Source organism: Echeneis naucrates, chromosome 1 (genome assembly GCF_900963305.1).
Source record: "Echeneis naucrates chromosome 1, fEcheNa1.1, whole genome shotgun sequence".
Taxonomy (NCBI): domain Eukaryota; kingdom Metazoa; phylum Chordata; class Actinopteri; order Carangiformes; family Echeneidae; genus Echeneis; species Echeneis naucrates.
Window position 1 is genome coordinate 15,254,676 of NC_042511.1, and position 72,089 is coordinate 15,326,764.

The following is a 72,089-nucleotide window of genomic DNA, read 5'->3' on the forward strand; positions in this document are numbered from 1 at the left end:
TGGGTTCGAAAGTAAATACTAGTGAACTGGGGTGTATTTGATAACCGAGAAAACAGGATCAACAAATGCGTTTCCTGGGCAGATGGTATATGAGGGTACTTGATCTAACAATAGTAACCCACACTGTTAATGCCTGTGAGAAGTTGCTCTTGGATGTTAATAGTCCTTTTCTGATAGTAAAAAGGACTCAACCAGGATAAGTGCTTGCAGGGGAGCATTTACAATGACTGCCAGTGATTTAACAAGAGACAGAAATGTTTGTGCTGTCGCAAGAATTGCCAGCTTCATAACTGTCAAGGCAAACTGTTAAGGCAGCACAGCAGCATTGTGGTTAGTGCTGTTGCCCCACAAGGTCATGGGTTCGGTTCCCGGCCTGGGGCATGTTTGCATGGTCTCCCTCGGCCTGCGTGGGCTTCCTCCCACCGTCTAAAGACATCATGTTTGGGTTAAATGGTGTCTAAATAGTCCGTAGGTGTGAGTGTGACTGTGAGTGGTTGTTGGTCTCTGTCTGTCTCTGTGTGTTGGCCCTGTGATGGACTGCTGACCTGTCCAGGGTGTACCCCGCCCTCACTCAGTGTGAGCTGGGATTGGCTCCAGCCCGAGAAGATGAATGAATGAATAGGCTGTTAAATGCTACCGCTCCGATCACTCTGTAGCCTTTCCGTCTGATGAAAAGGCTCAGGAAAATTTATGCAAGTTGTTGGTTGTTTTTTTTTTTTGTTGTTTTTTTTAATCATCTGGCATCTTCTCAATAACTTCACTTCCCGTGACCTATTCCTAGCAGTGACCTATCCATAGGGACGTGCGAAAGCTTGTGGGTAAGCAAATTCAGCAGATCTTAACGCCCTCTCTGCATTGCACCTGATCGAGGGGGGAGAAAAATCCCCAGCATACACACCATCCAATCCTCCTGCACCCCCTCTAATCCTCCCTTCCCTCCCTGCTTTCATCCATCCCTTTAACTCCCCCCCCCCCCACCTCTCTTCCTCTCTCTCCCCCTCTACCAGCAGGCCGGAGCAAGATTCATTCAGAGCACAATCAGCACGAGACATGAATACAGAGCAGAACTGCGTCACAAACTCACACAGACACACACACACCCAAACGCACACACCAACATAGGCAAACACTCACAAAATGTCTCTTCAACCTTTGAAAGTGATGATGAGTTAGCTGAGTGCGAGAGCTGGAAACACACACACACACACACGTGCATTCTCACATGCACGCACACAAAAAGAGACACACCCTGTCGTTAACCTCTGGGAGTGCTGATGAGAAGACAGAGTGCAGGGAGCCCTATACACTGTGCTGCCTCTGCCAACTATTTTTAACTGCTACTTTACCTTATTCCTTAAACTTGTGCATCCCACTGTGTGTACACACACACACACCTGCATCTCTGCAGGTGGGCAGGTGTGTGGGTGCAGTAATGTGTGCACTACAGGAGCCACTGCAGCAGTATAGATCTTTTTCTTTTGTCAGATTCAGCGTATTTACTGTCCAATACCAAAATCACGGTTGATTGATTGTAATGTATAGTTATTTTGCTAGTTAATAAGGAAATATAAGGCATAGCTGGAAAGAGTTTACAGCTCTAAAGGTCAAGGCTTGATTGCTTTGCAATAGTTTGAGGCCTTGAATGTAGATGTTCTCAGATAGATGTCCTCATGGTTTCTGTGATTAGATGTTTTTATATTTGAAAATGAATACATCCATCAAGTCAGCGTAGGTCAAGCTAAGAATGAAGATCTTTGATTACTTTATAAGCCGAACAGTGTTGCTGATACAGTCCACTCACAATGTAAAATGGATTTCATTAAATTTACATTTGAAAAATAAATAATACATTTTTCCCGTGTTCTTATTTTTTCCCTTCAAAATTCAGGTTTTGAGTCTGGGTCTGGGGAATCTAATGCAAAATAAATGGACTCTTTTTTTATGATTCTTTAACTAGTCAGTCAGATTTACTTGCAAATGCACATTTAACAAGACACTTTGCCTGAGTCTCCTCACAGGTATTTCTCACGACCAACACATAGGACCTTCACCCTCCTGTCGCATTTGTTTACCTTTGACTACATTTATGACTCAACATCAGCTGTTCAGACTGGTGTTTTGAAGAGGATCATAAACACACACTGAGGAGGAGCTGTCGACACAGCACTTCATGTCTCATCACTGATCAATAATTCATTTACTCTCCTTCTCTGTTTGGACTCTGGCTTCCTCTACTAAAGGGACGACTCAGGGACATGTACACACATATATGCCGCCTCACACACAGCACACACTATGATACTGCTCAGGGCTGTTGTGTGCTTTGACTGACATGTCAGCCGTGCTGCGGTGACACTTCTATCCTTTCAAGTGCGCGTCGCTGTTTGCGAACACTTAGCAACTCTGACCTGAATGCTACATGTTTCAATGTGTGCGTGTGTGTGTGTGTGTGTGTGTGTGTGTGTCTTCAATGTGCCTGGTCGATCATTATTAGACATGTGCCTCATTTCAACCTTGCATCACTGTTCACACGTTTCATCAAAACCAAACGGTGTGTTACCGTCACCTTTGTGTTTGCCAGTGTGTGTGCGCATGCTCCAAGCAGGCTGCCTCTTTGGGTTTTTTTTTTTTTTTTTTTTTTTGTCCCCCCCTTTTGGATGATTTGTTTGCTCTTGTGCTCAAACTAGATCAGGAGAGCGACGTGTCATTGTAACCCAGTGAATAGGCACCGTGCTTAAATGCAAATTTGTAGCACCGCAATGACAGGGAGCAGAGGAGCAGACAGAGCAGGGAAGGGCAAGAGGGAAGAGACAGGTGAGGTGACTGAGGGAAGGAGGAATTTGGAGAGAAGGGAGTTGAAAGATGAGGAGAAGGAGACGAGACAATGAAGGGGGAACTGATGTGAGGGTAGAGGAGATGATGGAAAGAGGAACAGACAGGGCGAATGGTGTGAGAGTGAGAGTAATTGAAAGCCATCTCCACAGTTGGCTCAGGAAGTACAAGCTCATGACTGCACCATTACTGAACCATCGCTGATTTCTCTGAAGTGTCGCTGTGTATGTCTGTGATCATGATCTTGGCATGCCCTTCATGTGTGTGTGGGTGTGTGTGTGTGTGTGTGTCTGTCTGTCTGCGCATGTGGACATAAGCATGTAACATTTGTTGAAACCTAACTAGTGAGATATGTCCCTCTCCACTTGATACATTTTTTATTTATGTATTTTTTTTACTGATCACAGCCAAATTATTGTCTGCTATTGGTCTTTGGGCAACAGCTGTACTGTGTGTGTGCCTTGTAGCCCTTTTTACACTTCCAATAATCCGAGAATTTATTGAAATTGGAAACCATTTGAGTGTCGTGCCTTCTGTAGTTTGGGTACTGTAATGCCTCACTTAGGCTGTGGAAATCAAGACTTTTGCTTATACAAATTGCTCTACCATAATTACAATTTACATATGTTTTTCTTTTGACATTGAACAATAAATATTTGCAAAACCTTGCGTCTCTCAACAGTGGACCCAGAGCCACAGTGACAATTTGGGATGCCAAGGTTGAGATGCATTCTGGAGCGGCTCCATTAACAACAGATGGAAAGCCAACTATTTTTCATCAAATTTGTATTTGGGCTTTTTTTTTTTTTTTTAATGCCACAAATAGCTCCGAATCAGAAAATATGCCCAGAAAAAGAGGATGGATGCCATCATATCAAGCGAATCGGCTTCACGGTCTATAATCTGTTTCAGAGTCGTTTATTTTATGGAAATAGAAAACAACCAGTGATGACTTCTCTGACCTTTTAATTTGCATTTTCTTCCCTATTGTTGGCTTTGTTTGTTCTTAAGATGCAAAGTCTGACTGAGTTGCTCCCACATTTGGGTGTTTATTTATGTCATGTTTGTTGTGTCATTTGTCTGTTCTACCAAAGGTCATAGTTGGTGTATGTGGGAGGTTTTTACTGCTACTATGCCTGTGCCACCTCCCTACAGCTATGATGAATGGCAGCGTGTTATGCCTTCAACGCACATGCTGACATACACACAGACACACCTCCCACCTACAAACACAGTGATGTTATTGTCATCCGTCCCTCGAGTGACGTTCTGACTTCTACCAGGCTTGCTGTTGACAGCTTTCTTTAGGATGGTTGCTCTATATCTCATTGGCTGTATTGCATATCCATACAGGGGCTCTGCTTTGGCCATCTGTATCAAAGTGCCTCTCTGGACTGCATCCCACACAGTGATGTATGTGGATGGATGAATAACATTCATACTGTGGTCCATACAGGGCAGATTTATGTATATGGAATATTGATGCATGTGATATAGAGAGGATATCCTTTTCTGTCGATCAGCTTCTCGTTTTCAGGATAAAGATTAGCTTATTTCTGGTTGAAGCAGTGCCTCTGTGATACGAGCATGAGTGCTGTTGTGCTTGACAGGATTTCATGCCCTTTTTTTTTTTTTTTTTTTTTTAAGGGTTAGAATAATTGTCATATGTTCCCCGTGTGGGACGTCTGGATAGTGAAAAAATACTGAACTCTTGTAAATATCAGGATGTGGAGAAGAAGCATAGCTGGCAACTTTCTGGGAATGCAACAAAATCACATTTCAAACATTTTAAATTTCATCCTACATGTGTTCCTCTTCAGTTATCCTGGTTGGCATTGCACATGCACTTTAAAAATAAGAACGGAACAGAACATCTCAATAGTTTTGGCTGGTTTTCTCTTGCTTGTTCCCCTAAAGGAGTTCGTTCTTTGATGGCTTTGTTTTTCACATCACTGGGACTAGAGTTATTCACTCTGTTGTTATCTTAGTAACTGTGAAAACATGATGACTTTTTGCCTAAACTGAACTTAGTTGCTGTTTAATCAAAGTGAAACCACTGCATTTTCACATGATAACATGGATTTATCAATCGTGTAAATGATTCAAAAATGTTTTGGAAGGTACAGATAAATGGCATCATCCCACTGATAGATCAGAAATATCAGAAAACATTTCTATTGGCAATATTATAATATATAATATGATATGAAAATTTTGATACAAGTATCTAAAAAGTAAAATGTGGATGTACATATTCCTCTAATGTAAGCTGTGCTTTGACCCTCTTAACCTCGATCATAAACCCACTCAAACAAAATCACTAAGGAAAGTCAGTAACTTTGGCCAACAGCGCCTGATCAATATAGGATGAAAATATTGATACATTTGACCTTCAATGATCTGACTCACAGCTATGACTAACCTTTCACTTCTAAATTGGGGCAACAGCCCCAGGTTTGAAAAAAATATTGACATGCATAATCTTCCTGGCCTTTTCATCCGTGTTCATATGAACACATATCAACATGATATTTTCTATATTTCCTATATACAGGATCTCTGAGCTTACAATAGAGCAGCAGTATTCAAATATTGTTAGTGGTTTATCGTCTAAAGGCTCTCATGATATCCCTTTTCCAGTGAGAGCACTGCAGTAGCTAGTTGAGGGGCTATTTTAGGTGCAGTCAGATAGTTATATGGCAGTGTGGCTATATTTAATAAAAGTCTCCCGAACACTGCGCCAATCTCGCTCCCTGGGGCTATCTGGGTTTGACTGGCCAAGTCTGCTCCCATTTAATGTGAAGTGGCAGGCAGAAGACGTGCCATTCTCTTTCTCTCTCTCTTTCCCAGGGTCTTTTCCGTGTATGAAACACGGGAGGAAAAAGGGGAGAGGGGAGGGGTCGCGGCAAGATGAATTGGAGAAGTTTAATATCTATTTCTCTGTGTTTTCCTTTTAGAAAACCTCTAGGCAAATCCTGCCTCAAAACATGTCCTCTGTCTTCCCCTTCTTTGACCTTTATGACTGCCTTGTGTGTCCAAGTACGTACGTGTCATGCTGCAGATGTCTATCCATAAAACTTAAATAAATAGTTTAAATCGTACAATCTTAGCGAGTCAGTTTCATTGTGTTCCGTTTTCTTTCTCCATCTCCAACTATGTTTTCCTTACATTTTTGGATGTAAAGCAGTTTTTAAAGCAACTTGCTCGGTGGAGAATTCATCACGTCCTCTGCTTTTATTTCTGTCTTACCACTGCAAAACCACACTCAATCTCATTCCTCCTCACACCAGCTTTCCACACGAAGGCGATAGGCACGGTACAGTGGTGTGTACAGAGCTGTGGTAGACTGCAGGGCAAGGCAGAAAGGGTGACTCAAATCTAGTAGATCCTGCACAGGCAACCTCAATATATACACAGAGTGCTGTGGATCAGCGCAGCATGGGTGTGACTCCAACTGTGCAGCTTTGGTCTGTCTACCTACAACTGTGCAATGAGGTCTGGTGATGCTCCACAACATGAAATAACCATGAGTCAGGTTGGGCATACAGATGCCACTGTACCTGATGAGCCCCTTAACAGGGGGCATGAGCCTGTGTGTGTGTGTGTGTGTGTGTGTGTGTTTATGTGTGTGTGGGTAGAGGGGGAAGCTGCAAGAGCAAGAGACGAGGGTAGGAGAAAGTTACATCTGTCATCTTTACCCCTGTGGTGTGAGGTTGTGCGTGACTGTGATGTGAAAGTGTGTGTGTGTGTGTGTGTGTGTGTGTGTGTGTGTGTGTGTGTGTTGATGGATACGCCGTTATGCATGTCTATAGGACCTTAATCAGACATCAGAGGTGCAGTATTTGAAAGAGAACCTACGAGGCAAAATGGGAGGAAAGCAGAGGGATGGGTGGTGATACAAGGAGTGCATCTGTCAAGCTATTGCTTTCCCTGAACGTGTGGGTGTTTTTTGTGGTAGGAAGTGTATAGAACCAAAGCACAGAGTCAATATGTCTCACATTACATGTCAGAGGATGATCATGGAAACGGGAGATTGAGGACATCAGAAGGATGGAGGAGGAGGAGGAGGAGGGAGGGGCGAGGAGGCATAGCTGCCATAGCAGAGGGAGTAGACAGGAAGGGTAGAGAGTCAGAAGGAGCATGGAGAGAGTTGTTCTGAAAGAGAAGTGCTGGGGGATGGGGAGGGGGTTGTAAGGGCTGCGGAGGGAGGGGAGGTCAGAGGGGAGAGCAGCAGGTAGAGTGTACATCTGTCACCTTCTGCTCCTCCAGGCCAAGGATGCCCAGGAGGATGAGGGGCAGGAGGGTGAAGCAAAGGAGGGGTTACAGTACCAACAGTGAGAGGAGCACAACTAAACAGGTTAATATTTATTTTAAAGCTGAATTCATTTGAGCACTCCTGATATGGCTCTGAAATGCTGAGAAGCATGCCTTTGAGTGGAGTATAATTGATTTTACTTGGTATTTGAAAAATTCCTATGGTTGTTGAATATTTTCTCTTTGAAATGTTAGTCTGTTGTACAAGAACACAGGACACGAAGAAAAGAAAGAAAAAAAAAAAAAAACACAAGCGAAAAGGACCTGAGGAGAAAAGGTGACACCAAGAAAAGAGAGGAAACTGCACCAGTGGAAATGGGAGCCACAAAGGTGCCGTGTTCATAACTCTACGGAGGTTGACATTGTCCCAGAAACTTATGAATAACATCCCTCTGTGTCAGCTGGTCTCTAAGTGTGTGTGTGTGTGTGTGTGTGTGTGTGCCTGTGTGATGAAGCAGAAGAAGTCATGGGCTTAGCCACTGTCTATCGTGCAGGGCCTTGTCGCTGTAGAGTCCACTGGGATCGGGAGCGGAACAGAAATGACCCGGAAAGACAGGACATACAGCTGCAGGGACGTCAGAATATCAAGGAAGCAACTCGGTTCACATCAGTCTCTGCACAGCTTGACCCCATCTGCACGAGCCGTTTAAACATTCAGCACACTAAGGAGGACAGACAAACTGTCAACATTTAACATTTATCATGCGAATTATCTGTTCTCTTTTTATGCAGTCTGCACATGTTGTACTATGTATAAAGATACAATTTCGTAACTAAACCTCAAGGACTTAATGTTTTAATGCATGAAAAAATAAAGGCATCCTGAAAACCTCTCAATCTAATAGGATTTTATTCTCTGTATAAGTCTAAAAAATGTAAAGATGTGATGTATAATTCGTATAAAAAAGGTTGGAGATGCCGCTATTGTACTTTTGTACTTTTGGGCCCAGCCCTCGCAAGAGTTGTGCTGCTTTTGAGAAACAAACATTGGATAACATTGCAGACATTTTATTTTGCATTTTTATTTGCATCTATATATTAGGCTTAGATGCTGCTCTTTTCAAAGTCACAGCCACTACAGCATGTCTCTTGAATTCAGTGAAGTGTGACAGAAGTGACAGAAGTGAATGGTTGTGTGAGGTAATTGGGGGAGGGGAAGTAAGGCCATCTGTGTTCAAATATGTTTTCTCGTGTCTAGCATAAGGTGAAACCGGAGTGTTTAAGATGCACGTTTGGCAATGTGTACATAATCTGTTACACACCATCAGGTGTAAGCGTTAGTCGTGCGGTTGAGGACGGGAACTAGTGAAACGAAGAGTCCGGGGTTTATAGCTTACTACTGAAAATACTGAGGGATGACTGTGGGCTTGAGTGCTCCGTCAGACCCGGCCCCACTATATTGACTGATGCCTTCACTTATTGGTGGATCCAAGAATAGAGGATGAGTCACATTGATGATTCATCCTCAATCTGTGTCTCTTTTATTTATTTCTTGGCAGTGTTTTTGTTTATTTCTGCCGTTTCATTCTTGCTAAATTGGGGGGGGAGTAAATGATGCAAGAAAAGCAATGTGTTGGTTTGGGCCTCAGTGGAATAATACTGAAGACATCAATATACCAATTGGTTAATTGATGACAGAGGTACAAAGTGACATCACAAATTTTTCATTTCCCAAAAATGACGAGCAATTGAGAATAAATCCTAAATCCATGATGGAGTGTTACAATTTCAGACATGCATTTACTACTGGGACTTCATACATCCCTACTTCACGTTGACTCGTACATTGATTTGAGGAGGGGGGATGTAACTCAGCACTAATTTCCAACAGAATTACAGCTCAGTCGTAGCCCCTCCTGCCTTGCAATGCATCCCTGTCTGCAAAAATGCTTACAAGTGTCCAATATCCACTAACACGTATTGGTGGGGGGGGGGGGCACTAAAATCAATATCACAGTTAATTGGTAGAATATCTGTGTGCATGTGAGTACCCATGGAATTTTTCACAGTGTAAATGTGGTCCATTGATAGATTTAGCTCCCTAACAACCAATACTGTGTAATAAAGGACTTTGCCACAGTGCTAGTTAAGAGCACTTAGGAAAGCATACCTGACTGAATGGTGTGTGTGTGTGTGTGTGTGTGTGTGTTGAATGTGTCCGTGCACGCATGTGCACTGTATGAGAATGTGTGTGTGTCACTGCCATTAATAAAAGGCCTAAAGGCCTAATTGAGGACGTCATTGACTTGCGCAGGTCACAATCGGTGCAAACACATTCATTCCACACAAATTGATGGCATCACTGAAACCCACTCTTGTGTAGCAGCATAGATTAGATTAGAATAGAATAGGAAAAAACCTGGAAGAAGTGTATAACCTTTAAATCATAACATAAAATCGGCTCACAGAAAAGAGCAAATTATAAAATAAAAAAAAGATCATATCTTTGAAGTACAATACCTGCATGAAATCTCATCGCTGGACAGTTGTCCAACGTACAGGGCTCTGTTCAGAGTCCTGGCACAGCAGTAAGATGTTAGCTCATTAGTTTTAGCTGCACTGCCTAATGCAAATACAACGTTTTCTGTCCTGCTCATGCATATAAATGGCTACTGGACAAAACATTACAGCAATGCCTCTCTGTATAATTAAATTTGTTGCGACAAAAACCGTAAACTAGAGCTTCAAAAGATCCGCCGAGGAGGCTAAACATCAATCTGACTATATTAAAAATGGATTAATAGAATTCACTGCAAGGATTTTGTAATGGACTTCATTACGTTCTATGTTTTCAACTAAATTGGCAACTCAGAGCCTTTGTCTGATAGTCATTTAATACACCATGCAATGAACTGCTTTAATTTGGCAGATTTCGCAGGAGTGAAAAGCACAACATTTTCAATCAATCATGTGCAGATTGGTGTTTGATCATAAATCAAACAATAACAGTGTCGGCACAGATGTTGGGATTTAAAAATCGAGAGTTGTACATTTCGCATCGGCCCATTACAGCAGAGTAATGTGTTACAAAGTCCTCTGTGGCTTGTGTGTTGCAGGACCAACAAGACCTTTGTGGAAATTCTGTCTTGTGTAAGCGATGTTGCCTGTAAGGCCTCCGCTGCTCCCATCTGTAGTGGCCTACGAGTAAATGCCCAGACGACAACAATCGGTTGTCATAAGCTCCTTACCCAGACAATCCAAAGGGATTTTACAGGAGAACAATCTATTATACTGCCATGAATCATCAGTGAGTCCCTTACTTAGTTTTAAACATTTACTGAAATTAATGAGCCCCAATAATGAGGAGCTCATCAGTTGTTTAATACAGGATGGAATAAATATCCAGGATAACTGGAGTCTCAATGATTCTGGCATTATTAAAGCGGCATTGTTTGTGTTCCTTTGGTAGACAATATTCATCTCGCCTTACCCACAAGCCATTGCACTTCATCCTGGAGTTTCCCTGCGGTCCAGATTATTGTGACTGTGTTCTGTACTGGAGACAGCCTGCGGAGTCGTTTTCTTGGAACAGGTCTGTCACCGAGTTTACTTCTTTGGTGTATAATGAAAGCTTAAGTCAGCAGTTCCAGCAGGCAGGGGAGACACTAATTCCCCTCTAATGATCCAAATCGAATTTGTCAGGACACAACCATTTTAGTGTTTTGGATTTTTTTTTTTTAAGCATATGTCTCATAGCATGCTGTGCTGCTGGGGATTGTATGAATATAAAAATTAATAAATAATGTCAAAACAACATGACCTAAGTAGTTATTCGAGTCAAAGATGTAATGTGATTTAATCTAATCTCATTTAAATTGGCCCTGTGATGGACAGGCGACCTGTCCAGGGTGAGAGCTGGGATTGGCTCCAGCAACAACCCCCCCCCACCATGACCCAGACACGGATAAGCAGTTGAAGCTGAAGAATGAATGAATTATTTAAGTTAATGTTTATTTTTTCCTGCTTATGTGGCAAATCTTTGGCTGGTAGCAATGTAGGATTGCTACCAGCTAAATTCATCTTTTCACTACTGTGTTTTCATTGCTTTCCTGCTGTCTAACATTATCTATTTCCCCAGCAACTCATGTTTCTTCTGCCAGCATCATGCTGCACCTGTGATCTTTAAAGCTATCCATTGGTCAGACAGTGTCATGCACTTAACCGTCACCGACTTGTTAGCGCCTGCTAAAAAGAAAGTGTACCAGGAAAACTTTTGATTTGTTGGATGTCCTAAAAAGTTTTCAGAGTTATATCATGAGATAGATGTAAATATTATCACTGTGAGACAATTTCCTTGGGTGCAGGCAAGGTAATGTGTTGCTAACAAACTACTGCCTGGAGCAACCACCTCTCTCCTGCTGGCTCATGTCCTTGTCTGCAACAACATAAATAACTTGTGTGTTTTGTCTGTTTGTGTGTGTGTGTGCACCTGCTAAAGGTATCTACAGTACATGAATCACTGGAAGTGCTTGTAGAGTCACAAGAGAGAATGAAGAGAAGGAGGGAAAGGAGCAGAGAAGCAGCAGGGAGGGTAAGAAGAAGATGAGATGGAGGGAGCACAGAGAAGGTACAGTATTCAAAGAGAATGAGAAAATTGGATAAAGGTGGGGAATAATAATGACTATTACTATTATTTATATAGCGCTTTTCAAAACAGTCTTATAAAGTGTAAAATCACTTTCCATTGGATAAAAAAAAGTGCAAATCTAACAATAAGAAAAAGCTGATACAAAAAGAAAAAAGAAGGAGAAGCGTTTTTGTTACGCATGTGGTTGATAGTATAGTATGACAATAAAACTACAAAGGACGAAGAAACATATCGGCAAGGACACAAGGCGAGATCCTTTTTCATGTATTTAGTCTGTGCAACTCCATCTCAGACGTTGGCTCAATTTCTTCACAGCAGTTTAAACAAACGTTCCAGGAGCATTGAAGCTGATATAACATGATGCTCATAAACAAGGTCCATTCATTTCATTCTTCGGCACTGCGCCGACCGTTCTACCACAAAAATGCATTCGATTATAGTCAAAGAATTTTAGAATAGGAAGAAAACCATGGAAACAGTAAGTTGGATAAACTCCAACCATTGGAAGAAGCTGCTACGATCCTTTCTTCTGAGCTCACTCACCACCTATTGAGTTATAATATTACTAGAAAAAAACTACTATTTTAGCAAAGGGGCCAAATGGTTTAAAGCAATTTGTACCAACATTTTCTTTCCAGTAGTTCCTGGTTTGCTTATTCAGTTTTAGTCAAGATTTTTATCCTCTTGTCTACCATTTCTCATAATCAGCATAAAAAGAAGAGCAAATGAATCTTTAGCAGTTTTTGAAGCACAGCAGAAAAGTATATTGTATTGCATATTGCAAGTCACCTAAAGAAGCTAAAATCATCATAATACTAATGGAAATAGTACTAATACCACAAAAGTTGTACATCACATTCATGCTACTCTTACTAACTGCGGAATGTGGGAATAAGCAACAGTTTGCTAAGACACTGAAGCGTAACATTTATTGTTGAGTTTTGTACTTGCATCAACCCGAATGTTTGAGCCAAACGGGAAAAAAGAAAATGTGACTTTAATCACTGTGTTTTCGTTTTAACCCCCATTGTAATTTAACCAGATGGAGGATTCCAGTCATCGTCTGGAGTCATCAGAAGAAAAAGAGGAAAAAAGCCAATTGAACGTTGGAGAGCCGAGCTCTTTCCCATTCGAAGATGTCCTCTCTCCTCTGAACTGTGACTGTGAATCACTGACATTCACAGAGAAACTGCTTTACGCTGTGTTTCTACCCGTTTATTCCGACCAAAGGACAAATCTGTGGATAATTTCAGTGTTGTTCTAAAACTTCCTGAGCTTCTGGATAATAACTCTGCTCTGACGCATCATGTCTGCCAGATACTATCAGCGGAAGAGAGTTGAAATATAAAATTGGTTTATTCAGAGTTTGTAGTTACATCATCTGGTCTGTTTATTATGGAGAGGAGAGGACTTCCATGGAGGATTAGGCTCCCCGTAAAAAAAAAAAAAAAAAAAAAAAGCCCAGATTGACTAACCGGGAGACGTTTATGGCAATAGTGTTGTATGGCAACAGCTCCTATGAACCAACATTATTTCAGCCAACTCTGTGTTTCATTATTTGTTTTGATTGAGGGCCTCCCGTGGCAGATGTTACACGCTGTGCATTTGAAAGGTAGTTTACGGTATTGGAAAAGACATTGTTATTCTTAGCTTGTTTCTTTGGCCCCCGAGGGTAGTTCCAGGTTAATTAGTCCTAAAGCATCTATCTAATTCTATCAGGAATAGAATTACTTTGTGCTGCCTAAAATGATTGTTTTCCTTCGGACAAAAAAGATGCTGAATTTGACAGCAGCACAACCGCAAAGTTCCGAACCCTAAAAAATTGTATGCCTTGCTGCTGAACGAAGCTCGAGCCCCTTCAGATCTGACCTCATTAGTTTGGGGCTTTTGATCTGCAAATCCACTGCTCAGATGAGCCTGTGTATTAAACTGTACAACTCTACTTTTAACTATACCTTCTTGGAGGCAGGACAGTAGCTTGGCAGAATGTCAGCAGCTCAATTGGGCAACCTCATGCGCATTAGTGATGCAAATCTCTACACTTTGCCGTCGATTCACCTTGCACTGGCCGTACCACTGATTCACTTACATGCTCAAAGCAAAACACAAAGTGGGCAAAGAGGGATGAGGCAAGAAAAAAAAAAAAAAAAAAAAGGAGACAGCATGATGGGCAGGGGCTGATGGTGATTGATGACTACAGGGGCATCCAACTCCTGACGTGGTTTGATTCCACTGATTTATATTTAAAAGAATGCACTCAAGGAAAGCAGGCAGCGGGGGATGAGGTGAAAGTGAGGACTTGGATCATCCCAGCAAAGCTATCTGTCAGTCGGATGGGTTGTTCTTCAGGCTTGCATGTCTGCGTCCTGTGTTTTCCAATGTTTGCACTCCCGTTATACAGTTGGATTTCTGTTCATACCTGTATGTATTTTTCCTGTGGGTTTGTGCGTGTTAAGGCGTGCACCACATGCGCCAGTGAGTGATTTGCTTCTTCATCTCAATGGCAGTAAATGCATCAAGGTAAACGGCCACTGTTTTCCTTGGTTGCGTTTTTTCCTTCTTACTTTTGTGTAGGTGTGTACTCATGATGGCATGTGTGGGTGTGCATGTGTGGGTGGGCAGTGTTAGTGCATGCAAAAACACTGGCTATAAAAAGAACCAAATCTAGTGCTGAACTTTTCAAAGGTACACACATTTGTATGGTGGCTTTGCCCACACACGCGCACACACACACACACACACACACACACGTACACACAGAAACTCGCTTGTGGCCGAAAGACACATATGTTAAACCCTTCGAGCAATTAAAGCACTTCAGTAATATCTCCATGTCCAATCACAAGACTTAAGATTACGGCTGTGACGAATGAGGATAAAATGCTTTAACTCTGTGTATCTGTCACATATTCAAACACTCGTGTTTGGCTAACACAGCATGGAAATCAATAATCTCTGTAACCATTCATAAAGCATTAAGGTGGATACAATTTAAATAGTCTCAGACATAAACTTACTCATATATGATAAAATGTTTAAATTCAAAAATTGTTTCCATTAAAATTTAGTAAAGTGGTTAAAAAAAGGTGGGGATTAAATACACAACAGTTGAAACCTGATGACAAAATACACAGTGACAAAAAAAAAAAAAATGCCTTTCACTAAATATTAAAATAAAAGCAGCAGAACAAAAGTAATTGGTGCACAGCGACTGGCATTGACAGCAGTTGTTGCAAGCGGAGATAAGCTCCTAGTTACCGGCCTGTTTTTCTGGTTTGACTGGAATAAATTAGCAGATGATTTGATCACATCATGTTGTTTTTATGAACCATTTTATGACACAGAATATAGCGTAGGGCCATATTTCACCAAAGACATTTACTATACAGGTCATGGGTGTCAGTCACACAGGCAAACTGCGTTGACACGCGCACAAACACACATTCAGACACGCAAAGAAACAAGAGGAGGATGAATGCAGACATAAGCAAACACATAATGACGTGCACGCACCCACACACACCCACACACACACACACACATTGGGGCAGACATCAAACAAAGAGATGCAGACAAAGGCAAAGGCTCATGTAGTGATGCACACAAGGGAGTCAAACTGTGATCATGAATGGGGTAATAGTGAGGCCTCAGAGGAGAGTTGCCCCGGGCTTACCTTAACATGTATGAAAGGATCAGATAGAATATGTGCATGTTGTATACAAAACAACAACAACAACAACAACAACAACAAAAACAAAAACAAAATGCAACATTTGCACACTGCAGACATGTGCAATCCATGCATGCAGGATTGGTACGAGTGCAAATGCATTTGAAAGCATGTGCATGCATGCTTTTTGTTTGGATCTTTTTATATGTCTGGCTTTGCGTCTTAGCATGTGAGTCCCAGCTATATGCCCGATGCAGGTCTTTTAATAATGCAACACTTGCAGAGGTAAAGGCCTGTGTGCCTAGCGGAAGCGTGGAGGGGGAGAACGAGGGAGAAGGAGCCGATGGGAGACAAAGATTAAGAGGATGTGGGCAAGTGGAGGAGAAGTGATGACATTCGGCAGGGACAGTCATGCCGGGAGGGTGTTGTTACACTCTCGTGGGATGACAAGAAACTAAGAAACCAAATATTCATCCAACAAATTCTAACACAACAAGACTTTTAATGTAAAAGTTTCTAAAAATTCCAACTCCGTGTCATAGCAACTAATAACGAGTGAGCAGGAGGCATATCAGTGTCCTGCTAATGGGTTCCTCTGCAAAATTCACAGCTGTCATGGATTGCACTCTGACATTTTAGTTTTAGCAGCTTTACCCTTCCATCGCCTTGCCGAGCCTGTGAATATATACATTAGCATTCATATCCATATACTCCTCAAATCTATTGTTTACATATATTTACTTCATATTTGTACTCTTCCTCCCATCACATCATAGACCAAGGACAATTAATTGGATGCAGGAGCAGCTTGTGTTTCATTAATGTAATCATTGTGTTTCCAGGAAATGATTCATTCACCGTGAAAATAAGTAAAGGAGAATAATTATCAAAAAACCAGCTTAAAGTCAGCTTATCATTAAAGTGGAGTCAGCAACGACAAGTGAAAATGATTGGATACTCTTTTTGCAGGGAATATATCAGAGGAGAGAAAGAAGTAAATAGCCGACAGGAAAAGTCAGCTGCAGGGATTTGCAATGGTTGAGGAGACAGTTTGAAGCTGACTATTAGAAGAAAAGAGTCACAGTTGATAGGTAAGTTAATATGCTATACCCAGTTCTACAGTGATTCTTTTTTTACCATTACAGAAAAAAAAGAGAGCTATGGGTACAGACGAGCTGGGGTAGATGAACGAGGGCAGAAGGGAGAAAAAAGGAGAGAGAGAATTTTATTGTGTGTTTGTAAGGACACGGGGAGAATGGAGGGGGTGTGGTGAGAGGAGGGGCAGGTGGAGATGGTCGTGGGGAGAAGGGAAGGCAGAAAAATGACTTTTGGGAGATAGCAGCAGAGCATTGGAGGTACGCCTCACCACATGATCGCATCACTGGAGACACAGTGAGAGTAACTGCTGACCTGAGACGCAGGGTGATGTGTAGCCAAACAGGAAGTGGTGAGGACGATGTGTCAACGTGCGAATGTGCATGTGTGCATGTATGTGTGTGTGTGTGTGTGTGTGTGCCCACATGCAAGAAGTTAGTGGCTGCATGACAAAGGAGAGAGACGTGCAGGAGAGACGCAAAAGGGAAGTGATGAGAATGTGTGTGTGTGTATGACAGCAGGTTGTGGTGCAGAGTGAAAATTATTAAGAGGGTTGTTTGCTCTGCAATAAGGCCAAGGGTAGGTGGGTAAGGTCTTGGGGGTGGGAAAATGAAGACGCTACAGAGGGGGAGGGGTGAGGGTCAGAGGACTGTGGGGGGGGCATGAGGGTTGCGAGGCTTTGCTAGGTGTGGGAGAGGACAGCTGGGAGTACAGTACAAACAATCAAACTATTGTGGCTGTGGGGGAGGATAATAAAGGGGCAGGGGAAAGGATTAGGAGGATGATAAGAAAGTGGGGGGGGGGGGGGGGGGGCAGTCAGGGAGGATGGGAGAGTGAGAGAGTTGGGGTGGGGGGTGATGCGTGAGTTGCTGCAGTGGAGCTCCTCACCCACAAAGGAACCCCATGCAGCCGCAGCCACCGAGCCAGAACCACCGCAGCTGCGACACACTGCTAAAACTGTGCCTGTTTGTGTGTGCGTGTGTGTGTGTGTATTAGTTTGTAACCTACTGAAAGTGTTTGTGTGCGTGTGTGTGTGTGTGTGTGTGTGTGTGTGTGTGTGTGTGTGTGTATTTGAAGCTGTGGTGGGAACTGCGGCTTTGAAACCCCAACCACATGCAAGACTGAGGTCTGAATTTCTGCAATACACTGCAGAGCGGTGTGTAGGAGTGGGTTAGAGACGGAGGGATAGAGAGCGCAAGAGAGAGAGAGGATGTGAGAGACCTGAGAGATAGAAGAGGACGGACAGAGAGAGAGGAAGTGAAATAGCGGAGATAGAAAGTGCCAGAGAGGGACAGAGAAAAACCGACTAAAAGCTTGAGGAAAACAAAGATTAAATAAAGAAGAGATGAGGTCAAATGGAGCAAGGAAATAGTGAAACATGGACATAGTGGAGGCCAGGAGGGAGGGAGAAAGGGACTGAAACGAGACATGATGGAGACAAAGAGTGATAAAGGGTGAGAGGAGGTGTGGGGGGGGGGGTTTGTGGATGTAAAGCAAAAGAAATAGATGGAGCGGCTGTGAGTGAGGGGAAAGGATCGAGATTCGGATTAATGAAATAAATGCAGAGGAGGGCTCTGGAGGCAAAAGGAGACAGGAGAAGAAGAGAGGCAGGAGGAGAAAGAGGAAGAGATAGAAAGAAGCTGCTGGGGGGGGGCAGAGACTGAGGACGAGATTAATAGTTTTGTAGATCTACTCCTGTGTTGGAACCTCAAGAGTAATGCCTTTTTCTCCAATCCTTTCTTCCACCCTCCTAGATTCTCTTTTTAAGAGCTTTCTCAAATAGACACAGAGTGAGGCTCTCATACACATATACGTACACAAGACGCACACACAATGAATACCTGCTGTGATTCATGTGAGCTGTCGCCCTTCCAGAGAGCATTTGCCTGCTCCCTAATAGGAGAAATTCTTTAATACGGGGCCACTGAGGATTTCAAAGCCACTTAATGCAGTTCGCATGTCTCCGAACACATTCGAGGGCCCGGGCCCTCAATAGACAGCCATAAATAACCCACAATACCAGGCTGTTGCATACTGTGGGGATATGAACACTGTGTGTGTGTGCTTGTGCGCACACCTGTGTTGAGGTGAACACATGCATATAGCTGCACAGTCATGGAACGAAAAAACACTAAGTAGCCCCATCCGCAACAGTTTCTAGAGAGGAAATTTGATCTCGGTGCTCATGATGAATTACTTCGGCATCGTATCTGTCACTGCCGCTCAGGCTCCCAGGCCTTTCAGCTAAGTATCCACATTGTAGAACATCAGCGCACTCAGAGTTTAGACTGGAACCTATTGTCTCGGGTCTGCCCCTTTGTGTGTTTTTTTTTGGGGGTGGGGGGGAAGTGGTGATAAAATACTGCAATTTATGACTTTATTGTAAAATCCTCAATTATTAAGAAAGCTTCCGTCTCTAATTTATCCTGGCAAGACTTTCAGTGCCACCCACCGTGCACAGACAAAAAGCCTCCATCAAATTATGTTAATGATAGTGTAAAACATTTATGGCTTATAGTTCGTGTTGCTGCACACTCTGCATTTCTGCTCCTCTGACTCCTGGCCTCACCTGCAGTGTCACTAAGTTCCTGCGGCTGAAGCCGAACGCCGGTGTCATTAATATTTAGCTTTGGAATGCTAATGATCTCTGTGAATCATATCATCGTGCCGCAACCTCCAATTAACCTCTCCAGAACTTGATCGTCCCCCATCTCCGCTTTGCCCTCCCCCCTACCACCCCCCGTTTCCCTTTTCCTCTCTCCTTTTGTGCTCTCCCTCTGACTCCCCCTCTTAACTGTGCCTTTACTCCTCACTCTCAGTCTCTCTCTGGGACTCTCTGCCTTTGCCTCCATCACCTCTTTTTCATCTCTAACTCTCTTTGGCACATCTCACCTCTCAGAGAATGTATGCTGAGGCAGTTTTCACTTGCTCATGTTTTTGTGTACACGTGCATGCACGCGTGCGTGCGTATGTGTGTGTGCGTGTGTGTGTGCGTGTGTATGTGCGTGCCCTGGGTGCTGTCCAAACCTGAAAGATAGTTCCTGTCTTTCAGAGTTCATCTGCTTAGCTGAGAGATCCGAGCGTCTGTCCTCTATTTGTCCTTGGTACATTTTTAATAAAGCTAATCGGAGATTGGTGGACGAACCTTGATACCTGCCTGTCACTCTTTCACTTTTCATTCTCTCTACAATACACTTTATGTGTGAGGGTCAGAGCGAGAGAGCCCTCTCAGTAGTGGATGTGGTTTATAAAAAAAAAAAAAAAAAGTCTTGGAACTTGTTGAGGTACGAACTCTGCACAATACCGTGTCCTCATGCAGTTTAACACAGGTTTTTGCAACTCGCCTGATCCTTGAATTTGTTTGTGTGTGGATTCCAAATGAACGCTCCCAAATTTAAAACTACAACAGTCATTATGCTGTTCTGTTAAGAGCACTATCACTGAAAGGCCGTTGGTCGTTTTATTTTTTCGTTTTTTTTTCCCCCCCCAAAAAGACAGACCCTCATTGAGGTTATAAAGAATTTCACTTGACTTTGTCCTACTTTTTATTTGAATTATTCCATGTCATTTAACTGATCTACCAATTCTAATGTGAACACTTAAGTGACCTTGAATGGGAAGCAACGTTGTTGTCTTTATTCTACTTTTCAAATGGGCCTTGTAGACTGCTGTAGCACACAGCGTGGGCAGATGGTGTGAACAATCTGTGTATTCAGCTTTGGTGGCCATCTATGAAATTTCTAACTATCGTTAAAGAGGAACAATCCAAAAAGGCTGGCTCCGACAGACTGTCGTAGCGGCAGATACAGCATTACTGCCTGTATTACTGCCTCAAGTCACAACACTGTACAGTAACTCACCGCTGTCGGAAGGAGAACCTTTTAATTCTCTGCTATGCAATTTTTTTTCATTATCCTGGTCTTGGGCTTTTTTTGTCACTTCGCATCCATCCATCCATCTGCATAAGATCTACCACACATACAAGACATTCCAAATATGAATATCTTGTAAACGGTCCAGGTCTGACAAATAACTTAATTGAGAAGTCACTTACAGTGGATTTGAGGGAGTGAGAGAATCTTTTCAGCTGAGACATTTTAAAACAATATTCAGTACACGTGAATGGCTCTAGTAAGATGAGTGAAAAAAGAATGTTATTAGAGCCCTTTTTTCTGCTTCTTAAAAGGAAAATATTCCTTAACCTCTCAAGAGCTTTTATTTGGTACACATGTTGGTGGCATGCATTGGCCATTTCGATTGTACACTGTAATGTGCTTTGGCACCTACAAGATAAGGCCAGCAGGTCATGTCACTCATCGAGGTGAATGGAAATTTTAGTGTGTGATCGTTAGAAATGAATTGGGTGCACCAGCGCGTCTTAAGTTCCAAGGGTTGCCATTTCTAAACGTGTAAGAACCCAGAGCGCTTGAAAAGACCAGTGAGAGAGATTAGCAGTTTAGGAAAGGATTAGCAGTTGGGAAAATATGATTTGGTGTTTATGGAGCATGCAGCCTCTGCTCTCTGCTCCGCGTTACAGCGTTTGACATTTTGACGGAGAGCGGGGCTCAGCTTCTCAACACACAGCAGACAGCAGGACAGAGAGGTCATGCAGGGGTGAGTCAGTCGGGTTGGGGTGAAACCTATAACTCCAGCTGACAACATTACACTTCACTACTACACTGCAATAAAAAAGAAAGAAAGAAAAAAAAGAATTAAAGCAATTCACCAAAATACCTTTTAACTTGTCATAAACATTTAGGGGAGATATTTTCAGATTAATCCACATTCTTCTGTCCCAGTTTGTTTGGGTTGACCATCATGAACACCTTACAGTAACTGCAAATTAAAATGAAAGCTGAGTGCATGAAGGTTAATTACATTTTTTTTTTTTTTTTTTTTTTTTATCCAGAATTGGTACAGATTTTAAAGTGCGTTCTGACTGAGACGGCGCATATGCATATATATGTTCGCCCTATCCTTTGCCTGTGAATTCACATCGGTAGTAAGGACAGGCAGGAAAATGCTGATCTTCATCAGTCAAATAGGTCATTATAAAAAAAAAAAAAAAAAAAAACACCCACCAAACCGTACTGTGGAGCGTGCTTATGTCATTTCCAGTCTCACTGTGCAGTAACCTTCTTACAGATGGCAGGACAAGTGTTTAAATATGAAACCAGCTGGTTTTAGCCATCCTGGGTCAGGGTCAATGTTACTATGTCATTGTACCATTGGATTTCGTCAGACTCAAGAATGATTTAAAACTTTGAATTACCTCACATTTTCTCTCTTTGGCTTACATCTGTAGAAGTCCGGGTACGCTGTCTTTGATTGAAAGATCATAAGAAACTGGCAATGCAATTTTGAAATACACATGATCTACCAGGAAAGCACAAGGTTACATTGTTTTACAAAAAGACTTTTCTGAGGTTTTCCTGAGGTGGAACCCATATCACGATACTGGATCTGCCTTATTTCACAGCAGTGCTCTTGAAGAATCGTCTGAACGACACACTGATTTGAATTCTGGCAGATTTCCCTCCAACTTAGTTCCTTAGTTCATTGCATATGCCACTTTTGACATGGCTCTTCTTAATGCTGCCTTTGTCACAACACTACCATAAACTAATGTAATGGAAAGCTCTGGGAGTGGTTGACTAATGCACATTTACTAACTTTTTTGTCTCCTCTAGTCATGTGTTTTGTCTTTTTTTTCCTTCGTTCCTCTCCTGCTGAGCCTAAAAGGGGCTCATTGAGATATCAAAGCACTTCAATTTCACTTTTTCTTTTCCCTTTTACTTATAAAAGTATCTGCATGACTTCTTTACACCTCCTGCTTATATTGGATCCATTGAGACTTCATTTTCTCTTCTTTCCCTCATAAAATGGTGAATTTGGGAATGTGGGACTTTCAAGACCACATCTGATATCAATACCTGCAGCATTTGTAGTGCTGAAGTCCTTTAAAATCACTTTGACACAATCAACTAAAATCCATGTTAAGGACAGCAGCTCCACTGTATAATCGGCTATATCAGCATTTAAAATGAGCAATTACAGGGTAAGATAGCCGACTCAGGTTCATCTTAATTTTACATAAGTGGGGGAAATCTCAAAGCCTGCAGTGTTATAAATGTTGTATTTCGCTTTCATTTTTATAATAATCCTCTTTGAATTCTAATTTTAGCCACTCTGTTCTTCAGAGATGAGAGAATAAGTGACCTAAAATCATGAAAATATCATGATCCAATTTTTCTCTTATATTTTAATGTTATTATACTATTATCATTAATATATAATGCAATATTATTGATATGTACATACTCCGAGTCACATTGCGTCTTTCTCAACCCAGTGAGTCCCAATGGGCCAAAATTCATAGAAATTTTGTCATTGTCCGGCTGCTTTGAGCGCACGTTCATGTCAGGTGACTGTGCACTACATCCTGGAAGCAAAAACACTAGCGGTCAGTGAAAAAATTCAAACACCAAACAAACAGTCAAATACTTTTCTTGCAGGTTGTTGAACCAAGGCAGTGATTAAGGCGCTTCAATAAGTGATTTCTTCCAGCAAGCAACCGGAGAGCTTGCTTGGGTCAGTTGAATAACAAATGAGATACGCTGCTTGCGTCTTTCTGCCCTTGAGAGTTTGAAATTTGTTGCCAATAACTTAAAATACACGACATTGACTGTCATTTGAAATGTTCCAAATCTTGGTCTCCTGTCAGTATATTATTTCCTAAAAACATCTCGAGGCTACGCATATTGTAAGGACACTAAATTAATTTGCCTCTCGCCCATTAGGAGAAAATTAAGTGTGTTGGAAACCTAGAAACCTGGAGGAATTAGTGTAGAGTATGAATTTAGTCTTGTTTAATTTTTTTTTTTTTTTTTTTGAGGGGGGGCCTGTAGCTAATGGTCAGTGGGACTAATTGTGTCTTTTCCAGCAGTCTGACTTAGCAAACTATTGCTTAATACATCCAAGGCGAAAAAATACAAGGATGCATTCTGTGAAGGATGGTTTATAAAATAACTTGGATGTGAGACGATGACAAATGAATACGGATTACTCACTATATTCTACCATAGTCTGATGTGTGAGGAGTAAATGTTTTGGAGCCAATTTCTAAACCAAAAGCAAAAGTACGACAACTCCTGCCGACACATTTACGTGAAAAGCTGTCATGTTGGTCCATTTGTCTTGCGCATTGTGTTATGATGAAGTTATCACATGCATTGATTTCCCATATTGACTTATTGCACCGCTGAACTCGAAAAACATAAATCAAATATAATCAGCCATATTCAATGCCTTCACTTGTGTCCCTAGAAAAATGACAACTTCTCTCCCAAAAGAAAAATTCCCCTATCCCAAATGTAAAGCCTTTTTATAAACTTACATTCCGCTCTTGCTAATGTATTGCAGTACATATCTCTCGCCTTCATTTCCCCCCTCCCTCTCTTTTGTAGCCGTGATTGTGATGAATTGAGTCATCTTAAGTGTTTCCTCTCTTTGTGCATCCCAGGAGGATTTCAACCCCCTTCTATTTTCCCTTGTCTCTCTCCTCCTTCTAGTGAATCCCTTCACTTTCCGCGTGCTCATTCATCTCCCCATCCTTCACCTTATTGCAGTTGTTCTCTCCCTCCCTGTTTTATGCCTGTCTTTCACTCTCTCTTTCTCTCTCCCCGTCTCTGCCTCCATATTTTTCCTTTATTCTGAAAGCATTACTCAAATCACAATCCTGCTATCAGACCCTTCCACCTCCACTACCACCTCCACCACCTTGCAGTCAATAGATAATTTGCAGAATGGAGAGTGAATGTGTATTAATAGTTGCGAGCTATGAATTGTGCTGCATATCAAATGAAATCCATGGTAGTCTGTAATGATGCTTTTCATACATGAACAAAGAAACAGGCATCCAGACATGCGCACACACACACACACACACACACACATCACCAACAAACAATCCACATCTACTGCTACAGCACTGCAGTCCTTCACCAAGGTGACGACCTCCAGTTGTTTTGCATCATAACAAAAGCGCTGGCAACAGTCGACTCAACTAGGGGGAGAGAATCAGGGCAGAGTTTTAATCAGCTGCTGTGATATGGTGCAGTGTGCCATCAACGAAATGGTGTCACTGCAAACGATGCGTGACGGTTTAGTAATATCTCAAACTCCATAAAGAGGAGGCATTTCTTGATGACTCTTTTGTCTTCATGCAGAGTAATATTTGGGGTCACTACACGGATAAGGACTAAATTTCGATAACATCACTCTGTTCAGAGTTAGTGACATCTCTGTGAGTTTGGGATTAACTATCATGACAAGCTACTTTTTTTTATGCAAATCATATGACAAAAAAATTCCCCAACAGGCCCTGCAGACCTTCACCGCCCTATCAAAACATTCCCATCACGCTCTCTAAAGCCTTAAATGCCCCAGCCGAGTGTTTGAAATGTTTTGAAAAACTAACAGTTGCCAAGACATTAGATGTTAAGACATGTATGGGAAATAAATAAATAAAAGACTTTCTCTGAGTCTGCAGTAAAGCACAGTCAGTCACATCCCCAGCCCCTTTATGAAATATTTGTCACACTCTTGCCTAGTGGGGTTTCACTTAATAGAGGAGAGAACTTCCGTATGAAATGTATCTGCAGTACAGCACTTGGTGGTAGATGCCTTTGATTTGCCAATCAAGATGGTGACTTTTGAACAACCGCCACTGTATGTCAGAGACAACCAGCCAGAGGGCTGTCAGTGTTCAAAGCCAAGGGCCTTCTCAGTTTAACAGTCTCACAGCGCCGCTCACACTCCCTTATATTAGGAAATGGCACATCAAGGAGGAGACTGAATTGTATACATCTGTAACAAACAAACTCGATCATGTAAATGGTATATACCTCAACCAGGAGGCGATATATGCGCAGTCAAAAATCCATAAGCGCTCACACTCATATTGTACCAAAAAACAAACAAACAAACAAACAAACAAAAAAAAAAACCAAACCCATACTACAATGCACTTTCCTAGGCTGGACGTGCTGGCACATGACACTGTTTAACACTGTCTCATCTGCTCTCTGCTGTGCCAGCACAGCTATGGGACATAGCCAGGTGCAGGGAGAGAAAGAGCAGGAGAGAGAGAGAGAGAGAGAGAGGGAGAGAAATAGAGGATAAAAATGGGTACATCATGGCAGCAATACAGGGCTTGGATGGCAGTGAGTTGGGACTGGAAGGCTTAACAAAACGTTGGTGCGAATGAGAGGTGGCTGCAGAAATAGCAGAAAGTTTAAGGGGGGGAAAACAGGGCAACAAAAAAGTGAGATAGCAAGTGGGAGGGGGGGGGGGGGGGGGGAGAATGAAAGTCATGGCTGGGATGATGTATAATATGGAAGCAAAGCTTGGGGTGTTGCTTGAGCAGGTGTTGATAACTGTGAGTCACTGCCAATTCAACTGTTCGAAAAAGGTGGTGTCATCATCAGCACTATTTTCAAATACAACCGAGAAAGAACAGGCAAAAGATTTCACGTGAAAATCTACAAGGAGGGGAAAATATGTGGGGAGATAAGAGCGAAACAGACAGACGGCCATTGAAAAGGAATTTCCATCCTAACTACGATACATTAATGCGCTTTTGTTCCCATCTTTACGTGATCAACGGTATTTTTGACAAATAGACCAACATGAGCCCGTTTCCATATTTTCTGCCCAGCAGTATTTCTCAGGTATGCGGCACTGTGCGATTTTGACGTGCCCCTTCATAGGTTTGTTTACCTCCACCAGCTTGAGAGAGAAGAAAGGCGAGCAAAACACTGTGGCTTCCACTTTAGCGCGTATTATAATATTTGTTATAATACTTTGTGCAATATCGTGCAATATACTGTAACATCACGCAACACAATATCACTTGTATATTATATTGCACATTATTGTACAATACGCAGCTTATGGGTGACCATTCTTCGGCGGTTGAATGGATAAGTGGAAACAATTCATGTTCCCACATTAGCTGTGTTAACGCTGTGCCACTGATTAATCCCCAGCTACATTTAGTAACCATGGTCACAGCAAATATGCTCTTATTTCTGGATGTCATTTGATTTGAAAGTGTGAATCATTAAGCTGAAACTTTTTTTGAAGGTGCATTTTATATTGGAAACACTAATTACTTGATGAAATAATGGTTAAAATATCAATATTAATGAGGCATCACATTCACCAATATCACATCAAGAATGACATTCCTATTTCTATTGTGTAGCGGAACACAACACAAAGTAGCACAATGACAGAATACTGCTCCGCGGAGAAGAAGAAGAAAAAAAAAAAAAAGACAAATTGCACTCAGTCTGGATTCATAAGTAGCTTGTTAGGTCAAAAATTGTCTGAAAAATTTGTTCCAGGAAAAATTTGCGTTGCTTTGTAACTAAAAGATAATCAACCGTGTTTTGTTTGATCTCCAGGAATAATTTTAAAGCTACGTTTTGAGGGACTCTAAGGGTGAAGGGTGTGTATTATGCTTTGGGTTCAGGCCGGTGGACTGCTCGGTTGTTGTTGGATTTTGAATGTTTCGTCTTGCTTGTTTCTGAGGAATGTTTTTAGACTAGCCAGTGACAAGGGAAGGCTTGAGAGGAGGCGGTGTACAACAACAGAGAAAATAGAAGCTTAACAAGATCTCTGCATTCCACTGGATGACATATTTGATGGAGTCTGGTGTTGTGTTTCCAGAGTTAATGGTGCTAAACTTTTGAGATCTAAACTTGTCATGTCTTTTTTTTTTCCTCCTGAAACCCACAATAATGGAATTTAGGTTAACAAACTGAAGAATAACATCCATTGATAATAGCACATGTTAAATACAAATATTTTATAGCGTTGGTAGGTTGTTATCCTTCTCTTTGTTCATCTATTAAAGACGAAAAAGAAACGAAACATTGTGCAGATCAAGCGGAGAAAAGTGCTGATGAGGGGTGAGAGATAAAGTGACCACAACAGGAAGATAAAAATTAGTTTTGCAGATTTTTTGATGGTTCACGTAGATTTATCTTCAATGTGCTTATTACACAGAACAGGCAATTAGTTGACTATTTGAAAACCAATTAGTGAAAAGCAAACTGACAGAGCCTCTCACAACAGGTAACAGCTTGTGGAGGGCACTAATTGCAGGAAAAAAATAATACAATTAAATAAATTAAATTAAATAAAATTAAGAATTAACATAAGATTTAAAATTTCCTGGTAGAACGCAAACCAAAAAGTAAATAAAAATTGAGGGGGGGGGGGAAAGTGCCATGTTGGGAAACATAGACAGAATCTGAAGGATTTGATGAGAAAGAATAAAGTCTACAACTCAAACAGCGGGCTTTTATGTATTTTGTTCGGCTTTTTGTGTTTTCTCGTTCACGGGCCAACAGTGCTGGCAGCAGTTGAAGGAGCTGTGCCTGTCTGAGAAAATACTGATGCAGTTCTCCAAGTAGGATGAAGGAAACCGGTGAAGTCATACCTTGTCATGTCTTCATCCCGGCCCATTATCTCTCAGAATGAATTGTTTCATGGAGAGCGGTGTTCAGTTAGAGTGACTCCGGTTGATTAATATTTAAACCTACAGGTATTTTAACATGGCTAGTATTGTTCCTACACAGAGCACTCAGTAGTACTCAGTATTTCACATTACAGCACATGTCTTGTGAGCCGAAGTAATAGGTTTGGATAAAAGGATTAAGACACCCACATTTTTAATGTCGATGTAATGCTAATGTAAGGAGAAAACGCTGAGATGCTGTTTTCAATATTGAATGAAATACTGAATAAGAGGGCTTGCCTGGAGAAATTAAGTTCAATTTGGGTTCAAGCTACGTTGGCTATTTGAAATAAAAGGACAGCACAGATTTTTTTTTAAGTCTGCCCCACTGTTTACCTGACCCAGAAATGGACAAGCGGATTGGTACCACAGTGAATCCTCTGTGTGGTAGAGCTTTTTTTTTTTTTTTTTTTTTCTTCTTTCAAACCACACATGGCTTTCTACGGTAAATCCCTGACTCTGGTGCCACTATGATATTCAGAAATGCGCTTTTGCCAGAAATGTTGTCAGCTTGTGGGTGACCTGTACTGAAAGGTCACATTCATTTCTGCCTCAGGATGAACCGAAATAAGTACCAGCAGAATCTGACATGCACGTCATGCTATAATATCACAGTTTGTCCCATTCCTACTCTTCTGTGAGCCTCCTTTTGTCTTCAAACACTCTTCGTCTCAAAGGACAAGTCTGGTTTCGTAAAATTGCAACAGTGTTCCATTTTATCCTCTAAACAAACACAGCCACATTGCATTACAGTAAAGTAACCTACATCCAGTCTTGTTCAAACATTAGGAATTATAACTTGAAATTTTTAATACCAGTCACCCGACGTTATTCAACAGCAGCCCAAACTCCCAGATATTCAGCAAAGTGCTCTGAGTATATACGATGGCACAGCAGCCTGTTGTGTTTTTGGGTTTTATTGTGGTTAACTCCAACCTTCCAGTCTTTTCAATTCCAACCCTCTCACTTCAGAGCCATTTAGAGCAGTCAAACAATGAGACAGCAGGCTACCTCGGCGAATGATTTTTATAGCTGGCATCCAGGAAATGGTGGCCCTTCACACTCACGCACACACACACACACACACATTTATCTGCACCAATTGGACAGACACTTGGGGCTGACATTTCAAACTGTCAGGGAGAATTCTGTCAAACTGTGTGGTGTCATGGGACACGCCTGTGTGTTTGTGTGAATTTGTGTGTGTGTGTGTGTGTGTGTGTGTGTGTGTGTGTGTGTGTGCGCACGCGTGTGTGTGTGTGATCCTGCATATATGCTTGTAGTATGGTAATATGTGTGTGTGTGTGTGTGTGAGAGTGAGTACAGTGCTTGCTTTTTACTCGCCTCTGGAAAATTTATATAATAATGTTGATTTATTTCATTCTATAGATAGCTCTCATATATACAAAGACACACACACACACACTTTCTCTAGATTTCTCAACCAGACACACACACTTGAACTCCTCCCACAACTCTTCCATCAGCACCACTGCATTCTGGGCCGCCTCCCATCATCCTCATCCACACACACACTGACACACACGCAACCACCCCTCCTCCCCTTCAAACACACACTTATCGAATTAAATAAAGTCAGCGTTTTGCAGCCAGTCAGTTGCAGAGAAATAAAACACCATGTCATTTAGTGCTGATGGCATGGAGTCTCTATAAATAGTCATTTCCTGCTTGGCTTTAATTAAGTGGCGCTACTGTCAGCTGTCACAGAACACAATTATCAAGCAGCCCCATTTAGCAAACTAACCCCTTTGCTGGGTCTCTGTCAGTTTGTCCCTCTTTCGATCTGTCACTCTTCTCTGTGTGACGTCTGCTGTGTGTCTACTGACCATCTTTTTTCTTCATTAGCTCCATTTCACCGCTTCTGTGTCTTTATGTCCGCTCATACCAGTCAGGTTAGCTGAGAGTGTTTGCCTGGTCTTAGTTCTCTTTATTCTGTCCACTCTATTCTTTTCTCTGCCTCTGTTTGCCTTTGACCACAGCTCCCTTTCTATCATTTTTCACTACTAATCTGCAGCGACTTTTCTTTCCTGACAGCTTATTTCTTGTTCCTCCCTCAGTACTGCTATATGCCCTTTGCCCAAGCCTTTTGATGTGATTTTCTTTCATTTTTATTTAAAGTTTTTTTATTTTCTGCTCAGGTTTAGCTAGGCAGCTTGCAGGTTCGGTTCCCGGCCTGGGGCCTTTCTGTGTGGAGTTCGTATGTTCTCCCCGTGCCTGTGTGGATTCCCTTCGGGGACTCCAGTCTCCTCCCACCGTCCAAAGACATCTCTGCCAAAGATGTCTCTGTCCACTCTATGTATGTTGGTCCTGTGATAGACTGGCGACCTGTCTCAGGTGACCCTGCCGTTGTCCAGAGTGAGCTGGGATTGGCACCGGCAGCCCAGAAATGGACTCCCTGTTTGTGTATGTGTACAGTTAGGCACATTTGATTGTGAAATTTCTGCTCTGAGTCCGTGTGCGTGTGTGCATGTGTGTGCATGTGTGCGATAACATCACTGCTGTGTTTACTTAAAAGGTCTAGCGCAGCTCTGATTGGAGCTACGCTCTCTCTCTCTCCATCTGAGAGCACTGAAGCATGTTATTCCCTTGGTATAGAAAGTTAGAAGGAGAAAGAGGAAGAGGGGCAGGGGGATGTGGATGTGAAAGGTGGTTGTGGGGGGGTTGGGCAAGTGAAGACGTGGCAAGATAGAGAGACCAAGGCCAGGCAGGAGATGGAGATGGCAAGAGAGTAGGATAGAGGGAGGCAGAGAGAAGGACACTGCAAGGACAGTGCAGAGGGAAGTAGGAGGAGGGAAATGCACTCAGGGACACATGACAGAGAGAAACACACACTCATGCGCACACACTCACAAATTCAGAATACATATCGTACACACTCACCTACATGGCTGAATTCATGCTGGCTGTCACACACATCAATAGAAAATCGCTCCTTTTCACAAACATTCCCAGGACACACAAACCTGCCATTTCCAAACTGACACAGTAACACCAATTCACAAGTGCCTCTCACACACAAAACGCCGACACAAAGGAACACAAATAGCAGTCAGCATGAGGCAAAAACACTGTGTTTCATTGATGAGGATGTAAAGGCAGGATTTATTGCCTTAAAAGTGTGTAAGAGGGCCAGCAACAACAGATTCATCAAGAGAGGAAGGACATCGGATCATCAGCTACACACATACACAAACTCTTACACACTCTCAGATGCAAGTACGAAATCATCCACATGCACACGCATGCATGTCCGCACATATGCTCTCCTTCCCTGACACACACACAAAGATGTGAAGGTCCAATTATCAGCTGGTATTCCTCTCTCAGGATAATTTAATGCATTGGGTGAGAGCTCTCATTTATGTTTGGTAATTACATTCTCTCTGCTTTACACTCCCTTTAATAAGCTCTAACTTCACTGCATAAACCCTTATATTACATGCATGCGCACATCCACACACGCACGCACACACACACACACCTATGCTCGCAGATGCACATTTTAAGGCATGCTCTCTGGAAACACTTGTTTTTTTTTAATACATAGAGGCATAAATGGCAGCTGAATGCATAAATGAATGTGCAGCCTCCCCTCACCGCAGGCATCCCCACCACCTTTAACACCCGACCTCCAGTCATTTTCCCTAACATTATCATTCATTACTTTATTACACACGTGTTGGTGCCTGACAGTCCTCCCCCATCTTTCTAATTCATTTCTTTGACTGAATTTTCATTGGGGATTTTATGTTTTGCGTTACAGAAATGACTGTTATTATTATTAGTGATGTGGTTTCATGATTCAGAGTGTTTTAAATGTCTGTGTGCGTTTGTGCTTATGTGAGCGAGCACTGTGTGCGTGTGTGTGTGTGTGTGTGTGTGTGGGGGGGGGGGGCTTAATGCAGAGGGCTTAAACAGATGCATAAGTTATATGTGTATGAGTGAGCGTGTGTGCTTGCGTATTTCTTCAACTTGAGAAGTCGTGACTCTCCATCAGTGACAGAGAGAGCGGAGTGTGTGCTGAGACTGTCGATGGAGCATCTGAGAGACCAAATTATAGCTGTGTCATCTGCTTCAGTTCCCATTTGAGAAACCCTCTGCATAATCACCTCACTCTTTCCAGTTTCTGTTGAAAATATATACATAAAATTGGTCTCTAGTGACTTGGGTTTTAAATAACAACTCATGCAAACCAGATTAAAAAAAATCTGATCATATGGAAAGAATTAGGGCTCCATCAGAGGGCATCCTGCTATTGACGCTGACAATTAGGTTTCTTTTCTTTTCTTTTTTTTTAAAGGACAAACACATGCTTTTGACTTATTGGCTATGTATTATGTATGTTTTCGTCGGCAGCTTAGAGAGTTATTATTATTGACTTCAGGTTATTTTGAGAATTTTATTTGGAAAATGTTGACTAGCTCAATGAGCTCAAAGATACCTTGCTTATCAGGTATAATATATATATATATTTGATGAAAGCCACAATATTAAAATTTTCTTATGTATCTTGCTCATTAATTGGCCAAACTCAAATCCCAGCTTGTTCACTGTCTTAAGTTGCAGCATCGGAATTCACAGTAAACAAGACAAAGTTGACAAAGATCTAATTATATATAAAGTAAATATATAAATAAATCGTTCTCTCTCTAATTGTGGCTCAAAAGTTCTGCTCTCTGTGACAGATAAGTAAAGGCATATTCTCGTGTGCTGCGGTTGATCCTATTCCTCAAGACATCGTTCTTCCAAATCCATCTGTTTCATACGCAAAAAATATTGCGATTCAATCCACCATAAAGGGAAAAGTTCCTCTCATTTGCCAAACATTTACTCATTACCAAATATTTACCCAATTGAGAGTGATTATTAATGTTAATGCACCGTCTTAGGATCAGTGAAATTCACTCTGAGAAAAATATGTATGAGATGGCAGAGCAAAGTACACTGTGTAAAAATAAAAGTACAATCAATGGAACGTGAACACTGAGTATGAAATGAACACCCACAGGTGTAATCCTGCTGGTAGGTGATATCCTCTGTAAATAGCATCACCGGTAGTATACGTGAATACTTGTTGACTTGACAGGTTCAACATATTCCACTTACGATACCGCCAACTAGAATTTTTTCCCATCTGAGGAAGTTACAGGTAGTCATTTTATTTTCAATATTTGCCACCACGGAGGACGTATAATGTTTTCGCCCCGTCTGTTTGTTTGTGAGGAAGATTAAGCAAAAAGTACTGAACAGATTTTGATGGAGGGATGGGGATGTTCCAGAGGGGAAAAAAATAAAAAAATAAATAAATAAAATATTTTGGAGCAGATATAAATCATTCACTCTGAATGTGAGTTCTCTTTTGATTTTGGTGCTTTTTTGTTTGACACAGGGTCTGTACATGATGAATGGCCTTCCAGTTTTAAAAAGGGAAAGTTGAGTGACAATCGAACCACCTTTACTGCTTCGAGCCAAATTTTAGGTTTACTAAACACTCAGAGCTACTCAGTGAGTGAGTGTGTGAGCAAACAAGAGGGAGGGCAAAAGGTTGATGTGTTTTGTTTTGTTTTCTTTTTGACCTGGCACATGTACTACAATGAGCATAACTGACAGATGTAATGATAAAAGTTGATATTAAGCAGCCTCCTTGAGCATCATCACCATCATCATGACATGATCAGTTAGAATGAATGCAACAGCTGAGCCAAAACCACGCTGCGCAATCTTCACAATCAAAAAGCCCAAAAATGTTCAGCAGTTTTTGTTTGCTTTTTATTTTATGTAATTCTACAGGTAAATTCAATTCCACTAAGTACCACAAATGTTGATAAAGTAATTATCTATGTTAAAACCAGTCATTTGCCATCAACGATACTTGAGTCACAAGGTTATTGAGTTAACGAATATGAAAATAAGACAACACCTGCTGTAGCTACAATACTCCAATCAAGATCAGATGTTCAGCAAAATAAAATAGAAATAGAAAAAAAAAATACAAATATATGCATATATACACACACACACACAATGTATAAAGGATTATGTCTACCAATGCCATTGTGTGCCATTGTACAACTTGCATTCTCTTTTCTAAACTTAGCGATGCAGCGTGTCTGCTGGAGATGATTTTCATGCAAATCCTTTCCTCACTTTCAGTGTCTGTGTCTGCTTTACTCTGCTTTTGATTCATAAAATGATGGCGTTTTTATGCTTATCAAGCGAAACGTTTAGTTGAAATCTTTTAGATGTATGCCACATTACTCTGACTTTGAATTTCAGAAAATTGTTTTCAGTTCGAAGTTGAAATGAAGTAAAGCGAGGAAGGAGAGTACATGTTAAAACACCTTTGTTTTATTTTGTGGTATGAAATCTTCAGGAATTTTCAGGTAGCCGCAAGCAGGATTAACGTTAGTTGTCAACTGTCGAGATTTATCCTTCACATGGGCAAACCAGTACAGTTGAAGAAATCACATTACCTTTTGATATCCTCTGTGAAAGTACTGCTGAGTTCATTTCAACAACATTCAGGTGGACAGAGTAACTCTGTAAAATGCATTTTTTTTTTACTATATAATCATGGGCACATGCTAAAACGTCAGCTTAACAAAAGATTTACTTCGAAAACCATTTCTGTCCAGTATATTTATCCAATTATATGCACAATCGTTCTTCTAGATTCTCCATTCATACAGCCCATCTATCAAATTTGGTTATGCATCTGTCCAAATATGCTATCCATCCATTCGTTTCCATCCTTGGCCATGCCAGCTTGTAATGCCCTTCTGTTTGAGCTAATTATGGGCTATTATCACTCAGAGTAAAAGACAAGCCATTTTAGTTTCCTCAGAATGTGCCAGTATAGAAACAAGCACATACAAACACACTCACACACACACACACACACACACACACACCTATCCATTAGTTTTTGGCACTCTGTGACACGGATGTGGAGGGAATCACCTGACTGCATTTGATTAATGCAATAATTTACCTCCTGCCAAAGTGGCCTAGGTTTCATGCCTCTCACCATGACCGCCCCCCCCCCCCCCCCCCCCCCCCTCCCAAGCACTTTTTTATCTCATCTGCAATTGCTATCTCGATCTCTGACATCTAACTCCTAACTCGGTTTTCCCAAGTATTTTATATTTTCTCTGCTCTTTGAGTCACCTGCTTCATTCCCTGTTTGTATATACACACACACAGATGCATGTAATCCACTTTGGAGCCAGCCTCTTGTAACAGAAACCCAATCCTTTCATTTTTGAATGCTTATTAATTATTGATAAACAGTAATGTCAAAATGAAGTTGATGGCATGACATTTAACTCTCTTAATTTGATGGGTTTTTTTTTTTTTTGCCTGCCACAGCCGTGCACAAGCATAGAAATGGTACATATACACACATCCACAAATTCAGGTCTTCTGTGCACACACACGTACATTGTGCGCACAGTGTCTAAACGTGCACTCCTGTGGGGAAGGGCAGCTAATTCTGTCTAATAGCATGGCTACCCTTCATCTTCCCATTGAGATTCTGCCATTCAATTACTGCCAGTTTATACCTCTTGCTCCTCTGCTACATATTGCCACTAGCACTGACAAACCAACAGAGCGTCTTAATAAACTGCTTCCAACTGTAACATGCACAATGTTTTCATTGTGGAAGGTTTTTTTTTGTTTGTTTGTGTTCTTTTTTTATTAACTCTGTGCAGAGATGTGTTTTACTGCAGGTGCATTGCTGTCAGTGATTATCTAAATGAATTTGTAATGAAAGAGAATGAAAAAGTGTACGTGGGAAGGACTTTTTACTGGAAACAAATTTCAGCCAGGTTCATGGTGACATGGCTGAGTGGAGTGCTGCTCAGCTGTAAAGTATATACAGACAGATACTGAGCAGAGGTGGAACTTATTAGTTCCAACTGTGGACCGTGTTGTTTCACTTATCCTCTTCAGGTTTTCTTCGCCCTCTCCTGGGAATTGATAAGTATCAAACACACACACGCACGCACGCAGCTGTGGCATCATACTTAGGTATGAGACATACAAACAAATGAGCTGCCATCTTCCGGGCCATTTTTCAGTTTAGTTAGACTCTAAGTGGCCTTTCAAGTACTGAGTCTGCACCCTGGGGATGTTCAAAGGTCCACACGATGAGCCACATACTCGTGACGGAGTGAGACTGCTGGATACGCGGGGAGGGACTAAATAATGTGTCTCCAGTCCAATTAAACTTCAAAATTAACAAAAGAAAATAGGCCCCATTTGCAAGTCTGCCTTGCCACATGAAATCTGTCAACACCTGATAGTGAACAACCAAACGTAGGACAGCAGAGATGTTTTTAAAATTCTTTGCAACTGTCATGCACAGTCTCCTAGAAGCAACGCCAATCCTATCAAACCTTTCTGCAAATAACGCAAGCCTACACCTTTATTTATTATTTGTTTAATTATTGTAATTATTTGTTATTTGTTTTTTCAACTAGCTCAACATCACACACCTGCTGTTACTGTTAAATACTGTCGTATTGTATTCTCTGTATCATTCAAGGAGTCCATCTGAACATAAACCGTCACACGATCATGTTACCACCACAAAAAGTTTAGTATTACATCAGGCTACTCGGAGCAGGGTGAGATCAACTCACCTCATGCCTCCTGTGCAGGAGGATATGCAGAGGTTCTGATGTTGGTGGAGACCAAAAAGAGAGCTAAGATGTATGTCTTTGTAGTGTGTTCTAGTTAAACAAAGCCAAATTCATTCTCAAAAGAAGCTAATGAATGGGTGTTGAAAATTTTTGACATAGGCTGATAAGAAGAATTTAAGCTTGCATTGCTTTGTCAAATTCCCTCCAAGGTCAAGAGTAAAGTATTTCCTGACCAAGATAGTAGCTGTGCCTTTAAATAAAGCATTCAACTAGAATGTTTCTTTTCTTTCCTTTTTTTTTTTGGTCTAATCTGATAGAGATTTCGGAGTTTTCTTGAAGGTATAATCAATGTATAAATACTTGAAGTGGACTAATCATTTCACCTGCTCTTGGCTTTTCTCAAATAGCTTGAAAATGGTGGGAAATTGCTTTTCAAGAAACCAACACAGCAGAAACACATAAACTCCCACACCATAAAACTGCAATAGAGTGAAAATACGAAACAGCAGAATCATTTTTTTTTTTCCCTCCCTAAAATACTGTAGAGTGGAAAAATAAATCCCACTTGAAAGCAGCTGCCTACAACTGATTAAATTCACTTAAACCATAAGTGAAAAGATAAATGATTATAAGGGAGTTGTAGGATACATATAAAATAAAAGATCAATATTTTGACTCCTAAACCTCTCTGTAGTGAGTACGTTATAGTCTATATTCCTGGAGAGGCCACATGCAGCCACATTTCACCAAGCCTTTCATTAGTTAATCAGAAATTTAGGTAAAATATGTTTTGCATTATAGTAAAGCATACATTATTGTCTCAACTATAATCAATATTTTAAATGCCACAGTTAATGTACAACAGACATTCGCCAAGCAATTTCGTAAGAACACCGCACTCAAGCTCGATAAGTGCTCCACTTGTTCGCAGAAAGCTTCATTTCTTAGTTGCATAGATTCCACAAGTTGCTGGCGAGTTTCCTTTGAGATTCTGCTAATGTTTTCCATGAGATTATTTCTGCAGATTTTCAGATGAATAGTCATGCTGTGTTGAATTTAAGATGTATTTGATTTAGCTCTGGCATTGAAGAAACATTTGAAGCACACCAACCTTTTGTCACGTCATGTTCTTGAAATTGGTCTGTGCTTTAATGTAACGGGATAAAAGGATTAGCACAATCAGCCACAATACTGATAGGTACCTACATAGCGTCATCATGAAGTGCCGAAGGAAATATCCCTAACACCATTAAATCATTGTAAGCCTGGACTGTTGACACACTGCAGGCTGGACCGATAATTTCATGTACTTTTATGTTAGCAGGTACCAACTGAAGCCTGAGATTTCTGTTTCACAGGAGTGGAACCTGACACAGTCTTCTGCTTTCTTAAGGCAACTGCCTCGAGGTTCAATGTGTTAATCCTTCCGAGATGCTTTTCTGCTCACCACTAAGGGGTGTCTGTCTGAATTACTAAAACCTTTCCGTCAGCGCCAAGCAGTCCAGGAATTCTCCCTTGACCTTTCACATCAACAAGGCATTTTCATCCACAATACTGTTAATTGCAGAGAGTTTTTGTCGTTTGTTTGTTTGTTTTGGGTTTTCTTTTTTTGTGATCCTGGAACTAGACTGTTGCGTGAGAAAATTCCTGGAAATCACCGCTTTTTGCAAAATATCCAAAGTAGTTCACTGACACGATGATTTCTAGCACTGCTCGGCTGCAGCATGATTGACTGATTGCATAGTAAGATGATGTTCCTAATAAAGTGTTTGGTGAGAGTGCGAGTAAATCTCGAGCCATTTGTAAAAAAGCAAGCATCTTTGGAAGGAAGAAATATTCGAAAAAGAATCAAACAAACATTAGAATTAGATTTTGTTTGCACAGGCACAAGAGTAGTTCAACCTTCATTTCCTAGATTGGAAAGGTTTTAACATACAGAGTTCATTCAGAGTGTATTCCACTGCAGGGCACCCAGGTGCTCCGTTCTACTTCCTGCGGAGCCATAATTACAAACACAGAGGCAATTAAATCCATGCAGGGAGTGTGTATGTTTGTGTTTGTGTGTTTGTGTGTGTGTGTGTGTTTCTCTCACATCTATTTCATTGTTTCACTTTAATTCACTGCTTAATCCACGTATAACTTTATGCAGATAGAGTGAGTGATCGAGTGACGGGAGGGAGGAGCAGATGATGCTGCGTCTGTGTCTTTAAAGAATAGTTTGAAAAATGCTGAAGAGATTTTATGCACAAAACATCAGAAAATCTAATCTGGTAAGATTACAAGTCGATATACAGATTTTTTTTTCTTTTTTTTTTTTTTTTTTTAAAATCGAGTCTGTACTCTGATGGCAGTTGGATGGCTCCTCATCAGATGTGCAGAGTCAACAGAACACAAAAGATTGAACTCTGCAGATCCCTGCATGTACAAAGCAGTCAAATCTACCTGCTGCCTGTGATTGCATTGAGGGGGGAATAGAATGAATTCAATAATCCTGATATGCAATAAAGGATGTGGGTATTTAATAATCGGTCTTCAAAGGTGGAGCTGAAAATGATTCATAAAATATGTTGATTTCAGGGGGCACTGTTGTCAACACTGAACTAATGCAGGCAGCACAGCGGTGCATTGGTTAGCACTTTTGCCTGGTTGGGTTCTCTCTGGGTACTCTAGCTCCCTCCCATTTGCACATTAAGGTAATTGGTGACTGTTAAATGGATGATAGGTGTGCGTGTTAGCATGAATGGTTGTCTCTGTGTTTCTAGAACTTGAAGAAGTAGAAGTCGTTTTTTTAGGGTGTAAGTTGCAGTTCTGCAGCATGAGAACAAATAAATGTTGGGTCAGAGTCAGATGACTATGCACTGATGGTCGCTATGACGCTACGACAAACGAGAGAAACACAACAAGTAATGTATGTGATTGATATTACAGTGAGACCAATGGGATTCTTTCCATATAAAAGTAATAGCACTCAGGGATAAAATTGGCGACACTGGTTATCACAGAAATGCTGTCTGTTACTTCATAGGGATTTGTCTTTGTCTGCAGATGAGTGAGGAGGAAACCCTGACAGTTTAGCAGAATGTGCACAGGACCTTGAGGGAGATTCAGGGACAAAGGCAGCATAAACAAGAGGGGAAAAGAGAGAGGCGCAACTTGCATGAGGAGGAAAAAGAGATGTTGAGGCTTTCTTGGTTACTCGACCTTTGGTGGTTTGCCAAGGTAGTCAGGCAGTTACAGGAGCATTATAAGTTTACACTGCAAGTCCAGAAGAAATGTTTCTTCTGCATCACTTTAATTCCTTCACTCATTAAGAGTCGGTGTCAGTGGTGGAAGGGAAACGCCAATGCTTCTTCCAGCCACCACAATGCATAAAAATATGGTAAAGCTATTAAAATGTTTCCTAAAGGAGGATGCAGTGTGGGAGCAATACATTAACCCAGTGTTCCCTATTAGCAGTGTGGCACTGCTGCTAAAGGAGTGCTGCAGTGCCGCTATTGCTTCAAATTTTAAGTCTTATCCCTCAGCGTGACATAACAAATAAGTGTAGTTACCACAGCTGCTAGCTTTGAACCTTATCTAAACCCTCCTCTGTAACCGAGTGCATTTTAAAGTGACCAGAAATGACTACAGATAGTCGGCTGTGCAATCGCAACTTCAACCAACAGACACATTTGTTGTTGTTCACTTAGTCTCTGTGCCTAAATCTTTGTCCTTGAAACACTGAGGCAGGGCATGTTATCTCCTGCAAAGTGAGAGAGGGAGAGGTTTCTCACTACACAAGTTCTCACGTACCTGCCCTGTTTGCAGATAGATAGTGTGCCTGTGTGTGCGTCTATGTGCGCCTCGGCGTGTGCGTTTGTGTGTGCAATGTGCGCAAGCATGTCTGTGTGACTTTCGGCATATTTCAAGATTGAGAATGAATAGTCGCGTTGAGCAATGTCTCCAAGGGTGAATGTGCAAGTGGGCAGGCGCATACATAAGATAATGTAGTCTTCTACAGCAGTAAAAGTGTCATAACAAATTAAATTCACCAGAGGCTGGAACTCCTGGGCTCAATTTCAACTCAATCCGAAATCCATGAAGGAGTATGTAAATATATGCACCACACTGAATATTACAATGCTACACTGTGCCATCTCTTTGCAAAATCTGCTCATATCCAGCATCACAGTACTTTCAGCGCGGCAACCCAATTAGCCTGTGATTCAGATAATCTCCCAACACTGCAGCAATGCTAAGTTCCTCACACCACACACCACATCGCACTCACAAATTCAGCCATCACAGAAGCTGTTTTACACCCTTTTTGTACTTGTTAGCTACACAAGAGCTGTACTTTGAACAATATTATCCAGGCGGGCAGCGTCGAAGACAAATTTCGGCTACTCAGAGTTGGAATAACCTTCAGAAAAGCTACCACATGCTGAATTGTTGTCAGCTGGATATCAAAGCCATTATTTTACTGAACCTATGTTCAGTAAAATAATGGACAGCGGCTCTCTTGATTAAAACAAAAGGGGTTTCAAAAGCAACATTGGAAGCTCAAGCGCAGTATGTTATAATATATCACCTCTGACTTAGTGAATCAGTGGGCTGTCAGTTTTCCTTCCAGTTTAAAAGACAAGATGTAAGGCCATCCCCTTATTATATGGTAGCTGTCCATTGTTGGATTTTTAACATATTATGTGCACTGCCAATGAAGTCTTAAATCATTGCCATATCATATTTTCCCTAATGATGAGAAAAGCCATCCCTGCTCCGATCTCCATTGATGGAGCAGGCACGCTGACATAAAATGTGACAGTGTTCACATTGATGAATCCTTCTGGAGTAACACTGACACTGTTCAGCCCAATACAACGGCAACTGGTTTAGCTGAGACTGAATCAGGAATATATGCACACATGCAGCGCAGATGTTTGAGAAATAAATGGAACTGCCAGCGAAATACAAACACATATATGACACATCGGGTGACATAAATTGTTTCTAATTTCCATGTGTTACGGTCTCCCACTTCTGCTTGCATTTTCAATCTTCTAGCAAGGTTCAGCAAATTGTCAGTTAATCCTTAATTCATAATTACTAATTAAGCAGCAAGATAAAACTTGTGGTTTAAAAAGTGATTGATATAATTGTCGGAGATGACACAAAATGGAGGGTGTTTACTGTCTGCCAAAGAAATGGAGAAATAAAGGAAGGAAAGACAAATAGATTAATAAAGAATAATTATGGTGATGCTCATATGTAACAGAGAAAATGGCGAGAAATTCAGAGGCTGATTGATGAACAAAGTTCAATTAAATCCAATTAAAGAGAATGGGAGATTGTAGAGGACAAATGAGGAGACTGGTGGTTTGAGGACAAAAAAAAAATTGCGATAAGAAAGTAAAGATAGAGGAACAAGAGTGGAAAAGAGAATTTAGCAGAGTTAAATCTCTGTGTGTGTGTGAGAAAGAGAGCCAGAGAGAGAGATTTTAACTAATGGCTTTTACATCCAAACCCTTGTCAAGTGAGTTCACACAGTGTGATCAAGCCTATCAGCACCAAGCATATCTCGAAATCGGGCTGGTGCTCCAGAGGCGCTCTGCTCTACAGTACATCAACTAGTAATGACCAGTTAACCGGAGATAAAGAGGGGAGCAACAGTTGAAAGTGAAACAATATGACAACAGTAATGAGAAGTACAGCAAAGTCTGTGGTGGAAAAACCTGGAGGTACCCAACTAAGGCCTCTGATCCTCTGCAGAGAAACTCTGTATTCAAAGGAAGGATTACAGTCCGAAGACGAAAACAATCGATGGTGAGGACAAACATGGATTACCACTGCTAAATCAAAAGTTCTGCACTGCAGGTTTGAGGAGGGAAGATATGCAACCACTTAAAGAGGACACAAACAAAACTGCTGCATATATTTTAGCACACACACACACACACTTTCTTATTATGTTTTTTAAAAATGAATAACCAGAGATTTTTCCTGTAATTACGAAGGAGGCAGATTTATTTCATTCTTCCCGTTGTTTGGACCAAGCAGAAGAAAAACTGGGGAACCCCACAGGACTGAGTAGATGAAGAGAAGAAACAACAGCAACAGAAAACCTTGAGAGCTAATTTTGTCATCTATTGGCTGTGCTGTCTGATTGACAACTGCCTGGAACAGGCAGCGCCATGTAGCACAAGAAAGCAACACGCAGCGGCCCAGCATGCAGGCTGCTTGTAGTAGACAGCGGTTAATGGTGGCTCCTGGTAATATCCCCAAAGGGAGGGAGGCCCGCTTTGTCAGAAATAATAAATAATCCCAAGAAGCTTTGCTAAGTCAAGCAAAGCTGGGTAATTGCTGTGATGTTAATATTTGATAAGGCAGTAAAGACATCTAAAGTGACCAATGATACCCGCAAGCCTCACTCAAACAGAAGGGTCAAATGTGTTCTGCATATGAAAATGTGGGTGAGAAGCTCTATTTGGGTTTGAATAAACTGAGATATTTAAAAGAAACGAGGAGATCGTGATCAGCTTTCGCTGAGAGGAGCCCAGACTGCACCAGTGAGCATCCAGGGTTGGGACACTGAGGCCGTGGAGTCACACAAATACCTGAGTGTCTCTGTCTGTCTCTGCGTGTTGGCCCTGTGAGGGTGTACCCCCTGTGACCTGGACATGGATAAGTGAGTGAGAGCCTGCCTGGGGAGGGGTTGCACTGAGAGAGACAGAAAAAGGCTGCACTGACTTGTCAGAAGGGTGAGTTCGGTCCTGGACTGTCCCCTGGAGTCTGTGAAGGAAGTGGGAGAAAAGAGGATGTTGAGCAAGCTGACAGCCATCAGGGACAATCCCACCCACCCACTGCACAACACAGCGGGAGCCCTTAGTAGCAAACCCCCCCCCCCCCACGAAAAGGAGGACTTCCACTGATTGTTCATCCAAACTGCAGTCAGCTGCTCAGCTGACTCATCAACTAACCCACAGCCACAATGGTCCTTGTGCGTTATGTGTTAAAAATAAATACACCAATAAAGAAAGACTGCAGAATTTATGTCTTTCTGTGTGACCTTAATGAAGGATGTTCATAGTTATATATATATATATATATAAATTCCTCTACAGATTGTCAATTTTTTTTTTTTTTTTATCTAATCACTTTCTTCACGTTTTGTTTCGTCCATCTTCTTTGTTACTGTCTATGTATATTGAGCCCTTGTATCAAACAATATTCCCTCTTTAAGGGATCAATAAAGCGTTATCTTTCCGTTCCCTTTTTCAGTAGCACTCAAAATTGCAGTCAAAGCAGATCTATTTTAGTGGCTGCACTTAGAATATGTAGTCTGACTTACTTCCTTCAGAGGATTTCAACCACTGGAAATTTTAAATGCTTTTCGAAAAAAAAAAAAAACAAAAACAAAAAAAACAAATATACAATATGTTGTTGGAGGGAATAAGAATGTCATTCCTCTTTCATATGAGCAAGTGTCTCATCTATGAATTGAGATATCAGAAAGAATTGACATTTTGAATCGGCAATTACTAACTATATTACTAACCGGAGTAAGTCATTCAGAGTGAATGTTTTAATGTATCAAATGATTTCAATGGCGTCTAACTTTGCTAAATTTGTTACAGTGAAACACACCAACACCTGAACTGGGCAGATACAAAGGGCACACACCACAGGAGACAGTGAGGCTGCTAAATGAAATGAGTAAGTATCTCACTGATCGAGTTCTGAAGCCTCTGTAGTGACAGATGCCTGTTAAGCAATTGAAGTCAAGGATGCGCGCACACACACACACACACACACACAATGGTACAACACACACGCACGTGCGCACACACACACACACACAGGCTTTCTCATCTCCTGACACTCAAAACACTCATCTGACACTCAAACGCAGCCAACTGACAGCTGCGACACGCTCCTCTGATAGATCAAATCTGATTTACAATGCATGCAGGCCGTGTGTCTGTGCGATATTCTGTGCGGAAGAGACGAGCGGAGGGAGTTAGGGGTCAGAATTGTAAATTTGAAAGTGTCACATATCATGTCATTCAGAAAACACCCCCCTGTCCTCTAGACACACAAACACAAACACACACACACACACACACACACATATCTGTAGTACCCACCTCTAACCCTCCCACACATTCATTCCAATCTTCAGGATAATCAATCAGCTCATTCTGTCTTGTTTTGCCTCTTTCCTCTTGTTCCCTTCCATTTGAGGACTGCATCAGTGTCACCCCCTCATTGTTAAGCAGAGAGCTCAGTCCCATAGACAATCTGTCCCCGCAGCCAGATGGGTAACAATAGCTGACACCTTTGTGCTTTAGCGTAGTCCCCAGACATAGAGTGACAACCTAGACTTGGTGTTCATGTACATATAATTTGCATTAACAAGCATTTGTCGGAAAAAATAAGGCTGCCTGGATTAATTTGTTTTAACATCCTGATGAAATGAGGCTCGTCTTGAAAGAATGTGCTCTTTACATGATTAACATTTTAATAACTATGTTATGAGAGCACTTATGAAACTTAGGAAAAGGTCATTGTCTTCACAAGAATGGCTTCAAGAGAGGAAGGTCATTTTTACTCTCAAGAAATAAATGAGAGGACATCTTTTTTTATGTTGGTCCATGCTGCATTTACTACTGTCGTCATAACACTGTACACCTCATGATTAACATTTAAGGAAAAGTTTAAAATTGATACAGTTAGGTCGGGCATCCTTTTCTCTTTTTTTACTTCATGTATTCTTCCCCAGTGTCAAAATTTGCCACCTATTACAGCGAATGCAAGTCAAGAGCAATTAGTTGGACGATGATTGCTGCGAGATTGCTTCTCCATTCTCTGCCCTCAAAGAGGCTAGCGGCACTGTCTGAAATTGACCAACAAATACTAAACCTCATTAATAAATTAATTTTTTGTATATTTTTTTTTTGTTTGTTTGTTTTGGTTTGCATGTGTGTCCCCGCTAACAACACATGAGGCAGATGATGCTAAACACCAACTTGCCCTATTAAATTCCCGTGCATCGTATGCTCAACTAAAATAACTAGAATATTACACTCTTGGTAGGGTGGGTATGCAAAAAAAAAAAAAAAAAGCATAAAGCATTGCCAGAAGCAATTACATTTTTTCCAAAATATATATTTAGCAAAGCAAATGAGCAATATACAAACCTATGGCAGAGGAGAAATGATTAAGCGGGATGACTCACATTGGAAATTCTTCCCACAAACATTTTGACTCAAATTAGCCCAATGAGCTCTACGCATTCATGTGTGTGTCTGTGTGTCAGAGAGAGACTGAGAGGGAGCTGTCACAGGGGTTGCCTATCAAAGAAGACCGGGTTTGACACCTGTCTGTCACCTCTTTGATACTTTGTTGGATCTCCAGAATAATAAGGAATAGATTAAGGTTTATTTTTCTTATCATGCGAACACACCCTGGTTCTGTTTTCCCGTCTGTCCTTTATTGTGTTCCCTTGTATATCAGCACCAAACAGAATACGAACTATGAAAAGGCTGCCTGTCTGTGCCTCGGCTGTAGGTTCTGTATGTTTGAATTTTCACCCTGATTTGTATGTGCGCATTTGCTATATGAACAGACTGTGATTATGCTTGTCAGTGTGTGTATTAGTGGCATGGCCTCAGGACTTCAACACGTGGTACTGTAGAGGGAATATCCCTAAAGGCACACATCCTCTGCCAAAAAAGAAAACGTGCTTCACTTCTGTCTTTCATCTCTGCTTTGCATGCTACAGACACACACAAAACGGCGAAAATTTCCGTCTCACCCCAGCCAAGCTAAGTCACATGCGTTCATATATTCACCCGGCACAGTCTTCTCACTCTTATGAATTCAAACACAAACATACTGTAAGTGTTCCTGCAGGCATTAAGCATAGAAAGTAAAGTGCTGCTGCCAGATGATGAGCCATGAAATATCATAAAAGACTCAGAGGAACGGGTCCAACGTACCTTTTGAACATTTAACATCCAATTTTCCATGGTGTGTTTGTGCACAGTGAATGATCCACATTATGAGCAAGACATTATCCTGTATATGCAAATCACTAATTCTATCCTCTAATCATCTACTGGAACATCATCATTTCTCATATTTTAGTCCTAGACGTAGACATCACCCACGGATAAGATTTTTCACAAGAAGGAGCATAGTTGATGATGAATCAAATCGAAATAGATGTGCTTCTCTCGAAAATGTGATCCGACGTGGGTTTAAGTCACAAATGTCCTGTAATTGTGGCAGTGGCAGTCATGTTTGACAACCATTAGTTCAGGCTGGTGTTGTGCATCTGTGCCTGTGAGGTCCGCCGGGTGATAACAATTGCGAAAGAGTGACTGTTTTGAACCTTTAGCTGCTGGTCATCACGGCGTTTGCTGTTCTTACAGTGGGTTATTAAAGACATACTATGTGGAAATACGTACTAAATGCATCAAAGCCAGGAAAAATAAAAGAGAAAAGATGATGACTCGTCAATAATATGTAGAATGTAGCACCAAAACTCAAGTCGTTCAGAATGGGGCAAAATGAGATAGAAAGCTGTGCTTTTGTCACAAAAAAAATATCTTTTGTCCATGAACACAAAATCAACAGATCACATTTGACAGCTGAGATGGAAAAAAGAGGGCAGAAAAGTCAACAATGCATAGCTAAAGATTTTTATTCACGTCTGCATTAACCTAAAGTGAAGGCTACACAGCAAGCTGTAATATGAGATTCAAACAACTTTGTTGTGACGAGCCCAGAAGCTACATCTGAATGTTAACACTTGGATTGTCAGACTGCTTTTTACAGAGAAGTCTTAATGAAATCTCTAATAGCAACTACTAATTGTTTCGCCAGTCAGAGGCACTCCAAACATACTTCATTAAGTATCTCTATTTTTAATTGTTGTACTAACGGCACTCGTCTTGCTCACCAAGGTCACTGTGGAAAGCTTTTTCCCTATCAAACATGAAAATGGAGGGTTATGGAAGAGGCATAATTATGGTGCAAGAAGAAAAACCACGTCATTGCCCAAATGAAGTCAGTTTTCAGAGGACCTCCAGACTCCATACTTGTCTAACTTGTCTTATTTGTCCACACACTTTCCTGCTTCTAAATATAAGCCATGGTGGAAATTTCAAGCTTAAACAATCTGCTTATTCATTCAGTCCAGACAAAACTGGTCGAAAGAAAAAAGTGCACATGAAAAAAGTTTATACTTCTTTATACCAAATAAGTTAAAGCACAGCTTTAGAAAACCACAGAACTTCATCCATAGTAAACCACAAATGTATATCATTGCTTTTCAAACCTACAAAAACGCAATAACAAATGCAAATTGTACAAGGTGGTCTTTTTGCAAATGCAATCTTCTGCCAATATTTACACCTGTCAAAATTACAGCGGTCTAATACTTATACACATATCGCGGATCTCTCGAATCCGGCATCAAGCCGATTCACCGACAATATTCTCTGTCAAACTAGCTCACAACACGGGAGAGCAAGTGGCATTCACTGGCAGCTCGGATGAAAAGTGAGGTCTCAGTGGGGTATCTGTCATCCGGTCTTTCTAAAGGGTGCAGGGTGATGTAACATTTTTTTCTGATGACACCATCCTGCCTCATCACCTGTGAATGAGCGCGGCTGCAAAACCAGGAGAAAAACAAAGAAATCCAAAGCTCAGGTTTTTAATCTGAGTGGTACTGCTGATATTGAAAACCGAGACATACAATTTAGGACACATGTCTACCATGAACCCAGCTGTCAAATAGCATTCACAAAGACCTTTTTCTTTTGCCAGAGATGGTTTTGAAAAATTCATACCAATCCAGTTCGCGGGATTCGGCTTCATAACAACAATGTTTTCAAAGTTTTATCCCCGGATGATTGCATGATTGCCTGGGGCCTTTCTGTGGAAAGTTTGCATGTTCTCCCCGTGCTTGTGTGGGTCTCCCCACCGTCCAAAGACACGCATGTTTCGGTTAAACGTTGATTCTAAACTGTCCGTAGGTCCGAATGGTTGTTGGCCTCTGTCTGTCTCTGTGTGCTGGCTCTGCTGTGGACTGGGGACCTGTCCAGGGTGTACCCCTCCCTCCCCCACTGTGTGCTGGGATTGGCTCCAGCACCTCCTACAACCCGGAAACAGATAAGCGTTAGAAGATGAATGAATGAATGAATAGCATGATGAGCAGGGGCTGCATTAATTGCTTCATGTTTGTCACCAAGAGGGCTATAACATATTGTAACATTGGCATGCTAATAGCAGCATGCTATGTTAGATGTGTTAACTAAAGCTGAAGTTGAATCTATCCTGTCACAGCACAAAATCTAACCATGCGTGTCGTCTGACGCAAAGTCATTTGAATAAAGCCTTTAGGAATATACCACAACTTCTCCCGCAGTGGGATCAAAGTTTGGATGAAAGCGGAGGACAGACTTTAAAAATGACATTCCCCTAGCGCAGCTGGAAATTAGGACATTTACTGTCAAGTAACGATATGTTTGTGATCAACATAAAAACATGTTTCTAATGCCACTGACAGGGCGGTTGGCTGCGCACATTTGAAAGAAACAAGATGAAAGAAATCTTCCTCTCCTTTTCAGTCTCCGGTTTATGTGTATTTTTTGTATGAGCTGGAGTGTGATGTATAAATAGCAGAAACGCTTTCTTGTGTTTATATTAAAAGACTAACATTGTTATGATTTTTTGGTTAATTAGTATAATGCATTTCAGTTGAGAGGAAAAAAAAAAAAAAAAGTTGATTGAAATGAATGAGCCTGAGTGGCTGGTAAATCTCCTTTGAACTGGTGATGCAAACATTTCATTTCAACCTTTGCAGAAAAAAAACTTTCTTGATCGTTGATTGCAAAGGAACATTGTGGATTCATGTCTCATTTCATTGCTGTTTCCAATAGTGAGAATGTGGGTTTTTTTCTGCAAGTCAGTTATTCAAAGATTTTAGTTGGCTGGACCTAACTAATGTGAAAAATATTTTCAAACCAGAAAAAAAAAAAAAAAACAAAAAAAAAACACAGATTAAATGTTAGCCAGAATCCCATACATAATAATAATAATAATAATAAAAAAAAAAAACTGCACCACTGCTCACTAATTAGTTGCTTGGTTGCAAGATTAGAATAAGACGCAGGGTAACGCCGACTGCAAACTGTGTTGACACAGAACACAGAGCCAAGCAATCCGTGGTGTTTCTTGTTGTGGTTGTTAGAATATTCATCAGCGTCTTCTGTACAGAAAAATAGCCTCCATGCATGTTACCCATCTAGTGAATCTACACGTGACTTGTTTGTGCTATAAGGGAATTGTTCAGTGAATATTTTTAATTCTTCCCCAGTTTGTAAACACATTAAATAAGGGTCCGATTGTAGATGCTTTTAAACCATCGGTTTGGGATATACTTTAAATCGTGAACATGGAGCTATGTGGAAGTCACATTGTGTGCATGGGAGTGTGTCTGCAAGTGAGTGTTAGATTAGTGCATTTGCTTGTGTGCGTGTTCATTCATGCTGAGAGGTGAGCCTATATGTCTGCCTTTGTATGTTCCCACGCGTACTTTTGTCAGAGGCCAGATTAAAACAGGTGTCAATAGCTTTAGCCTGCACAGATCTGCGGCGTGCATGCGTGTTTTTTGTGCGTCACTCCGGGTGCAGGAGCATGTCTCTGTGTGGACATTTGGATGCAGGCATGTGTGTGCACCGATGTCCGCGCATGTTGAGCCATCATGCCTCCCTGCCTAAATGGACGCACTCTGTTCAAATTACATATTCAGCACTTTGCTCTTTTTTTTCTCCCCCCCCTCCCCTTCTTTTTTACTCATCTCCCCCATTCTCTCCATTTTAGGGCATTATTAGATAGGACGACTCTTGCCACTGGCAATTCTCCTCTCAGCACTCTACTTCCAAAGGCATGTGGGTTTTGGAAACCAATGTGTGCGCACGAGTAGGTGCTGCTTGCACACGCGCACAGACGCTGAGCACCTGCTGTGAATGCACAAATGCGATTGTGTTTGTGTGAGGTTACGTATACACTGCTGCAGTCTACAGTATACAGCAGCTGTTTGGTGCAGAAGCAAAGATTTATTTGTCTAATTTAAGGTCAATATCATTCTGTTTCTTCTTCTCTGCACCTCTCCTGTCATCCCTCCATCCCCCATTGTGCATTAGGCTCCTAACCAAAATGACAGGAGGCGCGCTCTCACTTTGACCCCTCTCTCTCATCTCTCTATGCACGCAGGGACACGCTCTCACACATATACAGATTCAGACTCACGCACACACACACACACACACAGTGGACAAGCCCAGGGGTTGCATCTATTAAAGGTCCATCCATCATCACATATAATTTTAATATGGCCGGAAAAAAAAAGATGCTTACCAAGCTAAATGAGACCTGGAGTCTAATCCTGCCTGGAAACCTGAATAAGCACTCAAAGACACACTCACACACAAACACTTTGAACAAGGTCAATGCGCTCAGCCAATTATGGCTCATGAGATGCTGCTTTCTGTCACGTCACACGTGTGTGTGCATGGTCTTTGCAGCATGTGGCATGATAACATGAGTATGTAAGGTTTCCCTACAGCTCCCTAGAGGTATACGCCATTATGCATGCGTTCATTGTATTTTGATCTTGCATTTATCTTTTCAACTTCTGTTCTCTGCATCTTTGTCACCCTTTGTGTCCTCTGGGCATCTTGCTTGGGCTTAGCAGGCTAAAGTGCCTCTTAGTCTCTGCTTTTCAACACAGGATGAGTTGAGGCCAGACAGGGTCATTACATATTTATTCAGTTCAATTTAAATCGGTCCAGGTCAAGATCAATAAAACATTTAATGCCCAAACTAAAATGACTGCCTTGCGGTTGTATGCCTCCTCCAACTGGTCAACTTTCAGTTTAGATTCATGTTAACATCCTTATCTGGCAGGGTTTATATAACATAGTAAGACTATCAAGAAATTTAATAAAAGGTTCTGAGTTTATTTGCGGATCATTGTGTCACTCTAAAGTTGACCTTTGGAAATAAAATGCAATTTCATCCTTCTAGAAATTTCATTCTGTGTTGGGGCTATTTTGTGCCAGTTTCCAATTTAAAAAAATAAAAAAATAAAAAAAAATCTTCATTCTCCAAAATGTGTCACTCATAAGACAGACTGGACAGGCAATCATATGTATATTTGTTCCACAGTGCCCACCACATATCGGGCATAGTCTTAAATTCTCTTAGCTTTGAGATACTATGCTGTTAGGTTGGTTACAACCTGTATTTTTTAATGGTTGGAAGACTTTTGTAGACGCAGACTTTTTGATTAGGTCAGACAGGAATGAATAGTAAATCCCTCCGTAGAGGTCTCCTGTCAGAAACAGAGGAGCTTACAGGCTATACAATATTTCTCCGGAGGCTATTGAGAATGTAGTGGTAAAGATTTATAAGCACTATTGGCAGAGTTTGCTCAGCCTCTTTATGAAGCCGAGGCACCTACCAGTCTTCCTCTGCAAATTGGCCCTAGAAGCATGCTGGCCTCAGCATCAGAGCGCAACACAGCACCATTGACCTAATTTTTCATCAGAGTGATTTGAATCTTTGAGGGTTCATGTGAGGGACTTTGAAAATAAAACTCTACAAAGCCGCGATATCACCTACGTGTAAGGAGCATTTGTTTTCCGACATACACAATTCAAAAGGGATGACATCATCGCCCTGCTGTGCCAGTTTAGCTATCGTGAAATAGAAAAATCATTAACTCCTCAAAGGTAGTTGCTACATTAAGAAATGGACATTGTTTTCTCCCAATAAACAATACCTAAGCTTGCATTAAGCTTGTATTTGAGCTGAGAGGGATATGGAATCAAGATGAGCCCCGACTGCAGTCTGAAACATACCCAAACAGATCTTTTATAAGCCATATTGATCCATACCCAGAGATGGACACCCCAGAGCAGTATTGGGTGTTTCACAATTGGAGTCTGAAAATGGAATTTCCCAAGAGAAGTTCAATGTAGCTAGCTAAGCCAAGAAATGTTTCCACCGAATTGGTCACTGCTCATGACAAAACCTCTCTTTTTACTCTTTGAACTGCAGTGCACCTTATAAAATAGTGAGTTAACTAAGGTCACAATATTCATCACGGTAAAAAGCTGTCGGAAAAGCCAGACTTAATAGACAAATAGTCTCACCTGGGAGCAGCAGTAAAACATACAAGCAGCTGCTGTGCAGGTACTTCATAATCCGTGCTCAGCTTGGAGCTTTAAAAAGTTCATCCTGAGCGCTTTTCTCAGACAGGAAAGAATATTAACCAATGCTTTAACCCGCCCACATATTTTATAACAGATTTCGTTTTTCAAAGCAATAGCTCAACAGCAATGCCATTTGAAAAAAATCTTGAAAAAAGCTTTCATTTCAATGTGTAAAGACAGGTCATTTCGTTATGACCTGATATTGAAAGTTAGACTGAACTGTAAATGAATATCTATACAATTAATTACTATCAGGGAGCATTATGCTGCAGAAAAAGCAGCAAAAGAATCAGAGTTTGTTTATCTACTTCACGCTGCTCTTTTCATTACTCATTTTTCAGCCCTATGAAGTTTTTTTGCTACCAGCAGGCACCTGGCAGTGAAAGAACTTGGTTCTTTACGTGGCCTCTCCTTTTAGAAACGCTGTAGTGTTCAAGTTGACAGCTGACATTGGTTGAGGACATTCACATTCACATTACTACCTATGGGTCCTTTTATTACAATTTTAACACAACAAACATCAAAGTGCAACACAGACACCAAGAAACTTCTGGCTGTGAGGCAGCAGAGCTAAGCACTGCCCCACTGTGCCGCCCTGCATAACTCCAGCTGGATCAAAACCTACTCCTCCTCATCCGAGCACTCCATCCCTTCGGCCCTTTGTTTCGGAACTTTTGTATCATGAAGACAGAGTTGCTTACAAAATGCAAGATGCTCTGTCTCCACCTAAGGCTGCCATCTGTTGTTCTCAAACCCCAACCTCCACTTTGACAGCATTCAGAGGAATGTGATATTTATTGGTTATCACCTCTATAAGGTCAGTTAATTTTTTTTTTTTGGTTTAAGGTTATATTGATTAACTATGCATTTGCCATCAAGTGAAATTTTGCCACCTGGAGGTCTCTTGTAAAAAAGGAGAAAACTATAACTTCCTCCAAATGAGTGCTGTCGATATGCTGACCTGTAGCCTTTTTCGTTTTTGACTTGACAGTGTATTAGCGTTTTGTTCATTTCGGCAAATAGATTTCTCCTTTATAAACGCTAATCTTGACTTTGAGCCTGCAGTTTCTCAGTTCTCTGCTCATCTGATATCAATAAAGGACCTACATTTTTTTCCAGAATATATTTTCTTGCCAGTGTACAAATATCTGTGATTATTCTCTCCAGCTATGATATGAGCTCTTTACCCTTTTGGTATCTGTTACAGGACTCTGATCAAAGACCTGAGCTTGAGGGAAAAGTGACCACACCACGAGTCTAAAGAAGAGTGGCACAATTTATGAGGCAACCAGAGGTCAATATTGTCTTGAGGCATAGGAGCTGCAAAATAAAAAAAATAATAATAAAAAAAAAAAATTAATTAAAAGGCAATAGAAATAATAATACTGCATGTCATAACATATTCTTTTTGGTCTTAAGTAATGTTTTTTTTTTTTATGTATTTTTTTTTTATAGTAGTGTCATATAGTTGTTGTTTTTTTTTTTTTATAGCAGTAGTAGTTTTTATCATAGCTGCTTCTAACTTTTATGCTGATTAAGTTTAGGGTGCTAGACCTTTAGTGAAACATTTTTGTTTTGATGGCCTACTGATGGAAGAAAATTTACAAATGCAACAATTATGCTAATTAACCGTTAATATTTTACTCAAAGTCATTTTGGGTACAAAGGACACCATTGCTATTGCCTTTCCGAGTACTTCATCTAAATGATACAGGTGCATCGAGAAAAGTCAAAGCTTCAGTTTCAGAGGACTGGCACTTCAGTGGGTACGGGTGTGCCGTTACTATTTAACGGGACAATCGCTTAACATTCTTCTGTACAGCTATGTCTTATGTAACTAACCTTACCGAGCCTGCACAGTCCAGTGCATCTACCTCAAGACTGGGCCATCTGCCTCCACAGCATACCCAAACTCAAAGAGAAGACGATCAAACCATTGCTTGAATTCCTTAGTAGCTGTGAGTACCCAAAATACACAGAAATATCACGAAGCGAGTGAGGTCAACAACAGTGGGCCACGTTAGATTGATGTACCAACGCTAATTATTCTGGCCTGTGTAGAAAGGCGGTTTATGTGTAGTATTAATTCTGTTCTTCTTGCGTTTTCAGCATACCAGAAAACTGGAGCAATATGACATTAACGCAGGTGTTCGATATACATATGCATGCGTTTGTGATTTTTTTCCCCCCATTAATCTAGCTGCATGCAATTACATGTTAAATGATTTTCCAACAGTATTTCACTTATTTGTAATTTCAAATGCAGCTTTGGGACAATAAAGCAATTTCTGGCCCAAACAGATTTAATGAAGTCTTTTCTTTGTGGATCAGTTATCCTAAATGCACAGCGTTCCCGTCATATTGCAGTCATGAAATAATTAAATTGTTATTAATACGACCTGCATTGCAACCCTGAAGGATAAACTGGACAAATAATAAATGGACGGATATACAAGTAGAAAAATAACCAAAAAAAAAAAAAAAGCAGTATTGTTGAAGGAAAAGTGCACTCAGACATCAATGTTAAAACATTTGGGGGTTATATTGGCTCCTCAAGGGAAAAAGATGATGTTTGAAAACTATTATCATGTTATGGATTAAAGCAGCATCCCTAGTGTGGGATTGCAGCAGAGAGCAAGGCCGTGAGTATACCCCTTGTCTGACTTTAATTCAATTGACTCAGGATCCCAGACTGAAATTTGTGGGTTGAAAACATTCTGAGCCATATCAGCATCTGACTAGTCTTCATGATTCAAAATACTGTTTCTGTTAACAAATGCCCTTGAAATTATATTATTGTATCCAGCCATTTAAGGGGTTCCATGTAAGTAGGGATAAGACAGTATGTAGTGTCCAAGCAAGGGCAGCTTTTTTTTTTTTTTTTTTGCATGTGTCAGGGACAATAGCTGGAGCTGTTATTGAGAGCTGACCCTAATGCGCCATTCTACAGCTTTGTTGAGAGCTGCACAGATTGAAGCCCAACTGCGTCATGTTCTCCTACATGTGAAAAAAGTCAAATGTGTGTTGCAAATTTTTCGAAGACTCGGTGGACTGTAGATTTAGAAACACTGATCAAGGAAAAGGAAAATCCACAGGCCAACCATGGCTCAATGCATTGGGACCTCGAGCTGATGACCTCAGCCACGACGCCGTGTAATAATGGTCCACTCACGGAAAAACCCTGCTTCGGTTCTGCCTCCACAGCAGCCACAAATGGAGACTACAGTTGGACATAAGCTTGCCAGTGTGGAAAAGGGAACATGTTGTTAAACATTACTGGACTATTAAAGACTCTGTTGAAGAAGACAAAGGTCATGGATCCAAATCCACTAGTTCTTTAATACATACAAAAGCAGGCGTAGCTACTTAGTTTTCAAGGTAGGTAAAGGTTTCAACTGCTACACTTTGTGGCTCCAGTTTGAAGGGCCTGCCCCCCCCCCCCAAGGAGAGACCAAGGCCTGGACTGGGATTGATAGCAAATATGCCTCCGACTGTTGTGGCTGCTGCCAGATTGCTGCACGGTCTGGTATGACAACCCGCAGAGGTGGCACACGTAGTTTGGCATAAATGTCCCTGTCTGGGCTTTTTCCTTTATGTTCTGTTCGCTGATTCTTCTCACATCTCTGCTGCCCATAGCTGCATTGCTGAAAGGTATCAGCCAAGCCATTTTATGCTGAACAATGGAAAATATTCTACCATCGCTCCTTATGCAGCCGGTCCGCACTCTCCAAACAGTGCTGTCAGCACTGTGTTGTTCGATCCTTTTCCAATTTCCCACCAAAAGCAGAGCTTTCAAACCTTCGCCAGACCGACTGTCAAATGATTACAGTTTGGTCTTACCATATAGGCAGCTAAGTAGTGTCTTTCTAGAACCGCAATCATTACCTTTCACCTCATAGAGGTCCCTGTATTCAAAGTATTGCTCTTCATCGTTGCTGTTGGGCTAAAACTCCAGCAAGTTCTTTTGCTGCATAACACGGAATACATGTGCTGTTCTGTCAAAGATGGTTTGCGATTACAAACGGTTTGAAGGCTGCTGCTGCTGCTGCTGCTGCTGCGTATATTTTTGTGCTATGCATAAACTGCAGTGTGCGTGGTATGCTTACCGTTTGCCTTTCTCCATCAATGCAAAAAATAAGGTATAATAAAAAATATCTAACAACTAAATTTTCGTTCCCCTCCCATCAGGGTTTATTTGGTGTGGGTTAAAAGCAATAGTATCTCTGTCTCTGCTGTGTAAATAAATTGTGTTGTGAATGCTGCATGACAGCACCATCATTATTATTTTAAATAAAACACTGAGCCATCTATTGTATCTTTGTGAGAACCGCCGTCGTCATTCATCAGTGGCTTTAAGTGAATTATTCACTCAAAGTACAATTGTATTAATTTTATGAGCCCCGAGGTCCCTTCGCTGGGCTTTTGGGCAGCTCACACTTCATGTGTCTGAGGTTACTGCTTATTGATTTCATATTTGTTAGCAACGAAGTGCTTTTTTTTTTTTTTTTTTACTGTCAGAACTGTATGGCAGTTTGAAAAAGCATTCCGTCTGTCCTTCTTGTTTCCCTCGCAAAGCATTTATTTATCTCACTTGAGCTCTGGGAAACCCCAGTTGGGAAGGGTGAACTCAATGTGCATGCTGTTAAAAAAGAAAGGCAAGAACAGAGAAAAGTCCCATGATGGTAGCCTGTCATAGTCTCTCTTCCCCTCTCTCTCTCTCTCTCTCTCTCACTGTGGATCCATATCTTAGAGATGCTGAGTAGGGGATCTATAATCAGAGAACAGTGACGTTGAAGGGGAGAAAAAGAGAGAGGCGGCGGGAGGGGGGGGTCGGGAGTGAAGCCAGATCAGGAGAGAGAAAATTCTCGGTCAAGGTCTTTCCTAATGAACAAATTATCATGTAAGGTCTCACTCGGCCCCTCCTCTCCCAGCCCTCCTGTCTTTCCTTCCTCTCCCTCTCTTTCATCGTCACTCATTTTCTCTCTCCCCTCCTTTCTTTCTTTTCTCACCTTCACTTTCTCTGCTTGGCTGGCCTGACCTTGGCTCCCCAGCTCGCTCAAATCCCTCACTCGTTGCCTCCCTTCCTATTTTCTATAACCTTGTTTATTTTCTGCCGCATTCCTGTTTTCTTTATCTCTGTTGCTTCTCCTCCTTTACACTGTTCGCGCACCCCCCCCCTTCCCTCGCTCCTCGTTCTCCGGGTTCCTCGAGGCCTTAGGCACAAGTGTGCTGCTCTAAAACCTCTCTATCAGCACATCCCTGCAATAGTCAGGTCTGACAGTCACTTTCACTGCAGAATTGCCCGATTTACCACACACACACACACACACACACACACACACACACCATTTTGTGTACAGTACCAACAAAGTGTAACCAGACCAATCTCAAGCGTGCGTGACTTTGCATTTGAGTATCTCACGCATCACTAATAACATTAGATTGCCCCACATTAACGCTTAACTTTAAAATGCAATCAAATGCATGTGTGGGTGCTCGTGTGTGCGCCCACGTTGTGGTGTGTCTGTTCGCCCAATTTTCTTTTCTCCACCTCTTTTCATTTCTGTATTAGCCCACCAGCAATGTAAAGGTCACACAATGCTGCGGCGTTTGACTCTGCAGTCTGTTAAATAATAGCGTTGCTATTTACTGTTCTCAACCCCAGCCTGACGTCTCTGTGTGGCCTGGGGGCTACATCATCTCCACGGCATCGCTTCAGCGACAGCTCTGCATCGTGTCAGGGCACACTGGGTAGGCACAAAGTCTAGTACATGCTTTGAACTTGTCCCCCCTTTCCTAGTATTGCAAAGGAAATGAGGAGGGGGAAGACACGAGAAAAAAAAAAAAAAAATGTCAGAAGGAAGGATATGGAAATTAAGATAAAAGTAAAGAAATTGGAGCGAAGTGAAAATGTTGGTTTCTGACATCAAATTAAGGATAAGCAGCATAAAACGAAAATCTTTTTACTTATATCTGCTTCTTTGCATAGGATTCCAGTTATTTCAAGAGGATATTGTGTGATAAATAGTGATGCTGACTTTTATTTAAACTTCTCCAAGTGGTCCTAACAGCGACCTTAAACCAGCGATGACAGCGCTGTCCTTTATTTCAGTAACATGTGAAGAACCAAGTGGTAGGTCAAGATGAGTTCGGTCAAAATTTCAGTTGAGCTTGATTTCATTACTATCCATTTTTAGACAAAAAAGAGGAAAAGGTTCACTCACATTTGAAAAAAAGGAGGATTTTGCCACCTCTACACTGTTTATCTTCACCTTCAACCACTTATCCGTTTCCAGGTCGCAGCGGGGTGCTGGAGCCAAACCCAGCTCACACTGGGTGAGGGCGGAGTACACCCTGGACAGGTCACCAGTCCATCACAGGGCCAACACACAGAGACCGACAGCTACACACACTCACTGACAATTTAGAATCACCAAAAACATGCATGTCTTTGGACAGTGGGAGGAAACCCATGCAGGCACGGGGAGAACTGAACCCACAACCTCCTTATTGCGGGACAGCAGCGCTAACGGCTACGCTGCTGTGCTCCCTACACGGTTTATAGCTTTTTCCCGGTGAAGTCTGTCTTTGTTTGGTGAGTGTTGTCATGATTTTCATCAATTTGGGAACAAAGTTGGGCACTTTTGAGCTCATTAGTTCTCTGATGGTGCTTCTGAACCTCACAGTGGGTAAATTACTGCTAATTGCCTCTCAACCTAATATGACCCACCTGTAAAGTGTTGATTGTGTTGATGATTTGATTCGCTCCGAGTCAAGTCCCTTTTTGTGTGTACTTCCCTCCTGTAAGATAATTACTTAGATCTGTGGGAAAGAAAAAAAATTGTAAAGGGACTTTACTGAAATTGTTACATTGGTTGATGGACCTTGAAGAGCAAAAAAGTGGTTTTGTGTCTATACAAAGGATGCACTGTCAGAAGAGTTGCCTGTTCAGTTCCTGGTCCTTATTTCATGAATTCTGCACTACAGCTCAACTCAATGAACTCCATGCAGCCTGGTTGCAGTTCCTGCCTACACCCCCCCCCCCCCCCCCCAATGCCTGTCTCACCCTCTCTCTCTCTCTCTCTCTCCCACTCTCAACCCAACCGGTCGAGGCAGATGGCCGCCCCCCCTGAGCCTGGTTCTGCTCGAGGTTTCTGCCTCTTAAAGGAAGTTTTTCCTTGCCACTGTTGCCAAGTGCTTGCTCATCGGGGGATCTGTTGGGTCTCTTTAAATACATTTATAAAGAGTTTGGTCTAGACCTGCTCTGTATGTAAAGTGCCTTGATGTAACTTTGTTATGATTTGGCGCTATACAAATAAATCTGATTTGATTTGATTTAGAACTCCGTGTTCTCCCCGCGCCTGCGTGGGTTGCCTCCGAATACTACACACTATCATGTTTGGTTGTCTCTAAATTGTCTTTAGGTCTGAGTGTGAGTGTGAGTGGTTGTTGGTCTCTGTCTGTCTCTGTGTGTTGGCCCTGTGCTGAACTGGCGACCTGTCCAAGGTGTATCCCTCCCTCACCTAGTGTGAGCTGGGATTGGCTCCAGCACCCCCCGCGACCCGTAAATGGATAAGCAGCAGCTGATGAATGTATGAATGTTTTAAAAAGCAGAGTGGCACAGATCCTCTCACACATTAAGAAGTATGTGATTATTGAGCGGCTTCCTTTGACCTTTACAACACCTATTATGTAGTGGACAGAAAAAAAAAAAAATGGAATAAAGATGCCTTTTGAGTCCCGACTCAGAGGACAGAAAGCTGCTACCTTACAGCAGCCTTTGGTGGCATCCTTTTCGTGCCACCCTCTTCTCTCACTAAGTAGCTCTTTCAGAACTGCTGCAGATGTTCCAGGGCTTCGAGGCCTCATTTGAATGAGCCTTTCACAGAATCAAGGAAAATAATTTAGCTGTGTTAATCACACTGTGTGAGCTCAACTCTGGCATCATCTGTGCTCAAGGTCTAGGACATCCAAGCTGGTTTTCCCATTTGCAATGGGATCACCGATCTACAATTATCCCTTGGGAGGCTGTGTAACCGGTCAGCATCTCATAACACATTCATGAAAGATACAACTTTTTTTTTTATTATTAAATAAATTAAATTGACTTTGAAGGTGTTGGAAAGATCGTGGCTTTTTCCTTGCAAGATGAAAATAATAATAAAAAAAAAAAAAAAAAAAAATTGTCAGGTTGGTACGACTGCAAAAAGGATTCAGTTTTGGCTACTCCACAACAAACAATCTCCTCACACATGGAGAGAACAATGGCTCGGTTTGTTTAGTTTTTCGGCATGTGCAATATTACATGTACGCTGTTTTCTCCGTACGGTTTCAGCGAAATCATACTCTGTTTTCCTATAAAACCAAAAAGTACACTGCAGTAGGCTGCCTAAAATAAAAAAGATATTACGTTTTTATCTTGCATATTGGCACCCATTCCGACCTACACTCCCACACCGTTGAAACGGAGGTCAATTTATGTCACGCGAGGAAAATGACTTTTCTTAATTTTCATTTGTTACACATGTTTAAAAGAATGGGAAATGATAAAAAGTAATGACAAAGGGGATTTCTCTGTAACAATGATATTCATTACTGCCAAACTAGAGGGACTACAATGTCAATATAGCGAGCGCTAAACTGTCCCAATCCAGTCGCAGCCTCTTGGTACTTGTCATTTGCCAGTCAAAAAGAGGTGTAGGTTTGAATAGAGATCACCCCCCCTCACCTTTGCCTCTGCTTCCATATGTCTCAGCGGCAGCCCCAGTTCAACACATGTTGCGTCTACGTTATCTTAAGTGCCTTTCCTCCCTGGGGCTTATAAAAGCAAAGACAGAGAGAGAGAAAAATACCCCCCCCCCATTAGCCAGGGAGAAAAGGAGGAATAAATCAAGGTAAGTGCTGTGTTGTGTGAGCGAGTGAGACGCATCATCTGCGTCAGTTTGTTTATACATGTCGCTCGATCTGCATGAGAGCATGCATTGTTGCGTCTGAGTGTGCATGCTTGTCTGGCTCTGCATGCTGCATGGCTCTGGTTGAGCTACCTGTGTGTTGGTGTGTCTGGGCGCTTTATGCTCCCGGGCCCAGATGACTCTGGGTAATTGCTCCTTATCTGGTGGCCTGTCAGTTCAGATCAGCTTGACAACGGGAGGGGGGCCAGCCTAGCCGTTCACTCCACCTACCTCCCTCCCCGCCCCCTCTTTTTAATAATCATTATGAATGATTTATGCTCTACGTGAGCGTATGTCGCTTTATGTCACAACGAGAAAAATAATGCGCATGTGTGCTCAAGACAATAGCCAACGGACAGACAGTGTGCGCGAGGGTGTTAATATGTGCAACCGCTCACCTCTCTCCGTCCTTGGTTAACTCTGAAATTGTGGAATTAACTTCCGGTAGGGAACATCTGGTATGTTGGTCCCTGTCAGCGATGCTGAGAAAGCCTTTGGAATTTGGTGGAGCTGCAAAAGACAGCGGGATTATTGTGTTTGATGAGAAGCAGAGGCAGTAATAAGGAGATACACAGAGCTAATGAGATCAATAGACGAAAAGGAAATAAATGTGCATGCGTGACAGAGCGCTTAGTGGGACGAGTGAGTGTCTGCTGAAAAAAAAAACGTGAGAATGTGCGGCACCGTCAAGGTCTGTATCTGAGCACATCCTATTTCTCTGTATTGTCTGCTTTGATCGAGCCTTTCATCTGTGGCTCAGCAGTAGTCCTAATTGGTCTCTGATGGGTTTGGTCAAGTGGGCACTGAGTGAGCAAAACAGGTTTTGGATGGCTTCCTTAAACACTTCGGCCCGGCCAAACGTGAGGGCTCCTTGCTCTCGCCTCCAACCGAGCCAACACAACCACTTAGTTGGCTGCTCTCGCCTCTGACATGGAGCATGAAAGAGGAAGCGAGCCGGTTAGACATACACAGAGTTCCTGACGAGGGCGAACCAGTGAACATTTGCACATCGTGCTCACACACCTTTGAAGGTGTGAATGCAACTGCGCGAGTATTGGTTGCACCCATCTTGGATACGGGGGCATCATAACGACAGGCTGTCATTAAACTGCTCTCTGGCAAGGTAGAGCTGCATCTCAGAATAACATCTACAAGCTCTGTTTGTTTGCTAAGACGGACCAGCAGCTCATTACAGCGTCTCTTGTCTACACCTTGCTTTATGGAGTTTGTATTCTGCACTAGAGTAGTAAAGCAGTCTGTATTAGGCTATAGCAAATGTTTGGTTTCTTGAAATTTCACACCAGCCGCTATGTTTCACCAACACCCTGCTCTCCCTCTTTCTTTTGCTAATGCCTCACTCTCCTTCCAAGTTACTTCCCGTCTGTCACTCATCCTCATTTAGTCACTTTTTCTCCCTCCGTCAACTCGCTCAGCCTCACTTTTCTCCCTTCTACCATCTTCCTGGTTACATACGTGTGTGTGTGTGTCATTTTCTCTTCTTCCCCCCTCCTTTCTCTCCATCCTATTCATACGCCTTCCACAGATCCAAGGCAAAGTGAAAAAGATAATTCCCTGGTTCTCTGCCGAGAGAAAGCGAACAAAAATAGAGAAGGTTACCTTTCATGTTCAATTTTAAAGGAATGTTTGAGATTTCCCAGAGATGATTAAACAGGAACACTCCTGACAAGGTCACACAGACACACGCGTACAGAGCCACGCACACACACACACACACACACACACACAGGGATGGAGACAGTCACGCAGAGAGCTTGGTCAAAACACCTTTGGGATGTGCTGCTGTTTCCTAAACATAAAACTGAAAAGCAGAAACTAGAGAAAGGACGAAGAAAACATTTCTTGTCTGAACGAAAAGCCGCAGCACAACCAAGAGAGCCCGTGTTTGCACTGCTCTTCTTAGCCGAGGAGCTAAACGGCAAAGGCGGCAGAATTGATTGACTTATCTCTTTATTACGTTGGCATCCCCTTTTATTTCTGTCGCAGCAAAACGCACATAAATAATTGATGGTCCTCATGTTATATGTGCGTCTGCATTTTGTGTGCCTCAGTCTTGCATGCATTTGTAACGTTTTTTTTTTTTTTTTAAGTTTGCACGCGTGTTTACAGCCTTATTAAGGTTTAACTTCTAGCTTTAAGCGTCATTATACCCCCGGAGACCAATTATCTGACAGGGTAAAGGAAACACTGTGGTGCCAGTGAGTGGAGATTGTGGGGTTGTGACAACACTCCAGCAGATTTCCTCAGGCATGCCGAGTGTGTTTTGCACGTCGCGTGTGTCCTTGTGTTTATTATCTGAATCCCCATTAGTTTCTGTATCAGTAACAAACACGGCTTTCCAGGGTGCTGCTCTGATCGTGTTGCTTGCCCTTTGAACGATGCTGAGACAGGGGCGTGCAGCATGTGCTCTGTGGCATAAACGTGTCTGTGCACACGAGTGTGTGTGTGCGTGGGTGTCACATCCTGCAAATTGCTGTCAGTCGTTGGGGTTAAGGTATTCTGGATGGATCCCTGCCACTTGGTAACTATAGCCGAGTCTGACAGAGGAGCTGTGGGACAAAAGTGGAGTTGGCGTTTTGAATGAGTTATCCTGAATTCAGACTGTGTCCCTCTCCAGAGGCATGGATGAATGGCCTGATTCTCTCCCAGCCTCCCTTTCTCTCTCTGACTTTCCAGCCCTCACTCCTCCCTCTCTCCTCATCTTTCAAACTTTCTTGCTCTCCTCTCTCCTCAAATCCTTATATTGTGTCTTGTTTTTTTTTTTTTTTTTTTTTTTTTTTTTATAGCTGTCTCCCTCCCCCTTTTTGGCTGTCCCCCTTTTCCAATTTTTTTCTACCCTCCCTATTTCTTTCTTCTACTCCTTCATTTCTCTCTGCTCTCCATCCCCTCATTTTGCCTTTCAAGTATTTAAGTTTTTTTTTTTTTTCCCCCAACAATGTGCTGCACTCAGTGAGCTCCAACTTGTTTCCATAGTGAAAGAAGGTCTGCTTACGCCGTTCATTATCCCAACTTTCACCCGTGACTGTGGTTTTCTTCCCCCGGGGGGCCCTCTCTCTTCTGTCATTGTCCTCTTCTCTCGAAAACCTCCTCGCTCTCCGAAAGGTGGGATTTAGGTTATACGAACACATTTCAGTGCTTCAGCTTTCAACATTTACCACCAGTGGCCAACACACACAGATAGGTGCAAAAATTAACGCTATCCAACAAAACTCAATAAACCACTTGACTTATTTCAGTTTTCCATTGGGCTGGTGTCATGAATTGCAGCTGATCGTAGCCCTCGTAGCTTTTTTTCCCCTCATCACCCACACAGTCTTCTAAGTAAGCCGAGGTGGCATCAAAAGGTATCCTCATTATCATTGCACAATGTACTAAACAAACCCCACGGAGCATCAACTACACCACACACTGTAGTTTGCTACATTTCTGTTTGTCACTGTGTGCTTGCAGCTGACATGTGTGTGATGGATGGCAGATGTTATGGTAGCTTTTTATTGTGACACAACATTTGAAAGGATAGTGTTTGCAGTGGAAAAACTACCTGGTACTTAAGCAAGCAGAGTAAAGTCAAGTTGAGTCGGTGCAGTCGGGAAAACGCTTTAGACTGTACAAGGTGTTCGTGGTTGCTAGGCAACAACATATTTTCCGACCACATGTTTGCCGAGTGCCTATCTCAAGTGGTATTATAGGTGTCGGGAAAAAGAGTTGAACAAAAACATTTTGAAACTTTGCATGCTTTCATCCATTTGCATGTATACATGGGTTCCACGTGTCCTCGTATTGCCTCGGAAATTTGCTGTAGCATGGGGGCCATTTGTAGTTGGATTAACACTCTGTCCCCTGGTCTTGCACCAAGTTTCTTTCAAGCTCCACCCAGCCTGAACCCCCCGGTTGCTTTCCTTATGTCCCCCAGTGCTGCTGCTGCTGCTTCTTCCTCTGCCTCCCTCCATGTGAGTCATTCTGTCTCCTTGTGCCTTCTCACCTCTCCCTCTGCCTTCAGCAAAATGACCCCCCCAGAGTCCCACTTTCTCCTCCTTCCGTCCTCCTGTCTCCTTCAAGTATCTTCCCGTCCCTCTCTACTCTTAACGTATGTAATGTCCTCCCCCTTCCCTTTTCCCCTGCCTCCTCCTTTCCTCTTGTTGTCCCAGGGATAAAGATGATGCAGTCAGTATTTTTGGCCAGAGATAGGGATTAGCAAAAATAAATAAAGAAAAGAATTTGGTCAGGCCCAAAGCAACTAATGCATATCCGCAGAGATACATGCACAGAGGCAGCCGGATGCTGACACATAGGCCTTTACATAAATTAAAAAGTCTGATGCGCATAGAGGAAAGCATGTATTACACATGTGAGCTGCATACACTCAAAGCTCATATATCAGCAGCCTGTTTTTGTACTCTCCGGGGAGTAGAAAAGTACGCAGCACAGGACACACACAATCACACATAGCATTCAAACATGTTCACGTGGGGTCTATAATTAGAACTTTTGGTCAATGTAAAGCTCTGCAGAGTCAGCAGCTTAGTCACACACACACACACACACACACACTCACACTGGCAGAGGTACAGTAGAGAGACAGGCACAGAGGGAGGGAGGAAGCATTATTAAGTTACCATTATGTGACTTCTCTGTTTTCTTCCCTCTCTGCTACTAGAAAATAGAGACAAAGAGATCATTTTAGGCTGCTATCATGTGACCCCTCTGGCTCTGTGAGTCATTCTTCCTTTTCTCCAAGAGGCAAAGAGGGAGCTTCTATATTATTGTCTTTATGTGTCATTGAAATCACTAATGACTCAAAGTGGAGTGAGAGCTGTTTTGCGTAGCCCATTTGTATTGTGGATAAGAGTAAGCTGTGAGAAAATATGGTTGTCATGTTGAGCGAATATAACCCAGCTTGATATATACTGCATATGCAAATATATGTATAGTGATGATAGTGAGAAATGATTTGAGACCCTTTATTGTCTCTGCTTCTGTTGATAATTTTGTTTTATCGGCGTGCCCTTTTCCTTGCCGCTAGTTTCATGGTTACTTCGTGATTTATCCTGACATTGGACGGAGAAGAAACATGACGTTTTTGAATAATATCTCTAATTTGTTTTTCTCTTTTTTTTTTCTAATGCAATGCAGTTTAATATTTAATTCTGAAATGTTGACCTGCCGCCTATGTCACAAAGGCCCTTCCTCTCAATATCTGGAGAAGAGGTTAATGGTGTCATGGAAGAGGTAGAAGAGCCCTTCCCTCCGTTTAGACAAATTACTTTATGGCTAAGAAATTACACCAAGCAATGGAGAACAAGGCTTTATTAAAAATAAATAAATACAATGCCCTCAAGGAGAAAAACATTTGGATAAGAACAGTGGGGGTTAATTAAAAAGTATGAAATTATGCGGTATAAAAATTCATGATTTAGAACAAAGGTTTTGAAAGGGAAAAATATTCACCCACTGCATGTATTAGTTTTACTTTAGCAAATACTGATCATATTCCTGCTTGACTAAAAGTGCTAGATTTAGGGTCAGTAATTCATAATGATCCCCATCCGCCTGTATATCAAGACTGACTTATCCAAAAGTTACAAACCAACTCTAAAGTAGTGATTTTTGTAGCAGTCAGTCCTCTGACACCCATCTAGTTATCTAGTTAAAATGCGAAACAACAGAACAATTAAACTATAACCATTGAATTCATTTTATGCTCAACTGAAAGAAAATAAAGTGGAGTGCCAAAGTTTAAATGTTTGCCAGTCCAAAGCAATCATCCAACTTTAAATGGCATGACAACAGATTGCCTGAAGCACCTGCTGCAAATTTTATATTGTATATATATATATATATATATATATATATATTGGAAATGCTTATTTTAACACCTGAGGGCTCAGAGAAATTTCCAGGCTGCCTGTTTGCTTCCTTTGATTAATTGCACTTATTAATTTCATTTGCAGACGATCACACACGGATACATAATTGCTGCCAATGTTATCGAAGTGCAATATTATCAAATATACGATTGCTTTTGAAAAACATTCAGAATTTCCTTAAGTTTGCAACTTAACCCTAAAATATCGAGGCTTGCCGGTAAAAGTCGAGGTGCCAATCTGTCTGTCTCTACCTTGTGACGACTGAGACTATTTTTTTCTCACTTTTGTTCGAGGCGAAACTCTCCCGTCTCAGCATTTTCACCTGAAACTCTGCCTGGCAGAGGCACAAACTCTGAGTGGGAACATGATCTATAATTTATCTCTACTTATGAGCAGACGGTCTGTCAGGGTGTGTGTTGTGTGTTCAGTGCGTATGTCTTTTGTGAGTGTGCATATGTGTGCAGGATTTTTACATGTCTCCTGCTACGCCAAGTCTGAATGTGACATTTAATATGATCAGTCATTTTGGACCCTGAAAGAAATCTGAAAGAAATCTTTCTTTCGCTTTTTGTTTTTTTCTATTATTACATTACTTACCAATAAGCAGGCAGTTATCAGCGGTTTTAATGTGGTCATGGCAACGTTGTTACCATGGCTTTTGTAGATATCATAGCGACAGAGCTGAAGTGGATAATGTTGTGTTACATATTCCTTAGGAACTTGATACGTCATTATTATTAGAGGATTGTCCCACAATAAAATAAAAGCTTGTGCCAAAACTTTATTACCTTAACAAGCGGCAAGTGCACACATTTAAGCTGATAGTCTTACCAAGACAAAAGAGCCAAAAATTATTTTTTACTGTGCAACAATACTCTCGCACTTTTGATAAGTCCTCACCTTTCTGGGCAGAATCCTGTATTTTTCCTTTCTGTTTGCTGTGATTATTCACTCACAGCTCAAATCGCAGTGAGCTGAGGTGAACTAGAAGCAGGAAACTGGGTACAATAACTGGAAATGACGTGTAAGTGCTTGCAAAGACGTATAAACCTAATCAAGCAGATGGCAGCACTGAAATTACAGGCCAAAAAAAGCAAATTTGAAAAGACAACGCCCCAAACACTCCAAGTCCAATTGGCTTGAAATTTGACACACAAGTCCAGCTGTGTTATAGAGAAAAGCTTCTTGGGGCCATACAAGGCTCCCATCATGGAACATTTTTAAAAAACTATCCAGATCCTACTCCGATCAAATTCTCTGAAGATCATTAATGGGCCAAACCTCTTAAAAGTGCAAAGCTAATTGATATCTATTTTGTTTTCAAGAAACTGACCAATTAACTTCAAAATCTTTCCAGGAAAATGGCCAACATTCATGAAATGCACGCACGCACGCAAAAATGAGCAGACGCGCGTTTCGAAGGTTGGACAAATGGTGGAATGCTTGTATTGGAATACTGTTATCAAAATGCTATTGGCTTTGTAATGATTAAACAGACATGTACTGATCCTGAATATTCTTTAAGCAGGATTTAAAACCCTCTAGTTGTTGCTCGTGGCGTGTTGCACCAGAATGCAAATGTGTTCATTCCACCAGGTTTGTACTTATGAGCGCACTTGTTTTAGCGTGATAGACACAAAGAACGAGAGAAGGAACGAGAGAGAAAGAGAAACTCCTTTGATGCAGAAATTATGGGATAGGAGCTGTATAGGTTATCAATAGCATGCTAACATGTCCAGAGGGTCTCTAAGAACTTAGAGCTCAGTAGAGTTATCATCCACATGCTGCAATAAACAAATAAACAAACCCATTTTAAAGTGCTAAATGGGAAAACATTTAAATATTCTTTAAAATATTAATTGAATAATTTATTTATGAAAAGACACAAATAAAAGAAAAAAACGCCAGGACACCATCTATTGTGTTAAAGACGCAGATACAGTAAGAAACATTTAGCAGTTCGGCTGAATTTTGACAGATCTGATTCACTCTTTTTCGGCACCTCCTTGTTATCCTCACTGTTCAGTCACCCTTCTCTCTACCTCCACCCAGGCCATAGCACCTATGACACATCGATACACAGACACACAAGCATTAACACAGGCTCAAACCCGCTCCTTCCATGCACGCAAAAATACACACTTCTGCACAAACAAGAGCAGGAATTTGCCCACTGACAACGATCAAACCGCACACACCACAACACATAGACACAGGGCTACGGGGCTATTCATCTGTCTGGTGCAGTGGCTTATGAAAGGTCAGTCTTTGAGTTATGACAGAATCTTCTGGCTACAACAACCTAAGAGTGGGTGGCAGAGCAGTGACTATGAGTGTGTGTGTGTGTGTGCGCGCGTGTTAGCTTGTGTTTGGTAAATGCCCGCATGTGTGTGTGTGTGTGTGTGTGTGAGGTGCTTTCGCAAGGCAGCAAAGGTGGTGTGGGAAGAAAATTAGCACCACATTAGAGAAGTGGGTCTCCAGAAACAGTTTGCCTCTGTGCATGTGACAGAAAAGAACCCTGTAAGGGAGAGACCAATAGAGTGGCGAGCCAGAGAACTGAATTTGAAACAGTGCGAGGGACAAAGCTGTGGTAGAGATGGACAAGAAGAGACATGGAGACGGAGCGCGGTCAGCAGAGTGAGAGAATGTCGGACGTGTGCCAGGAGGGAAGATGGATTGGCACAAGGAGCAGGGGGCTTGGGCTAAATGAGACATTGTAAATTATCTAGTGTGTGTCAATACATGTATGTCAATCTGTTTAAGTGTTTATGCAAATCTATCCATGTGTGTAAGTGTGTGTATGTCTTGGCAGCAACGGAGGGGCAGATGCTGCCTGCGCTCCAGGCCCACTGCTTTACGGCCTTCTGCGGAAATATTGTTGTGCCAACCCTAGCTCTCATCCGCAGCCAATCACTCGCCTGAGCCCGCAGTGGACGAGACTTAATGCATATACTCAGTCACACATGTACAGCAGCAGGGACGCCCACACACACGCACACATAATGGGGCTTCACACACAAATTCCATAATGAGGGACAACAGCAATAAATTGAAAGTGTGTGCGTTTGTGGTGATTCTGTTCATTAAGGGCCACAGAACAACGCGTGCCTGTTGTCAGCGGGGGGGCTTTGGAAAACACACACACACACACACACACACACACACACACACCAACTAGACACACTGCCTAAAGAGACATTTAAGGATGCTTTACTGCAGGCAACACATAGCTGTTCCAACCTCTGAACTTTTCTGAGCCCGAGCTATATTATACGGCGAGAACTTTGCATATGAAATCAAGGAGCTCCACACATCTCCAACCACTCTCCCAGACTATTTAAAAAAAAAAAAAAAAAAAAAAAACGCTGTCCCCTCTCATTTGCTGGAGAAGTTGAATCTGATCCTACATTTCACTCCTGTTCAATATCAGGCTGTCACTTGACTGCTGCTGCTGCCCTCCTCTGCTTACAGGACTCCATCAAGACTTGGACAGGGACTGCTGTCACACAACAGAAGACTGACATCGACTTTCTCATTGTATGTAGCGCGAATTCTCACATTTTATCTTTATTTCCACTGAATACAGTCTTATTATTTCTCACATTATTACCAAAATAATGATATCCCCTGACTTTTTTTTTGAATAATTAGACAAAAACAAATACATGAAATAGGATTTATAGAAACTATTGCTCTGGCTTGTCTCCTGTCCAAATTTCTTTGTAACCACTGTGCACCCTTGATCTCGCTCATGTAAAAGCCAAAATTTGGAATGAAGCAAGAAATTGATAGAAAATCAAGAAATAAGAGGTTTGAATCATACAGAGGGATGAATGGAGAGGGCATCAAGGGAGAGAGCAAGAAAGATGCCATGGGAGTAAAAAAAAAACCAACGAGAAAACGGTGAAGAACAAGAGATAAAAAGGGGTGAGCAACAGAGGGATGGAGAACAGAGAGATGCAGATGAAAAACTTAGAAGAAAGGAATAAAGAGTGTGAAACAGAAGGAGAGGTTGAAGGTTGAGAGGTAGACAGGCAGATCACAACCAAGCTGAGACTAGCCGACAGCTGTGAGAGCAGAATTTGATACTGCGGCACGGACACACAAACAGACGTGCAAGCATGCACCTAAGCAGACACCGACACGCATATGCTCGCGTGTGTGTGTGTGTGTGGGTGTGCGTGCACGCACGCGCACGAACGCCGACTCACAGGGGCACATACACATGCTCACACC